Below are 71,918 nucleotides of genomic sequence, written 5' to 3'. Positions count from 1 at the left end.
ACAAATCTATTTACTACAGATTAGTGACAGAGTAAAACAAGGAGTGATTAACTCTTTCAGGCCAGGTTATGTTTCTTCTCTAGCCTGTTCGCGGTTCCCTTTGCTTTCCTTGCCCTCAGGAGAAGAAAGAAAACTCTCACTTCTATGTACGTTGCAACAATACCTCAGGGGCATCCCCCCACAAGGTGAGGGGCTAGTTGGAGCCTGTTCCCGGGACTCTTAATTCCCTTGTACTCCCAGCCTGCGACATGGGTAGAAAAGTTGTCTCGGCACCAGAGAACTTTCTGGAACAAAGGGCCGGCAGTTTGACATCAGTGAGTGAGAAGTGCTGAGAGAGATGGACACCAAACGCATCTGCCACAGTGTTTTTCAGCAGGAACATAAGTTCCCCTGATGGAAGCAAGGCCAAGCGTGCTTTGGGAAGCAAGATGGATGCCAGTGAGCTCTTTCTCAAGCCTGAGGCTGACTAGGGCCGCTGTACAGTTGACCCTTGAACAACATGGAGGCTGGGGATGCTGACCCTCTCGCACAGTGGAAAATCCAGTATAACTTTACAGTCAACCCTACGTATTATGTGTTTCTTCACCTGCAGGTTCAACCAGCTGCAGACCGCGTAGTACCGCAGTACGTATTTGTTGAAAAAATCCCACTTCTAAGTGGACTCCCCACAGTTTAAACCCGTGTTTTTCAAGGGTCAGCTGTATAAAGTTGCTGGTTTTGTGCGCTTCATAAAGGCAGCTGGCCAAGGAGGCACAGGTGGGGCTCAAGTCCAGCCTGGGTTCTGCTCAATATGCACCATATGGGTCAGAGGCACTCCCAGTAGCCTCGGGTTTGAGCGCCTCGGGTTTGAGCGCCAAGGATAGATGGAGGCATGAAGTCTGGTGAGGGTGACAAGAAGGTGTGGAGAAGAAAAGCTGGGGCCTCCAAAGTCCCAGGACGTGCCCACCTTCCACTGCTGGGTCTTCCCCATCAAAACAGGAGGCGTGGTGGCCTCCAGGGAGACTCCTGGAATTTTGTCTCGTACCTTCTATTAGCACTTTCTGTTGGAGCGCTCTGGAGGGGAGCAGCGTTTCAGACCTCACCTCTGACCTGGCCTAGCTGAGGTGGTTCTCACAGCAGAAGGAGAAGCTTGAGCCTGCAGGTTCCCACACCTGGCATCTAGTCTCAGCCCCGCTCCTAACTAGCTATGGGACCCTGACAAATCAGAGATGACCGGGTCTCCGTTTCGCCAATTGTAAAATGGGGAGGTTGAAAAAGATGGTCCCTAATCACCATTCAGATACAAAATCTGGTGATTTTATGGTTTTGGATACCTAACTTTGCAAACACTTGCCCATCCTGAGTATCTTCTGTATTAGGGAGAATTAAATTCAACTGGGAGTAACAGAAAAGCCCCAAATATGCTGATAAAAAATTCTCATTTTCAAAAAGCCGAGATGTAGAAATATTAGGGCCAGTGTGTGACTTCACAGTACCAATTCTATCCTGTTCTGTGCTATGACACTTCCATTCCCGAAGTTTTCTCCTCTGTCGAAGATGGCTTCTGGACCTCTGGCCGTTACATCCATATTCCAGAGTAGGAGGAGGGAGAAAAGGATAGAGAGGAAACATCAACTGTCTTTAAAAGAAGAGTCCCAGAGCTACCATAATTTTTTTGCTTACATGCCATTGGCTGGAACGTAGTCATATGACCACACCGAACTACAAGGAAATCTGGGAGATGTAGACTTATTCCAGGCATCTATGTTCCAGGTAAAATTGTGGGCTCTATGCTTATGAAAGAAGGATAGAGCAGATATTAGGAGTCGTAGCCTCTACCTTAAATTCCTCCAGGTGCAGGACTAGCCGAATAAGCCACACCATTTGGTCTCTGCCCCTGGTCATGTGGGTCTCACCTCAGTGGTCTCTACTGTGAGTCTTCTCCTCTGGTCCCACAGGGCATTTGTAGTTATTAGCCTTAGCTTTTACCTTTGCATCCCTCTTTATTTCCTCATGAATGATGCAGAAATAGCCCTTCATTTCGTCTTTGCACTTGACAAGCCCCACGGCCTCACTCAGCTGCTAGTGAGAGGTGCCTGATGTTTCAGGGGTGCGCTAGACCACCTCCCATACAGTGACTTGCTAGGGGACTCCCAGGACTCAGCATACAGACAAGCTCGTGGTGATGATTTATTACAGCAAAGGATACAAAGCAGAATCAGCAAAGGAAAAAGGGGCACGGGGCAAAATCTTAAGGAAACCAGGTGCATGTGTCCAAGATTCCTCTCCCAGAGGAACGTGTTTAATCCCCTCCAGCAAGGAGTTGTCACAACACATGTGAAATGTCCACCAGGGAAGCTCATTAAAGACTCAGCAGCCAGGTTGTTACTGGGGGCTGGGCATGCAAGCACACTCTGCCTAGCATGTACCAAAGTTCCAGACGCCCGGCAGGGAAGCAGGTGTTCAGCATAAGCCACATGGTACAATATGGGCCACAGTTATCAGTTCTGGGAATGGAGGTAGCCCTCCCCAAACCCAGGCTCTCAGGTGCCAGCCAGAAGCCAACTTGGCAAGCAGGCTTTTTTTTTTTTTTTTAAGGAATGATTTAATATTAAAAGACACCTAAAAATGTAATTCACTGTATAAACAGAATAAAGCAGAATAACCAAACAGTCCCTGTAGTAGAGGAGGAAAAACCAATTTTGTCATTCGACATCTCTTCATGATCAAAACTGCAAGCAGGCTTTTAGGATCTCAGGCCTGCTTTGTTAACTCTTCTGCACAATTGATGCATATTTTCTATAACTATATAATAATTTCAGGTTATGGAGCCAGGGACACCGGGTTTGAATCTTGTCTCTGCCATTTATAAAGTAGGTGTCCTTTGCCAAGTCCCTTTCCCAATCTGTGCCTCGGTTTCTTCAGTTACAAGAAGGGAATCCTCTCCCTCCTCCCCCTGCCCTCCTCCTCCCTTGCAGGTTGTTGTCAGGATTAGATGTAATGTGTACAAGGTGTCTGGAATGCTCTCTGAGTCGAGCTGTTACTGTTAGTCTTTTTTTTTGTTTGTTTGTTTTGTTTTGCGGTACGCAGGCCTCTCACTGCCGTGGCCTCTCCCGCTGCGGAGCACAGGCTCCAGACGCGCAGGCTCAGCGGCCGTGGCTCACGGGCCTAGCCGCTCCGCGGCATGTGGGATCTTCCCAGACCGGGGCATGAACCCGTGTCCCCTGCATCGGCAGGCGGACTCTTCAACCACTGCGCCACCAGGGAAGCCCACTGTTAGTCTTTTTCCTCCCTGTCTGTGTTGGTGTGTGATATTTTGGTCCAATGCCCGGGGCAGAGGGCAGTGTGGTGGAGCTGAATTAAGGTGGAGTAGAAGTAGGGGGTCTTCTCTTTGTCCTGGGTCAAAAGGGGGGCCCACTCCCCACCTGCCCTTCCTCTGCTTTCTGTCTGGAGGGGCTGGCATCGGCGTACTGCATCAGTGGACCCCCTGGCACATTGGCTCTGGTTGAGTCTGAGTGATCGGGGAGGGGGAGGAGACTGAGGGTGGGCTGCTTGTTTCCTTGGCTCCTTCGTGGGATTTTGCACATGTGGGGTGTGGCTGTGCCCCTCTACCCAAGGTCCTGTTGGCTGCACTCACTGCCCTCACCCTCTCCAGAAGTGGTGACAACTCTTGCCTCTAGTTCTGTCAAGGGAGGTGGGGAGGGGTGGGAACAGCCCCCCTCTCTTGCTTGGTGGGTGGAGTGGGGCGGCAGCAGAGGAAGGGATACTGTATTCTCGCTTTTGGTTTCCCGAAACCTGCCCCTACCTTCTGCATTAGCCCCTTTATTAATGTCTTCTCAGTTACGAATTTGACAGCCTTCTGTTTCTTGCGGAGTCCTGCTAGGACGAGGACTTAGGACACTTGGATTAGAGCCCAGGCTGAGCCATTCAGTAGCTGTGGGACTGGGGCCAAGGTATCTAGCAGGTCATCAGGCAGAGGGCTGGTGTCTAACCCTTCTCTGTACTCCTGGCTGGCTTTGCCGAGTACCTTGGATATGGCAAGTTGAGGGTCTCAGTCAGACTCAGACGCCCGTAGCAGCCAGGCAGGAGCCTACTGAGTGCCGAGGGTTGAATGGGGCCTGGGAGACCTGGCGGACATAGCCCTCGCTGAGGTTCCTGGTCAGGAATGCAGATGGTGTGGCCAGAGCTTTTGATTTTTTGAGGGAAGCTGGAAATCCAGATTTTTATGTGAACTCTTCCGTGTTTTAAATGTTTGATCAGGTTAACAAAACCAACAAACTACCAAACGACAACGAAAACACCCTGCAGGCCAGTTTTTGCCTCAATCAGTTTCTGTCAAGCCACCTGCCCTGGCCTGGGACTCTGCCCTCTGCTCCCTGGAAAATCCTTCCTGGTGGGACGTTTAGGACAAGGCTCTTTTGACCCAGCTAAGAACTCTCAGGATTAAGTAAGTAGGGGTTCTTCCAATAGACAAATGTGTTATAGATAGTCTAAGAGCAAGGGAATCTAGAGATTGGCTTTAAGGTTCATCTAATTCTAAAATAAATAATACTTTTGCAATTATGATCAGTACTAGAATGAAAATGACTTTACTCATACAGAGGCCTGGACTGAAGCCAACTGCATTTGTGTACCTTTTTTGTAGCCCTCACAGTGCCTAGCACAGTGTCTGGCACATGGTAATTGCTTATTGGGTGTTTGATGAATGAATGAGTGAGTGAATGAATGAATAATGAATGGATGGAGAATGGCTCTTTGCTTGGCTCACAGAGAAGACTATCATGTGAATTTAGGTTGAGGGACATGGAAAAAGGCTTCTCTAGGCAATTCCTGAAAGAAACCAAAGGAAATGAGGCTTCAGTGATCATTCAGAGCCTAATCTGCAATAATTCAAATTTAGGATGTTTCATGTATGGTGCTTGTTTTTTGTTTAGTTGTTATGTTTTGGTAAATAAGAGTTCTTAAGCACTGAACTATTAGCAGTTAACAGTGCTAGGGGTAGAGTAAGTTTTTAATAAACTGTAGTAGTTGTTATTTTACTTTTAATGAACTTTAGGAGTTGTCTTTTAGCTAAAAAAAAAAAAAGTCTGTTCAGAATAGGCCTATTTTTAGAGGATTGCCGCCACCTAGTGGATTCTCTGGAGAAAGACAGGAAGTTGAAGCCGACTGCTCTTGGGCTTGATGCAGTTGGCTTTTCCAGTTCAACACTTTAATGTGGGCGGGGGTGGGGGGTTGGAGAGGGGAGGCATGGAGATGAAAATTGCACAGTCCTCATCCTCCAGGAGCTCACAGAAACCACAGGGTGAGAAGGGACTTGCGAGATGTTGGTTCTCGAACTCTCATCCTCAGAATTCTGGTGGGAGAGGGTTGGGGAACAGGATAACTCATTAAAAATAAATTAACGGAGAAATTTTCTGTAAGAATTTTCCTTCCATAAATTTTTCTTAGACTTTAGATGTCTGCTACTGCTTACTCTAGCGGATGCTATAAAATAAGCATTAATGAACAAGTATTTAGTTAAGAACCTGAAACGTGGCAACAGATGTTCACGCTTAGTTGGACAAGTCTTTTTTGTGGGCACACATGCTCCCGACAGGGATTCCTGTTGTGCTTCATCGTGTAAAAATTTGGTTGTACTTAGCAAGTTAAACTTCACGGAGGCGAAACTTGTGTGTTAGTTCACCACTTGGATCAAGGACTGAAACGAATCCTTTTCTCAGAGTACTTTGAGCTGAAGCTGTGACTTCTGAGGGCTACCATTCAGGGCAGGGTTGGGACCTGGCTCCACCACCCAGCCACCCATCTGGACCCCTCGGCTCAGGAGCTATTTTGTGGAATTTCTAAGGTGAAGGATGTGGCCTGGTTTAAACACAGGCAGCTTTTAATTTTAAGAACAAATTTAGTCAGTAGGAGCTGAATAATGCAAGTCTGATTTGTAGTGGCTCAAGAAACCGGCTTGGGGTCCAGCCTTGGTGGTGTGAGCTAGGAGCTGAAATCAAGGCTGTTTTGTTTGTATTTAAATTGCTCTCATTTTGTATCATTTATTCATCTGTACTTCTCTTAGGCAATATTTTGCTGAACCCATTTAAACTGCTCATTGGTCTGTTTTTTTTTTTTTTTTTTTTTGCGGTACGCGGGCCTCTCACTGTTGTTGTGGCCTCTCCCGTTGCGGAGCACAGGCTCCGGACGCGCAGGCTCAGCGGCCTTGGCTCACGGGCCCAGCCGCTCCGCGGCATGTGGGATCTTCCCGGACCGGGGCACGAACCCGTGTCCCCTGCATCGGCAGGCGGACTCTCAACCACTGCGCCACCAGGGAAGCCCTCATTGGTCTGTTTGACACTTTCTTAACTTGTATTCCATTCTTTCTTATAGAAACAACACATGGTCAGGAGTTTTATCTTAGAACAGTACACGTGCTTTGCAGGCTCCCCATTTCTGCATGTGGGTCTGGGGCTGCCTGCTTCTGCCTCTGGTGAACGGAGCTGGATGGACAGTGTCTCCAGAAACACCTTCTGGCGTTGGGAGTGTGGGTCGTGGAGGCAGTCCCGCTCTCGCTGTGGCCCAGTTCTCTTCTCCGAGTGCAGATCCCTTTGGCGCTGCCCCTCATGTCCTCCCTTCCTTGACTTTCCTTCTGTTTGCTCCACTCTGTTGGGGCTCAGCAGATGCCCCTGCTCTCACTCTGGCCTCCTGCCCATTCATCCGGCCGACCTCCATTGTCAGTTCTTCCTGGGGCTCCTCCCTCACCCCCATGCCCCCATTCAGTATCCCTGGGCTTCTATGGCTTCAGAATATGAGACTGGGGGCTTTATCTTTGGTGGTCACCCACTCTACCATTGCTCTTCAGCCACTGGATGTTCCTGCGGGCGTCTGGTCCTCCACCACACGGGGGCGCCATTTCTTGGTGGCTGCAGTGATGCTGCTCATAATGGGCCTGTCTGCCCCTGCAGTCTTGGCTACCCAGAGCCCTCACCTCTGCTCTCAGGGTGTGGGCTAAGTGTCCAGCCCACAGTCACCCACGGGTGCCCCACTGGAGGCTCCTCCACCTTCTCCTGCTGTGTGGGAGTGGGGCAGACCCTGCCACTCCAGACCCCACCACCCCTCTGCTCCACCAGCCTTGGGGAATCCCTTTCTCTCTTCTAAGGGCCACCCCCCTCTGCCTCTAGACCAACTCCAGTTTCATTCCTTCATTAAGTCCTACTTTTCCAAACCGTATCCCTGGTGGCTATTTTGTTTTTTCAGGTAGGCCCCAGAAACCCAAAGATGATCCTACCCTTTAGATCACCAACATTTGAGATCATTCAGAATGAGGTAGGGTAGCACCTTGAGACACAGACCCACCCACCTGCTCATATTTCCCTTTCCCCCAATTCTTCCGTTCAGGCAGAGGGTGGACCCTGAGCTCATTGCCTCGGAGGGTTTGTGGCAGGATCGCCAGGCCATTCAGTGATGCTGCAGCCTGCTGTGTGTTGATGGCCTTGGAGCCAGGGAGGGCTGCACCAAGGTACAGCGACAGTCCCCTCTGTAGAGTGACAATCCCCATGGTAGAAATGGGCTGTGCTCTAGAACAATTGTCAGCCACTTATTTGGAGTTGGGGATGCATTTCCCAGACTCCTCCAAAATTAAAAAAAAAAAAAACTATCAATGTTGTCACTTAGCTGTTTTTTGTTGATTTTGCTTTTTCCTTATGAGGGAAGCTTTTGTACACAGAAAACACAATTATGGCTACTGTAGATTCTTCCAGCACAAAAAGAATCTGGTCCAGAGGTGAGGAAACTTGAGAACTAGGTCATTTATACATGAATCTAGGGGAGTGGGATATGAGCCACCCCTGTTTGGAAGGCATACACTTGGAGTCCCTAATAACATTGGGACTATAGGAGAGCTCAGCTTTCCCTTTGGGGTCATGAGAAAAATCCCCTTCAGTGTCCAGAGCCCCAAAACTTTGGCTAATAAACAACCTCAGTCCACTGAGTTCACCCCAAATGTCTTGAAACAGCATAGTTTCCTTATTGGGTAAGGGTCTTTTATTCCTAAGAAAACTTAAATATAGAGATGCTGAACCAGTCATCCCAATATTTTTGTGTGGTGTTTGGGAATTATCTTTGACTATGTGGTGTGTAAAGTACTTGAAATATTTAAGAGAATTTGGCATATTTGAGAATTTAATAAACTGAACTTGAGTATTTGATTTTAGTCTTGTAATTTTAAGTTAAAAGGTATGGGAGGGTTTGGTTGAATATATAAATAGGTGGTTAAGATACCTTATGATCCACAATATTCATGTTTGTTATATTTGTAAGAGTCATGTAAGTATGTAGGTAGGTTTTGTCAGACAAATGACAGAAAAATTTATAAGTGAAATTGAAACATAGTAAATTTATAGTATATCACAAATTACTGTAGTATTATGTTATAAATTAATGTATTAAGTTTATAAGTGCAATTTTAAGTGCTTAGGGAGATTTAATTAAGTTTGCAAATGGGACTAAACAAAAGCTTAACAGTGGTTATAAATTTTGCTATAGAGTACTAAGTAGATTTGCATATTGATAGAGTATAGTAGAATAGTAAGATTTTTAAAAAATTGAAGTACAGTTGATTTACAGTGTTGTGTTAGTTTCAGGTGTATAGCACAGTGATTCTGTTATACATATATGTGTATATATGTATATATCTATTCTTTTTCAGATTCTTTTCCCTTGTAGTTTATCACAGAATATTGAGCAGAGTTCCCTGTGCTATACAGTAGGTCCTTGTTGCTTATCTATTATATAGTAGTGTGTATATGTTAATCCCAAACTCCTAATTTATCCTCCCTGCCCTTTCCCCGAGTATAGTAAGAGTTTTAAGTTGAACTTATAAACTTCAGATTTTGTAGTTTGTATCTTTAGTTAATTCTGAGATCCCGGAATAATAACCTGGGAGTGGAGAGGGGAGAGCTTCCTTTCTTTCTTGGGTGGAGGCAAAATGTGCTCTACCTCCCTCTTTGCACCTGCTCCCAAGCCCTGGAGCTGTCTCCTGATGCCCTCTGCACCCTCCTCCTGCCCCAAGAACTCTCCCCACACCTGGTGGGAGTCTACCCAGGCATGGTCTTTTTCCCACAGTGATGAGCCTCTTCTCTCGGCCAGTCACACCTCCCACGCCCCCAGGACCCTTGATCTCAGTCAGAAATGAGGAGGTGGATAGGCAACGGGATGACTTTATCCTCGTTGGTGAGTGAGTGATGGCTGCTCAGACTCCTAGGGGTGTTACTAAAACTCAAAGGAGGACCTTACTAACCTGAATGAAACTCTAATAGGAATTTGAGTCACTGAGATAAAGTTGAGTGTAAACATTCAAAAGTCCCAGGTTGTGACTTGGGGAAGAGGGTACCACACCTGCTAGTCTGTTCCTATGGTGTGTATCTGGCCTTTGTCTAGCTTCTCTCAAGTGCTTCCCGATTTTCACAGTTTCTTCCACTTCTTTGCTTTTTTAAATTGAATATATTTGATATATAACGTTGTGTGAATTTAGGGTATACAACATGTTAATCTGATATATTTACATGTTGTAATGTGATTGCTGTTGCAGTGTTATTTGGCGCCTCTATCATATTACATAATTATCATTTCTTTTTAGTGGTTGGGATAAGTTTTAGTCTCAGCAAGTTTGATGATTGTAGTACAATATTGTCGTGTATATTCACTGTATCGTGCATTGGCTCTCTATGACGTATTTACTTCTCATTGCAAGTTTGTACCCTTAAACAACAGCAGTCCTATCCCCTCACTCCTCATCCTCTGGCAACCACCATTTTACTCTGTTTTTCAAAAGTTTTGACTTTTTTAGATTTCACATATAAGTGATATCACACAGTATTTGTCATTCTGTATCTGACTTATCTCAGCATACTACTCAAGGTCCATCCATGTTGTTGCAAATGGCAGGAGATCCTCCTTTCTCATGCCTGAATAATATTCCATTGTGTGTGTATACTACATCTTTTTTTTTTAATCCATTCATCCATTGGGCATTTAGGTTGTTTCCATATCTTGGCTATTGTGAATAATGCTGCAATAAACATGGGAGTGTACGTATTGCTTTGCAATCCTATTTTCATTTCTTTTGGTATATACTGATCTTATGGTAGATCTATTTTTAATTTTATGAGGAAACTCCATACTGTTTTCCACAGTGGCTGGACCAATTTACATTCAGACAGTATATAAGGGTTCTCTTTTCAACACCTCCTCGCCAGCACTTGTTGTCTCTTGTCTTCTTGATGATAGCCATTCTAATAGATGAGATGAATCCCATTGTTTTTTTTGTTTGTTTTTTTGCGGTACGCGGGCCTCTCACTGTTGTGGCCTCTCCCGTTGAGGAGCACAGGCTCCGGACGCGCAGGCTCAGCGGCCATGGCTCACGGGCGCAGCTGCTCCGCGGCATGTGGGATCCTCCTGGACCGGGGCACGAACCCGCGTCCCCTGCATCGGCAGGCAGACTCTCAACCACTGTGCCACTAGGGAAGCCCCCCCCCCCATTGTGGTTTTGATTTCCATTTCCCTGATGTTTAGTGATGGTGAGCATCTTTTCATGTGCCTGTTGGCCATTTTGATGTCTTCTTTGGAAAACTGTTTAGTTCTCTGTCCATCTAAAACTTGGATTGTTTTTTGTTATTGAGTTGTATGGGTTTTTAAAAATATATATTTCAGTTTGGCATGTACTTCAGTGATTAGAATGAAATCCCCCAAGAACAGTATCTGTAGCCTTCATCACATATTGCTAGTAAAGTGCCAAGGACTCCAGAGAAAGCACACTAAAATTTTGTAGTATGAAATCCCTTTTATACCTATAAAGGTATGACGTAACTCTACCATAGAGTGGGTGTGGACCAGGAGGGCCAGAGAGCTCCTGGAGGCCCTCGGGGCTCAGGAAATAACCTTTCAGTGGGATACAAAAAGCAAGGAAAGCGGGGAAGATTGAGAGGTGACAATCTCCAACCATATGAATTTACTTCTCCTTCCTGGGCTTTTTAGAATTGGGAAAAATTTGTAGATGTGGAACCACATGTGTCACGACAGAAATATGGCCCAGAGATCCTGGGAAGGCAGCTCCTGTAGCAGGATCTGCCTGCGAGACTAGATTCCCTCTGTGTCAGCAGAGGGAATAATTGGTAGACAGGTCTAAGTTCTGTCCACTCACTGAAGACCCTGATTGAAGGTCTAAGTCCTGACTTTTGAGGCAACCTCCATCTGTAGGGTTTACATGTGAGAGGTGGCCCGAAATCCTGCACGTCTCATATTGGTCATGCGTATGCCACTGTGTTTTCTGACTACTGAAATATAATAAAACAGTGGTCACAGTATTTATCCTTTATTTATGATTTAAAATACTTCCAGGAATTTTAGAATTTGGAGAATATATTACTGCCCAGCAATATTCCTTGAAACAAAAATCTAAGGGAACTTATAAAAATTTGCCTGGATCTTTGCCTAACAAATGGAATGGGAGAAAGGCTAGTGCAAAAATCAGGCAAGTTTCTGTCCCGTACACACGGCGAGGCTGCCGATACCACCGCATATAGAGTGTATGTTGTAAGCAGCTTTCTGAGTTGTAGGAGGGCTTCTATGATCCATATGCGCTATTGTCCTTATTACTTAAGAGGCATTCGTGCAGCCAGCCAGCCAAAAATTTACTGGATATCTACTCCATGTCGGGCACTCAGATGATACAGATTGTAGTTAAGGCACGGTCCTTTATTCTCAATTAGCTGATATTCCACTAGAGGGAGCCAAATATATAAATAAGCACAATAACCGTGTTGAAAGTGCTGGCATAGAAGTCTGGGCAGAAGGTGTGTGTGTGAGGTGGCGAGGGTAACAGAAGGAACTGGACAAATCTGCCCCAGGATGGGTCAGGAAAAGTGTTCATAGGAAAGGTGTCCCTCAGCAGTGTTTCTGAGGCTTCTTACCCAGAATAAGGAGGCTGCTGAGGTGAGCACGGAACTGTGAGGCTTCTGTGTGAAGCTAACTGGAGAGACGGAAGATGAGACCTCTGGCCTGAGCCTTTTGACTGTTGCACGTGGACACCACAGAGAACGGCACACACATCATCAAAGCCTGAGCCACGTGCAAGTGATATCTGGGTAACACAGTTTTTAGAAATTCTCTTCTTTATTGCTACATTCATATAAAAAGTTTGGTATATTTGGGTGGGCAAAAGAAAGCCACAGTGTATATAAAGAAAGTTGTAGGAGGTTAAAAAATATGTGGTTTCAGTGTCTGGAAAAGCAGTCACGGATTGTTTCTTTGGTTTAGTTATCCAGGCGATCGAAATTCTGGGTTTGAAATTCTTGGAAGTCCTCTGGGATGGTGTCTGCAAAGGAGAACAGGCACAGGGGGATTAGGAAGGCTCTCTCCAGCCCGCATCCTGGTGCATCTCACGCTGGGAGGCATCCTGTAGGGGTTGCTGTCAGCCCACCCAGCAGGCCCCCAAAGACACCACTTCACGCCACACCCGCGGCAGCCATTTTCTACCGCCAGCTGCTTTGCAAATTGTTGGCTTAAAGCCCAGGAGTGCTCATTCACAGGCCTAAAGAAAATTTGCACGCAGAATGGATTTTGAGTTTATGATTATGTGTGAGCTGTATGAAAATGAAGGCTGCCTGTCAATTAAACCTGCCTGAATCTCTCACTGAACCCACGTCCTAAGCCAAGCAGTTTAATTCTCTGGGGCTCAATTTCCTCATCTATCAAATAGGAAAAATGAGATCTACCTTTTACTTGGATGACACAGGGATTCTCAGGTTTCGGGAATATGTGGCATGAGCTTGTGGCTCCTGAAAGGGATGTGCGCTATACAAGAGGGTGGCATTATTTGATTTTCTTTCTAGTAGTAATAGTATGCAGTGACAAGAATGTACGTTACCATTGCAGCGATATTTGAGGTTGGACCAAATGATGTTTTCCTGGGAGAAGCAGAACACGCCGAGCCGGCCTCCACGCATGGTGGTGTCTATGGTGACCCCCGAGTCAGCCACCAACTCGGAGCCTTCATAAAACTGCACCCTGAGGACAACACAGCCAGAGCGGGTCTCCAACCAAGGTTGGTGGAAGCGCCTGTCGTAAGACCTAGGGGGTCCCACTTCTTATCCACCTGCGTCTTTGCTGTTTCATACTCCACTTTTCACAGACCTGGATCGTGCTCCCGTGTTCCCCTTTCCCTACGAGACTGGAAGCTCCATGAGGTCAGCGACCACCTGTCCACATCTCCCCTCTTCTGTCTCTCCAAAGGCCTAGCATGATGCTGGGCACCGAGTTCAACTCGCTGGATGCTCGCTGATGAGTTAAAGAGATCACAGTACGACTCAGGACCAAGAGGCTCTGTGACTTCACTGTCCAGTGAGTTACCTTGTCCAGACCTCATGCTTGAAAACCACTGCTTTTCTCTAGGTCGAACTGATAACATTGGGTGGAATCCCAGAGCAATGATTCTCCTCGGGAGGGACGGCGCTCCCTAAGCAGGGTTTGAGACATTTGTGGGACCATTTTGAGCTGTCACCGTGGCATTTAGTGACAGAGGCCAGGGGTGCTGGGTGGCTTACAAGGCCCTGGAGAGAAAAATCAAAACTTGTCCTGCATCCAGACACTTTTGGGGTGCTCCTCCAGACCCTTGGGTAGGTGAAGAGACTGTTTATCTGGGCTTAGAACCTAACTCTCTCTCACTTGTGAACATCAAGTAGTTTTTGCACTGGTATTGACTGATTTTCCAGGGTAAATTGAAAACCTGTGTACAGTCGACCCTGAGACAACATAGGCTTGAACTGCATGCATCCACTTATACGTGGATTTTTTCCAAATACTACTTTACGTGATCTCCAGGTGGTTGACTCTGATACGGAAGGCCGACTACGGGACTGGAGCATCTGCAGGTCTTTATCCCTGGCGGGGTCCTGGAACTGATCCCCTGAATTGCTCAAAGGTCAGCTGTACTTTGTTTTGTTTAACAATTAAGCTGTTTACTTATTTTATTGGCGTATAGTTGACTTACAATGTTGTGTTACTTTCTGCTGTCCAGCAAAGTGAATCAGTTATACATATATCCACTGTTTTAGATTCTATTCCCACATGGGCCATTACAGAATATTGAGTTCCCTGTGCTATACAGTAGGTCCTTATTAGTTATGCATTTTATATACAGTAGTGTGTAGATGTCAATCCCAACCTCCTAATTTATCCCTTCCCCGCCCCCCCCGTAACCATAGATTGTTTTCTACATGTGACTCTACTTCTGTTTTGTAAATCAGTTCATTTGTACCTTTTAGGTTCCACATGTAAGCGATGTCATACAATATTTGTCCTTCTCTGTAGCTGTTCACCATTTTAGAAAGTCACATTACCACTGTTGTGTCTACAACACACCAATCTGTAGTAGGACATTGCCTCTGCCGTGATTCTAGGCACCGGTGCCAGTGTCTGTCTCATTTTGTGTTGGGTGTGGCTGTGTCCAAGCATTTACACGATTTTGTTATAAATTATTATTTCTCTATTAGGGATCAGATTGACTCTAAAATAATATGTGCAGGTAGGTTATATTTTCTATGATTTTATTTTGGGACACAGAGGGGGCATCTCAAAATATGTCATAAAAAAGGGGCATTAAGCTAAATAGGGCTGAGAACATGGTCATCTTACTGTGAGACAGATTACATTTGATGTAATGTCTCAAAGAAGGACGAAATATGAACTAGCCCTCATGATTCGCTTTTTTCCACTCAGCAGCTTCCTTGCCCCCAGGCAGCAGAAAGCAGTCAGCACCCTTCCTAAAAGTGCTACATAAGCTGGCACGGGTGTTGATCTGTAAGTTTGAGGAATGAGAGAGAAAAGTACACCGACTAAATTTCAAAGATGTAGTGCTAAGGCATCCTAGTTTCTGAGAACAGTTGTTTTTTAAATAGTCCTACAGGGAAATAAGGGAGATTACATCGGCTCACATGAGGGCCAGTTCATGCCGAGGGTGGGACACGCCATCACTGTGTCAGGCACTGGGGAGACCAAGATAAAATGACATGGGTGCTGCCCTCGTGGAGTTTATCAGACCGTGAGGGACTCACTGCAGCGTGAAATGTTTGTTTGTTTGGGGGTAAGTGATGATAGAGGGACCACATGGGGATGCGGATGGGAGAGTCAGTGCACGTCTCACCTCACACGGGTCAGCATGGCAGAGGGGAATCACCGTTCTGGTGCCCTGGTACCAAGGCCTCCCCCACAGAAGGTCCTTCTACCCCCAGTTTGGCCCTACCATCCAGGCGGTCAGTCTGAGCCAGGTGTCGTCCTCCCACCTCTTTTCTGGGAGCCTGAGGTCCCAGCGTGTCCTCGGGGACCCTCGGCTCAGGGAAGCGGAGGCTCTGTGATGCAGGAGGAGGATGCGCTTTACTTCAAGTGCACGGTGAGGAGGGGGCGCTGCACCTACCTGATGTAGCCCACCTGGGGCCGGTGCTGCAGGAACCAGCGGTAGGACACCTTGTCCTTCCAGCCCACGTTCCTGGAGTCCTTCCACAGCAGCCTGACCTGGTCGCTGGTGTCCCCGGTGTGCCACAGGGAGTTGCGGAGATGCTCCCCTGGACCCGTCTTAGACTTAACGGCCTGGACGACACGAGTGAGGTCTTAGAACAGAACACACAGACCACCCTTCCCGCACCCTCCATCCCTGGGGTGGTGACGGGGTGGGAATTCACGGTTACAATCTGGTGGCTTTGGATCTGGACACAAAGCATAAACAAACACTTAAGTGCCATTTCTACTGCGGTGCTCCCCCCAGCCTTTCAGTAAGCCGCACTGGCCAGTATTCCACTAACCCAGCCCATGTTTTTCCTGCTGAAAATCCATTGCTCCCCACATTTGGCCAATGAGGGCTCTGAAGTGTGCCTTTCCTCCCAGCAGGAGTGACAGAGGTAGCCTCCCAGCCCTCCTGTACAAAGCTGGCCCCATCGAGGAGACACAATACCAGTTTCCAAAAGAGTGTGCCTGAAGCTGCACCTCCAAGTCCTCCCCACCTCTTGGGCCCCTACTGGGGCTGACATTCTCACCATCAGTCACCCAGAGGGAAGCATGTAGCTTGTACGCAGGAGTGAAGGCAAGGCCCTGGATGGGCTCCAGTGTTCCCTAACTTGAATGCTGGCACAAATGCATCAATTCCTTAGATGGATAAATGCCATATGGGAGAACACAGAATTTAAAAGGTGGGTGAAGGGCCCAGAGGAAAGGGAGATGCGTACCTTGAGCTGAATGCCAGGTTCTGCAACAGCTCGGAACGGGGTGGCCTGCCAGTACGTCTGCTCTGTCTGCTTCCACATGACCACATAGAAGCTGGAACTGTCTTGGTAACCAAAGATAAAGCCAGCATAGTCATCGTCCGTCTGGGTGTTGACGTGGAAGGTCCCTTCGAAGTCCACTCCATTAAAAGCCGTGTACCCTGTAAAGATCAAAATAGATGAGGAAAACAGACAAGCCACACCAGCTTGAAAGAGTGAATTCTGTACCAGTGGTGATGAGGCCCTGGACGTACCCACTGCCAGGCCTGGATCGCTGTTCATGGTCTGCACGATCTCCATGCCCTGCAGAGAGAGTTGAAGGGGTTAAGATTAACCTTGGAGGGGGTAGAATAATCTCAGAGAAGCCCAGAACCTCAGACCTCCATGTAAAGATTTCATTATCTGAGGAACTGCTCTACCTTGTTATGTGCTCAAAGAAAGCGTACCCTTAGAAAAAAAACAAAAAACCCTCAAAGCTAAGTAGAAATAGTTTTGCTAAAACTGTCACTTAAGCTGAGTCAATAAACCCTTAATTAGAGAACATATGCTTCTAATGAATGTGACCTCCTGGGTGACACTGGAAAACCTACGAAGCCTCTCTGTGCCTGTCTTCTTCAGGTCCACAGGGAGGAGGACACACCGGAGCATCTGCTGCGGAGATTAGAAGCATGGCTCTAGGGTCAGACTGCCTAGGTCCCAAATCCAGCAATCTCAGCTGCTTAACTGCAGTGCTACCCTGAGTAATCATTCAAGCTTTGTAACACTTGAGCTCATCACCTGTAAAACGAGGCTAATGAAAGAGCTCTGTCACAGGGCTGTTGAGAGGAACAAACACGACGCGGAACAGCACCTGGCTGGAGGTCGGCACCCTCAAAATTTACCCAGTACTCTCAGAAGGGCCTGTGTCGAGAGGCAACGCTGAGCCGGTGCCAACCGCATGACCCTCACCTTGTTCAGGACCACCCAATTGGGATCGATCTGGGCGTCCCCTTCAGGGTCCAGGACCACCGTCTGATAGGCCCTGAAGTCGGTCAGGGTGACCTCTGCGTTCTCCGGGCACACGTCGATCCGATCGATGACCTGGTCGTGGTCGAAGTCTGTCTCGCAGATGTCCCCCACGCCGTCGCCTGCGGGGGTGGAGGAGGAGGGGATCAGTTCAGTAATGCCTACTACCCTCAAGCCACCCGCTCCGTGACAGAGGGGGCTGGGCAAGGAGCAGAGAGAGCCCAAGACCCAGCTCCACGTGGAGCGAGGAGTCCTGGAATCAGCCGTGTCTGAGCCGGCCCCGCGGTCCTCGTGGTGGGTTGGTGAACCCCACTGCAGGTGATCAAAAGGACTTCCTAGGGACAGAGTGGAGGGCAACTGTCCAAAGATGACCTGACAAGGGACTTCCCTGGTGGTCCCGTGGTTAAGACCACATCTTCCAATTCAGGGCATGCGGGTTCGATCCCTGGTTGGGGAGCTAGGATCCCACATGCCTCGCAGCCAAAAAACAGAAGCAATATTGTAACAAATTCAATAAAGACTTTAAAAATGGTCCACATCACAAAAAAAAAAAAAACTTAAAAAAAAGTACACTTCAATGTTGACCTGACAGGAAACCCTGGCTGTCCTCTAGGACAGGGGTTTCACCAAACTGGTGGATTTTTTTTTTTTTTTTTTTTTTTTTTTGCGGTACGCGGGCCTCCCACTGTTGTGGCCTCTCCCGTTGCGGAGCACAGGCTCCGGACGCGCAGGCCCAGCGGCCATGGCTCACGGGCCCAGCCGCTCCGCGGCATGTGGGATCTTCCGGGATCTTCCCGGACCGGGGCACGAACCCGCGTCCCCTGCATCGGCAGGCGGACTCCCAACCACTGCGCCACCAGGGAAGCCCCAACTGGTGGATCTTAAGCCTGACCTTACGTAAGCAAATGTCTACAGTACTTTCTGGACTATGATGCATAAAAAGCAGGGAAATTATGGTCACCAAAATCTAAGCAGAATTTACAGTGATCCTTAGGCTGAATATAGCCCAGTGTCTTTTGTCCAGCTGACAGATGGTATTAAAATTTGAATTTGCATACTGGGATGGGCATGCCCTCACCAACGCACCGCCACGTGCCCTCACCACTCTGCTGTCTCATTGCTGGCTCTGTGCATACCTTTCCTTAACAGCTTGGCCCCTGCTGGCATCAGGCATCACGCAGCGCTGCGGTGCCCTCCCCTCCATCCCGCTCCTGCCCTGTGACTCTGGTGAAAGGCACGGGCAAGATGGTGGATCAGCTCTCCAAGCCCCGAGCAGCACGTGGCTGCTTCCCTGCCCCGTGTGATCTCATCCTAGGGCTGCGCGGAAGCAGCTCTTATCTGACAGTTGGAGACTGGTGTCTAGCAGATGTCTACCGTCCACACAAGCTGTGGCTGCTCAGAGAAGCTGGGGCCCTGGCAGAGGTGGGCCACCATGTGCCTGGCTGAAGGGAGCCCGGGGCTGAGCCCACTTACTGTTGCTGTCCTCCTGGGCAGGGTTGGGGACCAGCCGGCAGTTGTCTGGTCCAGGGGGCACCAGGTCTGGGATGCCGTCATTGTCATCATCATCGTCACACTCGTCACCAATTCCATCCTTATCAGTGTCCAGCTGGGCACTGTTTATGACAGTGGGGCAGTTGTCTGTACTGTCCTGGTGCCCGTCTCCATCACTGTGGGAGAAAGGAGAGGGGGTTTGCGTCCCAGTTCAGCAGAGGACACGAAGAGTCCAGTTCTCAGGAGGGAGAGTTTGGGTTTGGGGTCTTAACCGGGCTTGGTCTTTCATCACCCCCACAGGTCCTTAGATGAGGCTGCCTTATGGGCCTCAGAGACCATTTCCCACTTCTCCAACCTGCTGAAACAAGTAGATCATTTTCTATTCAAAATAAGGGCCTATTTCTGTGATTTGGTGACCAGATGCTCCTTTCAGTCCCCGGGCATGACTGTGACCCCCAACAGAGAAAGTGGGAGGGGAACAAAGTGAGGGGCAGTGGACTCGCTGCCCGCTGTGAGTCCTGGCTCAGCTGCGCACCAGCATCGGGCCCCGGACATGACACTTACCCCTCTACGGCTCAGCATCCTCCCCTGTACCATGGGAATAATAACAGCCTACCTCACAGGGTTGTTAGGAAGATTGAATGATTAAGTGATTAGAATTTTGCATGTTACGTTTTAACATAGGAAAAATACTTCTAAGTGCCTGGCTCTTGGGAAGCCCTAAGGTGTTTCCTTTTCTGTGACTCTTCACCATGCCCAGCCAGTAAGCCTGAGAAGCGTCAGACGGGAATGCACAGGGAGAAGGGCAGGAGCAGCAGGGCCACCCTTCCCAAGAACTGAGCACGTAGGCCGGGCTCGGCCCTGGGCTAACGCACTTCTCAGAACCCTCGTTCTCTGCCCACCTGACATTCCTTCTTTCCAGGCCTAACGGCCACCTGAGGATGAGTCTGCCCTGTCCCCAGGCTTCCCTGAGTTGATGGAGGCCTCCCACGGCTACCCTGGATTTGAGCAGATACTCCTTTCACGGGCGCCACCCACAGCTCGTCCTGGACCAGCAACTGCCCCATGCTGTCCACAGTGGGACAAGGAAGGGAAGCCAGGGGCCAGTCCTTGCCCTTCAGGCCAATGCTTCCCAGAGAAAGTGAGGTCAACCCTGACAAGCAGAAGGTGACACAACTCCAACAGTGGAATTCCTGGGCATGTGGCAGGGCTGCTTTCCAAATCATAAGATTGAGCTATTTCCATTAGCAGCCATTCCATATAGCCCTGAACATTTTTATGCAAAACCAAGCAGTTTCTGTCCTCAAGTTTGTGGGAATTAAAATGTAGTGGAATGAGTTATTTTAGGCAGAAAATCTAGAGGCTGGTGGGACAGGCTATTTTAGAAATCACTTAGATGGCACTGAGAGCACAGGATGACCTACAACAGGGAACATTCTTGATGTACATTATTGAGGGACGTTGTCAGGGTACCAGTCGCACCTTCCCCTCAAAAACGGAGACATCCTATGTCAAACTGTCTCCAACTTGCCTCTCCTTTCCTCATGCTGTGATAACACTAATACCTCAGTTACCATTTTCTGCAGGTCATCTGAGGGCCAGCACTGTAGGTAGAAGCTTTACCTACATTATCTTTCTTTTTTACCATCACTTGGCATTTAATTCTCTCTACTTTGCAGATGAAGAAATCGAGACTCAGAGACTGAGAAGTCTGTTGACGTTCACTTAGCTGGCATGTACTGTGCATCAAGGACACGGAGCACAAGGACTTGATAGGAGCTGTCCTTGAGCAAGGTTGGGCTTGGGAGCTGCTGCCTGTAGGGAAGCCTCTGAGAAGAGGTTGAGAAGGGCAGCTATGTTTCTTCCTGCTTTGCCTTTTAGACTCCTTTCCCTCTCTCACCCCTGTCCTGCTGCCCCTATGATTGCCTACAGAGAGGAAAGGGTTTAGAGTCTTGGACGGCAGGTACCTCTAGGGCAGAGCTGGCCATGCCTACATTTTTGATGTTCCTATAGCATCTGATCCAGCCCTGTGTCTTAACGTAGGACTCCATCCATGTGGGGCTAGAAGGGCTGACAACATTCATTTGCATAGAACAACTCCACCCAAATAAAGAAAACTGAAAGAAAAAATTCCAAGGACAATGAAATAACAGTGATTCCCTCAGCAAACTGACAGCTCTCTATTTTGGGATGATGATGAAGCTTTCCTGAGCTGAAAGAATATAACAGCAAAAGAGCTAACATCTATGCAACAGAAACTGTAATATGTCCTTTCCATAAATTAACTCAACTTTCACAATAGTCCTAAGAGCTACATTCCATTTCCATCCCCATTTTACAGATGAGAAAATGGAGGCACAGAGACATGAGGTAACTTGCCTAAGGTAAGCTGATGTGTAAGTGGAGGAGCTGGGATTTATATCTAGCTGTGTCGCTCCAGAGCCCATCTCTAAAGCATGATGCTACACCGCCTCTCCTGTGATAGAGTCTCAGTTGCTTGAGTGCCTAGTGGCCCCTCCTGGTACCGTCAAGTCCCCCATTCATGGAGGTGCAGTGACCCTGACCAAAGACAGGGCTATTGTCCCTCCAGCAACTCAATCTGCCCAGAGAGATCCCAAAGCATGGTAGCAACGGAGAGCTCTGAAAGAGAAAACTTTCTCTGGAATTTTCATCAGCCCTATGCAGCTGGGAAACATGCCATACCTGTCCTGATTGGTGTCACAGGAGTCCCCAACCAGATCGTTATCCACATCAGACTGCAAAGAGAACAAAACGTGTTATTTACCCCTGGGCCTGCACAGAATGTTCCAGAGAAGGCAGACCCAGCCCATCATCACTGGATCTCAGGAATTATTTCTCTGGAATTGGGGTGGTGCAAACTGCAAAAGGACAACACCATATTGGTGTAGGCACAATGCTGAATTTTCAAAAAAGCCTTCCAAAATATCAAGCTCCAAGGATGGGCTGCCTACACACCAGATGAGCTGATTGGAGAAGGGCGCTGGGGCAGCATGGTGGCAGGTGGAGACGTGGCACTCTGGCACGGGTCGGAAGGGAGCCAGCCACAGGCACGGGGACAAGGCAAACAGATTTTGCTTTGCTTCTGCATTTTGGAATTGAGCCAGAATGGGAGTGAGTCAGAGGGCAATAATGACGCCCCTCTCTCAGGGCTTTAAAAATAAGTGACACATCATATCCAATTATCCAGACAGGAAGGAGGAGAGAGAAGGGAAACAGCACATCGCTGACTGATCCCAATCTGAAATGTCCATGCATAGACTGTTGTTGGGATTTGGGCATGAAAGGGACATGAGGCTCCCAATGGTTAATTTCCACATTGCATTTTCCTTTCAGCAAAAAAACCCAACTTGTTTTGGGCATCATTAAACTATTACTGGGACTTCCCCGGTGGTCCAGCAGGGACCACCAGGTCCAGCATGTGCTCCCAATGCAGGGAGCCCGGGTTTGATCCCTGGTCAGGGAACTAGATCCTGCATGCTGCAACTAAAGATCCCGCACACAGCAACGAAGAGCCCACGTGCTGCAAGTAAGACCCGGCGCAGCCAAATAAATTTTAAGAAACCCCAAAAACTCCTATTCCTAACCTCACAGGGACTTCACAGCCTGTGAGATTAGTCCAGAAGGCCTCAGATCTCCTGTAATGTTCTTCCCATCACCTCCAGGCTTAAGTATACAATTTCACCACCTCTGCTGTTAGGTATAAGGCAACAGCAAAGAACCGGGCTGGCGGGCTCGGCTGGGTTCTTCCAGACACGTGTCTTACACGAGTCTCTGCATTGGGCAGTTCAGCCTAGAGTTTGGATGCCCCTGGATCCTGCTAACCTGGTTAGGGTTGCTGACATCAGGACAGCTGTCACAGGCATCCCCCACGCCATCACCATCTTTGTCCTGTTGATCACGGTTGGGAACTTTCTGGCAGTTGTCCAGGATGTTTTTTATTCCTATGAGAAAGGAATGCTTCCCTGAGTCAGGTGAACATCACAGAAAGGTCTGGAGCACAGACTTCCAGGTGCTGTAGAGATCAGGCCAGCACATGGCACACAGTAGGTAATGTCTGCCTGGGCCATCCTCAGACAGCCATACCTTTTCCAGCAGTTACCTGGAGGTAATGTCAAAGGATGGATTCTGGGAGACTTAAAAGAAGAATGACCTAAGGCATTTATCCACTGAGTTAGAATTTGTTGAAGATATCAAGGGCTATCACTGCAACCAGATGAGGGGGTCATGAGGGCTAGGTGGGCCGACCCTGGAGAGGGAGGACCTCACGGGTGTGTGAGCTATGACAAGGGCCCCGGGGCTCAGGCAGTGGTGTGCTGGAGTCAGGCCAGTCATACCCATTTCTCCCCAGCTTCCCGTTCAATCATGTCATCTCCTCTTGGTACCTTGGAACCAGTGATGGTGGGAGTGGTATTTACATAATGGAAACTGGCAAATGCTACAACTCGGGGTGTTTTTTGTTTGTTTCGCTGAGCTGGTTTACCATCAGTCAGGCTTATAGAAGGTGGGATCGTGTTTTAGAGACATGTGAATAGTCTGGAGTGTGGGGTGTGTGTTGGTTAGTGGTGGGTGTAGTGTATTTCTAAAAGGAAATTCCTTCAAGGTCCTGTGTTGTGATGTGTTTTTCAGAAACCATCGGATCCAGCCTATACTTTGATGATAGTCACCTATATGTTACGGAAGCTATACAGGAACAAACGTCCTCCCTCACGGCCTGTGAGGCTCCAGAGTTGTGCTCCAGAGGTGCTATTCACACAGACCACAATACGAGGCCCCTTCAGTGGACCCTGGAGCTGGCTGATGTAGCCGCCCTGCCTGACAGCTCTTCCCAGGCTCCTGGGAAATGCCTGAGTCTCTGCAGGAGGAGCCTGACCCAGGGCTGCAGCCCATGACACTGCTTAGCCCCTCTACCTCAATCCTCCACTTCCAGGACCCTTATGCATGAGAAGGATGGTGGGGAGGGAGGAAAGCTGCAGTCTGGGAAGACAGATGCCCTACAAAGTCACATCCCTGACAAGACACTGCTCGAAGGGATTCCTACAGTTGCTGGCAATGATGTAGAGTTCCCAGAACACCAGGGTTCTTCTTCCACAGAAACAAGTGGGCCTTGGGGCCGCCAGGCACAGGCCATGTGGAACCCCCTGGAGCGGAAAGGCCCTCAGAGTCAGTCATTCTATTCCTGCTCCTAAGAGAGAACAAGGGGAAAAAGGACAAATGAGTCCCAAGTAAAAGACTAAGCAAGACACACCCACCATCTCCATCCATGTCATCATCGCAGGCATCTCCTTTTCCATCCCCATCAGTGTCCTTCTGGTCATTATTTAGGACATTCCGGCAGTTATCACAGGCATCCCCAAACATATCTTTGTCACTGTTCCTCTGGTCCACATTGTGAGTCAGGACACAGTTGTCCTAAAGGATCAAAAGACCGACATTAACTCTTTTAGTGAATCCCCACTGTGTGCCTGGTCCTGTGGTGGATGCCAGCCAACCTTCCCCCGACTGGCATGAGATGTCGCAACTCAGGAGGCACAAGTTCATCAGTTTTATAAACATTTCAGAATCTTAGAATAAAAAACTGCAGTGCCATGGGAACGCAGGCATGGAAACAGACAATCGGGATGATTAATATAAATAGTTGACTTCACGGCCTTTCTTCCACCATCCCTGGTACGTGGCAATTCATAGGCCCTCCCAGCAAAGCAGGTACCTACCTGCTCATTCAGGATCCCATCTCCATCAGCATCCTCGTCACAAGCATCTCCAAGGCCATCTCCGTCTGCATCCTCTTGGCCGGAATTTGGCACATACTTGCAGTTGTCCTAAGTTGGAGAAACACAGCTCAGAGACACATCTACATTTGTATTTTTTCAGCTTTATTGAGGTATAACTGACAAATAAAATTGCAAGACATTTAAAGTGTATAATGTGATGATTTGATATACGTTGATATTGTGAAGGGATTCCCCCATTGAGTTAATTAACATATGCATCACCTCACATGTTTATCTCCCCATTTTTTTTGCTGAGAACATTTAAGTTCTACACTCTTAGCAAATTTCAACTATACAGTAGTGTTATCAACTATAGTCACCATGTTATACATTAGATCCTCAGATCTTATTCACCTCATGGCAGAAAGTTTGCACCCTTTCGTCAACTTCTCCCCATTTCCCCCATCCCCATCTCCATCTGTCTTAAGTCAAAAACTATTTCTGCCTGTACCTGTCTTTTTTTTTTTTTTAATAAATTTATTTATTTTTGGCTGCGTTGGGTCTTCATTGCTGCGCGCTTTCTCTAGTTGCGGTGAGCGGGGGCTACTCTTTGTTGCGGAGTAGGGCTCTAGGCACACGGGCTCACGGGCTTCAGTAGTTGTGGCACGTGGGCTCAGCAGTTGTGGCTCACGGGCTCTAGAGCGCAGGCTCAGTAGTTGTGGTGCACGGGCTTAGTTGCTCCACGGCATGCGGGATCTTCCCAGACTAGGGCTCGAACCTGTGTCTCCGCCTGCATTGGCAGGCGGATTCTTAACCACTGTGCCACCAGGGAAGTCCCTACCTGTCTGGCTTTATTGTTGATGGCTGTTTTGCTACATTTGAGATGCAGCTACTTCAAAAATACAATTTTAAATGGAAGCCACAGAACCTCTGCCCCATATAAGATGTGGCTTTGGAAAGCCACAGAGTGTGCGTGCATGTGCGTGTGTGTGTGTGTGTGTTTTTTTCTCCTGCTCGACCGCCTTACCTTTTTGCAGTTCCTGGCAGAGCACAGCAATTCTTCGTCAGGGTAGCTGTCAATGTCCATGTCCTTTCCACAGATGTAGCCGTCACCAGCCCAGCCAACCCCACACTGTGAAGGAAAAACCCGTCAAGAGTCCAGGAGCTGAGCCTGGTGGGAGGCCAGGGTCCGACAGGGGCCTCTGCTCCTGTGTGTGCATCCCCAGAGGGAGGGCCAGAAAGCTTTGTTCGCAGGATTTTAAAACTATTAAACTGTGTTTTGAATAGTCTAATGCTTCAAAATTCAAAAAGTACAAAGGGAGAGTGAAAACTCCTTCCTGCTCTTGCACCTTGGCTCAGGAATCAAGGCAATCTGCTCTCATGAATACTTTCAGAGACATGCTGGGCAGAGATCAGCAAACACACATACGTTCTTTTTCTCTTTTTGTCGTTCAGCACAATTGGTAGCACACATATAAACGCTGCTCTGTACCTTGAATTTTTAAAAAATTAACATTATATCTTAGAGCTCTTTTCATATTACCACACGTAGATTAGTGTCTTCCTTTTTAATGGGCACAGATATAACATACATAAAGTGGAATGCATGCACCTCAATTAATTCAACCAGTCCCCTACTGGTCGCTGTCAAGTCGTTAAAACCTTTTTCTGTCGCAAACAATGCTGCCACAAAGAATTTGAGGACATTTATCATTCTGCACATGTACTGGCTTCTTAGTATGAAATTCTTGGTTCAAGGGTATTTGTACTTTTGAATTATTGTCAAAATGTTCTCCATATGATTATCCAATTTCTTCTCCCAATGGAGATGAATGCACACAAGGGTGGAGTGGCTGCTGTGGCACCTTCCTTAGCATTCTGGAGCCACAGTCGTATCTCTGCATCTAATGGTCTTCTAGATCAATTTCCACCACAGCAGGAACCTTCCAAAGTGCTTTACCTCTACTCATATCTTTTAACAGGTGAAGATTCCCACAGGTGTAGTGCTGGGTCTGCATGTTCTCTACGTTTCTGGAAAAGTCTACCCAAGTTCCGTGCCACCACCAGCTGCTGAGAGCAAGCCTTCATTGTCAGCAGAAGAGGCATTAAAATAACAGTTATTCTATACCGGACTCTATAAGCATTATCTCCAGTCCTTACAATGATGCTGCAAGGTCATCACTATCCCATTTTACAAAAGAGTCGACTCAGCTCAGAGTGGCTAAGTCCCTTGCCCAAGGTCTCAGAGCTGGGACTTGAACTCAAGACTGTCCCAGTTCAATGTTTTCTGCCACATGTATTTGGTTAACATGCACTTTGAGTTCTCCCTCTGATATTCCATATAGCTGGCCTGGCTAAAGGATGAATGATAAACCCAAGAGAAAGGAAATCCTTCCATAAGCGGTGTCCTGGGTATGAGGTGGCACCTGGGAGCTCAGCTCAGGAGCAGGATAGGTGCCCGAGGAGGGGCAGGCAGAACTGCAGAAGGAACAGGAGACAAGGGGGCCTGGAAAATGACAGGGAACCAGCAAGGCAGGGGCAGGTAAGAGCCGGGGGAAAAGGGCCAAGGAAAAAGAAACTTTACATGAGTAAATGTTAAATTTCCTGCCCTCGTTAATCAAAATAACGTGATTTAAGACCAGTGACTTCCTAAGCTGCAGCCTGGCTGTTCTTAATCTTGTGCACCCCGCTTCTGCAACCAGAGGTGTAGAAGGCAGAATCCAAAGACACCCCTCCCAGCAACTAGCCCTATTTCTGTACAATTGCTTCAGCAGGGCCTTCAGAGGGCCTGGAGAGCTCAGCCGTGGGGTATGGTCCTTGACTCATTTTAATGAAGAAAAGATTTCCTCTAGGAACAAGTATGTTTTTAATGAGCCATTTTCTGGCAGATTAAATTATTTTAGTAGTCACACCAAGTGTATTAATCCTTTACCATCTGTCATTGTGCCTTACCACGAATTCAAAAACACATTAAGGGAAAAAAAACAAAACACATGAAGAGCCTCATCACCCACCATCCCAGGGGAATTGTTAATTTGTTCACAGAAAATGAGGATTTAAACATAGATATACGCTTGCCTCTCAATGGGAATAAACATGCCCCATCAACAGGAATTAGAGGAACTGTTGATTTTTTTCTCCCCCTTGAACCCAGCCCATTCCCTCATCAGTATCTTGTTACAATTTATCTGTGTTGATGGAGAGAGCTGGTGCCATTACAGTTATTTCTCTAACTTAGTTTTGATTCTTCTCATTTTTCCTATTTGAAAATGATATGCCCATTGTAGAAAATTCTGAGAACATGAAGGTAAGGGAGTCTGAGTTTGAGGTATAAAGAAGAGAGAAAAAGTCTCCCAGGATCCATCCTGCCGCTCAGGGTGATCGCCATGAACCTATGAGCCCCCAACTCTAAAGGGCCTGGCTCCCTGGGGAGGTGAGTGGCTGAAGATGGCTGATTGAACAGCGCCTAGAATCCCCCAGGACTCCAGGGCAGGATGGATGGCAGGCATGAACCTCATTCCTCGCCAAGGGTCCACTACACACCTGCCTGGTGGGAGACCCTTGCAAGGCTGCAACTGCCCTGCCCTCTACCCACCTCCTCCTCCCCAGGCCGGCTCCCGGGTGGGGAACCGCATGGGAAGGAGAGTGAGCACCCACTGAGCTACTCCTGAACCCGGCCGAGGTGGACACAGAGAACAGAGGGTGCTGCGGAAGATGGGAGGTTTCCTCCCAGGGTTTATAAGAGCAGCCCACCACCCCTCCACTGTGGCTCACTTCCTGGAGTATGAGGCCAGATTTTGAAACTGGATGCCCTCAGGGTGAGGACAGTAAGGGCAGCAGTCGGAAGGGAGGGAAGGAGGCTCCTTCCGCTCCGGCTGTTCACTTCTTGGGCCTTCCAGAGGGGGTGGCTGGGAGCTGGGGCTCCACCACCGAGGTGCCCAAGGGGATGGTGCCGACCCACGGCCAAGAGGGAGAGAAAGAGGGTGGCTGATGGTCAGGTGGACTTCAGATTGCTCCCCACAAACTCAGCTGACTCTGTTATTACTACATCCTTTGTTTACTTTGATGGAATTGTTTTCATTCTTGAGTACTTTTACCCTGAAGCAAGTAGAAACCAGAGAGGCATGGTGTTTCAAATGGAAGGGGGAAAATGATAAAGAAAGTAGCAAACAACTTACCACGCATGTCACATCCCCCTGCCTCTCTTCAATGCACTGTGCGTTCACGCTGCAAGGGTTCAGTTCTGGATTCCTGCAGTTTCTTTCCATTTTGCATCCCCTCGTCTGATCACCAATGTACCCTGGTTTACAAGGCCCACAGCGATAAGATCCCTGTAAGGAGCAGAGCAAGACGGTGAGCCAGGGCCTCAGACCTGTGAGCAAAGGTACGGCGCTTGTGTCTATTTTTACATGTACTCGATGCCAGGATGAAGTGAGCCCCATGCCTGCCTCTGCTTATGTGTATGTCTTCTAACACTGTGTGAGTATTGGGGGAGACACTACCAGACTGGAAGCCACAGCAGGCCACGGAGACATGAAGGAACACAATCGAAGGGAGAAGGCTGGCCAGTGAGCCACTTTGACTTGCCGGCTCCACTGTGGAGGGCAAGGAGGAAAGGGCTGAAAACTCCAGTGAAGTCCTGGGAGGTGGAGTGAGAAAATTTACTCTGGGGACAAAGAACACGGTTTGGTAAAAAAGCAAATGAGAAAATTGTTTTTAATGTTCATTTGGCTTTTTTTTTTTTTAACAATCAAGTGACAAAGGAACAGAGAAATGTCGTTGGCCTTGCACTGAGAATTCTTGATGAGGTGGGGTGCTGTGAAAGAAACCTGGCAAGTGAGCTGTCAGCTCCATTGCGATGGCACTTCCGGGGCAAGCTTGACTTCTTTTTTTTTCTTTTTTACTGAGATAGACTTTACATATCATGAAAGACATCCACATAAACTACACAATTCAATGATTTTGGTCACTCACAACCCCTGACTCACTGAATCCAAAAGATGCTTTCCAAGTATTATTATTTTATTTTGCCCACACTGCAGGGCTTGTGGGATCTTAGTTCCCCAACCAGGGATTGAACTCAGGCCCTGGGAGAATCCTAACCACTGGACCGCCAGGGAATTCTCTCCAATGATTTTTCTTGATCTGTCAGCCTCATTGGAAGACTCCCTTTGGTCAGTTCTTTCCTTTTCTTTGTTTCTCTGCTCTTTTTCCTTTGCCTGCTCCTTCATTTTTGAGGTTTTCTAGAGTTCTATTTTGTAGACAGTTCCACTGTCTACTTTTCCTCTCCCTGAGTGGCTTTAGTTATTACCTTCATGTCAGTGTCTCCCAAATCCATTTCTGCAGACTAGCTTTGTCCTGGTAAAAAGCTAAGAAGCTAAAAAGCTAATAAGTCCCAGTATATTCCTAGGCACTGTGGATAAGAACAGGGCTCTGCAGCCAGACTGGATGTCTTATGAGATGTGTGGCCTTCGCCTAATTATTTAACTTTCCTGTGCCTCAGTTTCTTCAACTGTAAAATGGGGATAATAATAGTGCCTATTGACAGGTTTGTTGTGAGGATTAAAATAAGTGACTTGATATTTATAAAATGCTTTGACATATAAGGAAGCTAGGAACCTAGAGATTAAAAACCTTTCCCAGGAACATACAGTAAATGAGAAGCAGTCACACCTGGAGCCAATAGTTCCTTCATTGACAGTCTACTGTGCTACACCTATCACCTTGGAAAGAGTCAACAGGAACTTTCAGGAATAAAAGCCAAATCTGATTAGTTAAAATTTCAACCCAAATGGAATATTATTCAGCCATAAAAAGAAATGAAATTGAGCTATTTGTAATGAGGTGGATAGACCTAGAGTCTGTCATACAGAGTGAAGTAAGTCAGAAAGAGAAAGACAAATACCATATGCTAACACACATATATGGAATTTAAGAAAAAAAATGTCATGAAGAACCTAGGGGTAAGACAGGAATAAAGACACAAACCTACTAGAGAACAGACTTGAGGATATGGGGAGGGGGAAGGGTGAGCTGTGACAAAGCGAGAGAGAGGCATGGACATATATACACTACAAAACGTAAGGTAGATAGCTAGTGGGAAGCAGCCACATAGCACAGGGAGATGAGCTCGGTGCTTTGTGACCGCCTGGAGGGGTGGGAAAGGGAGGGTGGGAGGGAGGGAGACGCAAGAGGGAAGAGATATGGGAACATATGTATATGTATAACTGATTCACTTTGTTATAAAGCAGAAACTAACACACCATTGTAAAGCAATTATACCCCAATAAAGATGTTAAAAAAAAATTTCAACCCATTAAGCGTTAGGCATTTTAATTTAATACAAATGACTTTTGAGAAGTCCTATGAAAATAATGAATACCATTTGGGAATTGTGTTGTCACGAGTAAAATGCATATTTTGGAATACTGAACTATTAATACAAACTAAAAAGCTCTTCCTATTTAAAAAATACTAGAATGATAATATTTTATTCAATAAACATTAATTCAAAAGCCCAACACTGATCAGGAAACTTGCATAAGCCTCTGAGATAGCCTCATCCACCAGAGGGCAGACAGCAGAAGCAAGAAGAACTACAATCCTGCAGCTTGTGGAACAAAAACCACATTCACAGAAAGATAGACAAGATGAAAAGGCAGAGGGCTATGTACCAGATGAAGGAACAAGATAAAACCCCAGAAAAACAACTAAATGAAGTGGAGATAGGCAACCTTCCAGAAAAAGAATTCAGAGTAATGATAGTGAAGATGATCCAGGACCTCGGGGAAAGAATGGAGGCAAATATCGAGAAGATGCAAGAAATGTTTAACAAAGACCTAGAAGAATTAAAGAACAAACAAACAGAGATGAACAATACAATAACTGAAATGAAAACTACACTAGAAGGAATCAATAGCAGAGTAACCGAGTCAGAAGAACAGACAAGTGACCTGTAAGACAGAATGGTGGAATTCACTGCTGCAGAACAGAAGAAAGAAAAAAGAATGAAAAGAAATGAAGACAACCTCTGGGAGGTTGAAGAGACCTCTGGGACAACATTAAATGCAACAACATTCGCATTATAGGGGTCCGAGAAGGAGAAGAGAGAGAGAAAGGACCAGAGAAAATATTTGAAGAGATTATAGTCGAAAACTTCCCTAACATGGGAAAGGAAATAGCCACCCAAGTCCAGGAAGTGCAGAGAGTCCAATACAGGATAAACCCAAGGAGAAACACACGGAGACATATAGTAATCAAATTGGCAAAAATTAAAGACAAAGAAAAATTATTAAAAGCAGCAAGAGAAAAACAACAAATAACACACAAGGGAACTCCCATAAGGTTAACAGCTGATTTCTCAGCAGAAACTCTACAAGCCAGAAGGGAGTGGCATGATATACTTAAAGTGATGAAAGGAAAGAACCTACAACCAAGATTACTCTACCCAGCAAGGATCTCATTCAGATTCGATTGAGAAATCAAAAGCTTTACAGACAAGCAAAAGCTAAGAGAATTCAGCACCACCAAACCAGCTCTACAACAAATGCTAAAGGTACTTCTCTAAGTGGGAAACACAAAAGAAGAAAAGGACCTACAAAAACAAACCCAAAACAATTAAGAAAATGGTCATAGGAACATATATATCGATAACTACCCTAAACGTGAATGGATTAAACGCCCCAACCAAAGGACACAGGCTTTCTGAATGGATACAAAAACAAGACCCATTTATATGCTGTCTACAAGAGACCCACTTCAGACCTAGGGACACATTCAGACTGAAAGTGAGGGCATGGAAAAAGATATTCCATGCAAATGGAAATCAAAAGAAAGCTGGAGTAGCAATACCCATATCAGATAAAATAGACTTTAAAATAAACAATGTTACAAGAGACAAGGAAGGACACTACATAACGATCAGGGGATCAATCCAAGAAAAAGATATAACAATTATAAATATACATGCACCCAGCATAGGAGCACCTCAATACATAAGGCAACTGCTAACAGCTATAAAAGAAGAAATCGACAGTAACATAATAATAGTGGGGGACGTTAACACCTCACTTACACCAATGGACAGATCATCCAAAATGAAAATAAATAAGGAAACACAAGCTTTAAATGACACAATAGACCTGATAGATTTAATTGATATTTATAGGACATTCCATCCCAAAACAGCAGATTACACTTTCTTCTCAAGTGCGCTTGGAACATTCTCCAGGATAGATCACATCTTGGGTCACAAATCAAGCCTCGGTAAACTTAAGAAAACTGAAATCATATCAAGCATCTTTTCTGACCACAACGTTATGAGATTAGAAATCATTACAGGGAAAAAAATGTAAAAACCACAAAAACACGGAGGCTAAACAATGTTACTAAATAACCAAGAGATCACTGAAGAAATCAAAGAGGAAATCAAAAAACACCTAGAGACAAATGACAATGAAAACACGACGATCCAAGACCTATGGAATGCAGCAAAAGCAGTTTTAAGAGGGAAGTTTATGGCTATACAAGCCTACCTCAAGAAACAAGAAAAATCTCAAATAAACAATCTAACCTTACACCTAAAGGAACTAGAGAAAGAAGAACAAACAAAACCCAAAGTTAGCAGAAGGAAAGAAATCATAAAGATCAGATCAGAAATAAATGAAAATGAAGAAAATGATAGCAAAGATCAATAAAACTAAAAGCTGGTTCTTTGAGAAGATAAACAAAATTGATAAACCATTAGCCAGACTCATCAAGAAAAAGAGGGAGAGGACTCAAATCAATAAAATTAGAAATGAAAAATAAGAGTTACACAGACACCGCAGAAACACAAAGCATCCTAAGAGACTACTACAAGCAACTGTATGCCAATAAAATGGACAATCTGGAAGAAATGGACACATTCGTAGAAAGGTATAACCTTCCAAGACTGAACCAGGAAGGAATAGAAAATATGAACAGACCAATCACAAGCAATGAAATTGAAACTGTGATTAAAAATCTTCCAACAAACAAAAGTCCAGGACCAGATGGCTTCACAGGTGAATTCTATCAAACAAGTAGAGAAGAGCTAAACCCATCCTTCTCAAACTCTTCCAAAAAATTGCAGAGGAAGGAACACTCCCAAACTCATTCTGTGAGGCCACCATCACACAAAACCAGACAAAGATACTACAAAAAAAAGAAAATTACAGACCAATATCACTGATGAATATAGATGCAAAAATCCTCAACAAAATACTAGCAAACAGAATCCAACAACACATTAAAAGGATCATACCGCATGACCAAGTGGGATTTATCCCAGGGATGCAAGGATTCTTCAATATACGCAAATCAATCAATGTGATACAGCATATTAACAAACTGAAGAATAAAAACCATATGATCATCTCAATAGATGCAGAAAAAGCTTATGACAAAATTCAACACCCATTTATGATAAAAACTCTTCACAAAGTAGGCATAGAGGGAACCTACCTCAACATAATAAAGGCCACATATGACAAACCCACAGCAAACATCATTCTCAACAGTGAAAAACTGAAAGCACTTCCTCTAAGATCAGGAAAAAGACAAGGATGTCCACTCTCGCCACTATTATTCAACATAGTTTTGGAAGTCCTAGCCCCAGCAATCAGAGAAGAAAAAGAAATAAAAGGAATACAAATTGGAAAAGAAGAAGTAAAACTGTCACTGTTTGCAGATGACATGATACTATACATAGAGGATCCTAAAGATGCCACCAGAAAACTACTAGAGCTGATCAATGAATTTGGTAAAGTTGCCGGATACAAAATTAACGCACAGAAATCTCTTGCACTCCTATACACTAATGATGAAAAATCTGAAAGAGAAATTAAGGAAACACTCCCATTTACCATTGCAACAAAAAGAATAAAATACCTAGGAATAAACCTACCTAGGGAGACAAAAGACCTGTATGCAGAAAACTATAAGACACTGATGAAAGAAATTAAAGATGATACCAACAGATGGATACACCATGTTCTTGGAGTGGAAGAATCAATATTGTGAAAATGACTATACTACCCAAAGCAATCTACAGATTCAATGCAATCCCTATCAAATTACCAATGGTCTTTTTTACAGAACTAGAACAAAAAAATCTTAAAATTTGTATGGAGACAAAAAAGACCCCGAATAGCCAAAGCAGTCTTGAGGGAAAAAAACGGAGCTTGAGGAATCAGACTCCCTGACTTCATAGTATAATATAAATCTACAGTAATCAAGACAATATGGTACTGGCACAATAACAGAAACATAGATCAATGGAACAAGATAGAAAGCCCAGAGATAAAGGCACGCACCTATGGTCAACTAATCTATGACAAAGGAGGCAAGGATATACAATGGAGAAAAGAGAGTCTCTTCAGTAAGTGCTGCTGGGAAAACTGGACAGCTACATGTAAAAGAATGACATTAGAACACTCCCCAACACCATACACAAAAATAAACTCAAAATGGATTAGAGATCTAAATGTAAGACTGGACACTATAAAACTCTTAGAGGAAAACATAGGAAGAACACTCTTTGACATAAATCACAGCAAGATCTTTTTTGATCCACCTCCTAGAGTAATGGAAATAAAAACAAAAATAAACAAATGGGAACTAATGAAACTTAAAAGCTTTTGCACAGCAAAGGAAACCATAAACAAAATGAAAAGACAACCCTCAGAATGAGAGAAAATATTTGCAAATGAATCAACGGACAAAGGATTAATCTCCAAAATATATAAACAGCTCATGCAGCTCAATATTAAAGAAACAAACAACCCAATCCAAAAATGGAAAGAAGACCTAAATAGACATTTCTCCAAAGAAGACATACAGATGGCCAAGAAGCACATGAAAGGCTGCTCAACATCACTAATTATTAGAGAAATGCAAATCAAAACTACAATGAGGTATCACCTCACACCAGTTAGAATGGGCATCATCAAAAAATCTACAAACAACAAATGCTGGAGAGGGTGTGGAGAAAAGGGAACCCTCTTGCACTGTTGGTGGGAATGTAAATTGATACAGCCACTATGGAGAACAGTATGGAGGTTCCTTAAAAAACTAAAAATAGAATTTTTTAGTTTTTAGTGGGATACAGCAATCCCACTACTGGGCATATACTCAGAGAAAACCACAATTCCAAAAGACACATGCACCCCAATGTTCATAGCAGCACTGTTTACAATAGCCAGGTCATGGAAACAACCTAAATGCCCATTGACAGACGAATGGATAAAGATGTGGCACACATATACAATGGAATATTACTCAGCCATAGAAAGGAACGAAATTGGGTCATTTGTTTGAGACGTGGATGGACCTGCAGACTGTCATACAGAGTGAAGTAAGTCAGAAAGATAAACACAAATATCGTATATTAATGCATGTATGTGGAACCTAGAAAAATGGTACAGATGAACTGGTTTGCAGGGCAGAAATAGAGACACAGATGTAGAGAAGAAACGTATGGACACCAAGGTGGGAAAGCCATGGCAGGGGGTGGTGGTGGTGTGATGAATTGGGAGATTGGGATTGACATGTATACACTGATGTGTATAAAAGTGATGACTAATGAGAACTGCTGTATAAAAAAAAAGAAAAAAACCCCAAAGCCCAACACTGCAACTTTGAGAGAAGATAAAGAACAAATTTGGCATTTATAAAATTATTATTAGTAGTAATTTTTTGGCCATGCCACACAGCTTGCGGGATCTTAGTTCCCCGACCAGGGATTGAACCCCAGCCCTTGTCAGTGACAGCGCAGAGTCCTAACCGCTGGACCACAAGGGAATTCCCATATAAAATCATTCTTATATAGAAAATTACTTATAAATTACTCTTACACTAAAAACTGTTTTTCAGCACAAATTTTATCCTCACTTGCAAGTCAAATATATTATGCCCATATGTTCTCCATGTGTTTTGGGGTTATGATTTATGTACACATACTTGTTTTAATAACTAGTCTTCAATAACAAGAGCCATGAAAAATACTCACCAAAGTGTTAACACAGATAGAATTGAGAACACACGCTCCATTTCGACACTCATCGATGTCAGTGCAGACCTAGTGCAGAGAAGTTTAAAGGGACACTGTTTAAGTAGAAAGACAAATACATTTTGCTTTGTTTTGACATCTTTGTGTGAAGCGAGGACGTCCAATTTCAGGTAGGCTGGTGATCAGAGTATATCCTTAGTGGCCCTGCTTTTGCTTGAGGGTGTCCCACTTGCCCTGAGTTTTGGAGTCTCTTCACAAAGTGATATTAGCCAGGGTCCTGGGGATTTTACTGCTCTAGGGCTGGTTTTTATGTCAATTTTGGGGCTCCTGTTTCTGCATTCTATGTGTAACATAGGTTTGGAGCTCATGACTACATGTCTTACAAGCTTGGAGCTTTGATTTGTTGTGGGCAACTGTCATTTCTGTCAACCATGTCCCAAAGCTGACATCAAGCTTCCTGTTGATTTTTGGGGGCTAAGAAAGTTTTCTCATCTCCTTGTAATAAGTAGGATAGCTCTCTAAGGCTTCTGGCTTTCTTCGGGGGTATTAGGTCTTTCTAAAGGTTCAAGACTACATCTGCTATACCCACACAGTGCTTGAACCCCAGTTTCCCACTTGGAGGACCTAAAACCATCTCCCACCTCCCATGAGCTGCTGTGACATCAGTTTCCACCCACAGCTCTGACTTTGAGTTCCCTCTTTGTTTCTCGAACCTGCACATCTCCTCTTATTTCTTTTGATATTGGTCATGCATTAAAATTTGTTGTTTAATTTCAGCAAGTTGGTTCCCTTTGACTTAAGTTCATTCTACCATATTCTGGAAATCCACTGGAAGGGCTCCTTCCTAGCTTACATAAAGCACCTTCTGTTTCTTTTTGTCTATTTTCCTTAGCTTAGTCTTGGCGATTCTGTCTTTAGAGAAGAGGAAGAAAAACTTAGGTCATTACTCCAATGGCTTGTCATTCGTGTGTGTCGAGCTTGGCTCCTTTTTCTAGTCTAAAAAATGATGCCCTCTAGAATCCTTTGATAGGCTGCTAGGAAATTATGAACCTCCGCCCTTCTTTAAAGCTAATAATTTCCGTAAGGTAGTAAAATATATTTATAGACCAACCATTTTTAGGGGCTGAAAACATCAAAAAGAATTTCACGGTCAGTCAGTTAAATAATGTCCAGGATATAGGAGAACATTTGGAAATAAACGGAGACTGTCACAAAGTGCTTGAGTGCTTTACAGCAATTTACGGCTTATATAAGAAGAAAGGCAGGTTTCCTCAGGGGATTATTTCTACTCTTGAAATCCTCTTATCTCTAAAACAGCTTCTGATCAGCAACAATGACTCTATGAAAGTGACCTAATTTTTCAAAGCTTTTATTTGTTTCCCCAGTTCTTAAGTTATTTGGTGGGACAAAATGTTCAAAAGGCTACCAACAAAATAAGGCTGAAACATGTCACATATCCAGGATTACCCCCTTCACTGCTTTCCTAGTGCTACTCGATTATCCCAGTTGACTGGCTTCCTCCTCACCAGCCTTGATGAAATGAGTTGGAAAACTTCCTAATGTGCCTGCAGTGCATGAGGACATTCTGCACACCCTTGGCCGCTCAGGGAGGTAAAGGGTTATATGGAAAGAGGTGGGAACCAACCAAAGGTTTTCTGTTGGTAATTAGAGATTAAAAGGCCACAACTTCAGCCCACCTGCTTGTTTGTCTTGGCAAAATTGATCCCAACACCCTGCACCGTGGGCCCTGTGAAGCCCACCGGGCAGGTGTCACATCTGAAGCCAGGAGCCAAGTTCACACAGCGCACGCCTGGGTAGCAGGGATGGTATTTGCACTAGAGAGAAAGAAAAATTCACTCTTTAGCCGCATGGAGAAAACACCCTCAAACTTCCATTCATCTATTTGTGCAGACTTGGGGATTCATTTAACTATCATTTTTTGGTGCTCGACATGATCAAAGGCAATAAAGGCTTCCAATTTCATAGTTACTCACAGAATCCCTGACCCACACGGTCTGGAGGTTTCCTTGTAGTGGGCTTTTGCTATATCATAGAATCACGCACAGCCGAGTGGGAAGAGTCCTTAATGTTAACCAGTCTACCTCCCAGCGCAAATTCCCTGATATTCTAACTTGGAGTTTTAAAACCTCCGTGAGAGGACAGTGCTCCTGGACCACTTGTCGGCTAGCTATTAGTTGAGTCCAAAGGAACCAACTACTCAAACAAAAAGACCTTGAGAAGACAAAACCAGGGCAGTTGTTGTTTCTTGAGTAAGATGTGATTCATCAGGGTCTGTGCCTGCCTTTGTGCCCTACCAAGTCCATGACTGTTCCTAGGCTCTCACAGTCTAGGAGGTTCATTCTGATTTTGTTTTGTTTTGTTTCGTTTTTAACCAGTTCAACTAATGTAAAAAACATGACCACTTCCTGCCCTTTCAAAAGGAGGAAAATTCCAGCTCACAGATAAAAACCAGATGCAGTTCTGTGAAACATGTGCAGATGTTCTTCCAGTGGAGGGATGACTAAAGACCATCTTAATTGCTTACTACCTGGGGAGGTCATCAGCTACCACAAGCCTGCAGGATCCATGTGTGTGAAAGCTCCTTCCAGCCTTCCTCTGGCCAAAGGCACATTCTGGGGGCAGCCTTGCTACCCACTGCGAACACCGTTTTGGGACTGGACCAGTGACTGGCTAACGATGGTCCTTCAGAGGCTTTGCCAGCTGGCCAAACAGCCCGTATTTGCTGTATGTCCTTCTGGCTCCATCTCTGGGCACTTTTGGTTACTCACAGATAATGGGGCCTCTTCAAAAGATCTTATTGGTTTGAGATTCCTGTCTGCTCCTCTGTTTTAGGAAGCCTGAAGCAATCAGTTGCAACCCCTGAAATATACCCTTACCCAGATCTTTCCCCTCCCATGTTTGCAAATGTGTGGAAAAATCACAATTGTCACAGAGACTGCTTAAGAGAAAGAATCAATGTTAGAGTTGAAGGCTGAAATCTCAGCATTGTAGTAACACAAACCGGAAGAGTGGGAACCATGGAGGGGAGACTCAATGATCACGGCCACAACTGCGTGTCATGCCTCCTCCTTCCCACCATCACAGATCTCTAAGGATTCCTGAGGGAGTACTTTTTATGCAGCCTGGAGGACAACCCAAGTCATCCCTTAGTCATCAACATGGCTTCTTTTTCCATAAGCTGTCGGATGTACAAGATACTGAGGGAGCCCCATCCTATCTAGTTGAACTTTTACCTCATCAACGTCAGAACAGGTGATCCCATTTCCTGTGTAGCCCTCAGGGCAGGGCCCACAATGAAAGCCATCTCTGGTGTTGGTACATCGGACGCCACGGAAACACGGGTTGGAATCGCACCGGCGCACTAGGGGTATCAGGGATGCTGGGAGCACGGGGGGCACCACGGTGTTGGGGGTTGGAGACTGAAAGCTGAGAGGACCTAGAGGAAAACCATCATCCACAGGCTTATAAACCACCAAGAAAACAGAGCTGATACAGAATCAAGCTTAGTTTCGCAGTGAACTTCTTTTCCCTTCCCTCCGCCTCTGTGCCAAACCTCCAGAAACCAGCGCCAGTGGAGCCTCACCCACCCAGGCCCATCATCAGTTGGCATTTGCTGGTCCAACTCAGAATGCACCAGTTACTAGAAAAGCACTTACCGCAAGCCTGGCATTCAGCTATGGTGTTTCGCAAAAATGATGTTTCCTTGACCTTTAGAAATGGGAAGGGAGGAAAAAAAAGATGGAAAAGGAGTTCCTGATGTATAATCCAGGAGTGAAAGAATCCATGAGTAGCAAACTATTAAGCAGTACTTAAAGGAGTGTTAAAGGAGCTCTTGGTAGTTCCCACTCTGCATGGAGCCCTGGTGTGTTTATCACAGGCTGGTCCCCCATTTTCAGAGCCCCAGGGCAGCGGGCTGCACGGGGCCACTTGGGGTCAGGCTCCAGGTCCGCTCCCTGCCTCTGCAGGCCTGCAGATCCATTAACTCCAACACAGAGCTTCTCTGATAAGACTGGACCTTCTCTGATGGTATGTCCTACTTGTTACCTGCTGTCTCAGAAGATCCTTCACCTCTCCCAGTAGCTGGTTTAGTTGTGACATCTGCCCCAAGAACTGCCGATTGAAGTCTCCTGTAGGAACAGCAGAAGGTAAGGCGCATTCAGTCAGTGACAGCTATTTCTACAGTGACTCAAAAACAAATGATTTCCCAGAGACCATCAAGACAAAGAACCTAAGATACAGGAATTTAGTTTAGGGTAAAACTCATTTAATTCATCTAAAACATAATGATAATGATGCCGCTGGGCTGGTTACTCCAAATTCCTATGAATTATACTAATAAAAGTGCAATGAACACATTCCTTGCCCTGGACTTGGCACAAGAGCCTCATCTCTGTAGGTACATGATCCTGTAGGGCTGCTCTGCCGACAGCCCACCTTTCTGGGATGGAACCCAGTCCAGCCGGGGGCCTGGGGGTTTTGTGTTAACGGAGGTGTGCAAACTGCCCAAGAGCCCACACCTGTGCTTGTGGCAGCCAGCGGCTCACTCTGCTGCAGGAAGCAGTCTTGCAGGCTGGCCACCTGAAACAGCGAGCCTCTCACCGCCAACTTCAGCTCTTCCAAGGAGTCCTGGAAGAAATCGGATTCATACCATACATTGCTGATGTCATTCAAAAGCCAGTGAGCTTGCAGACGCACACAATTTTCATAACACAGTAGGCCTGAATACTTGGACTCTGACACTTTACATAATTTTGTGGGTTTGCATTTTTTCCTGAAGCCTGCCAGCCCTATCCTTTTGACTGAAGCAAATATGGAAGAAACCAGTAGCTCAGGAGAGTGCTGGCGTCCAGCGTGGTCTGAGAGCTCATGAAGGTGACTCAGAGAAGAGAAAAGGCAGTTTTCCTTCATGGTAGACAAGCTCTTTTGTGGCAGGAGCCTCTTAAGAGTTGTTTGTTTATGGAGTTTAGACTGTAATGAATAAGACATTGACCCCAATTTTAAACACTATTGTTTTTAGGGTATCTTGGATTCAGGTTTTAGCAAAGTCTCTGGTTTCCTTGTATTATGAGGAGGAATAAACCGTACATTCTTTTTTTTTTTCGTATATTCTTTTTCTTTCTTTTTTATTGGGGTATAGTTGATCTACAATGTTGTGTTAGTTTCTGCTGTACAGTGAAGTGAATCAGCTATACGTATACATATATACCCTCTTTTTTTGGATTTCCTTCCCATTTAGGTCACCACAGAGCATTGAGTAGAGCTCCCTGTGCTACACAGCAGGTTCTCATTAGTTATCTATTTTATACATATTAGTGTATATATGTCAATCCCAATCTCCCAATTCATCCCACCCCGCCTTTCCCCTCTTGGTGTCCATACATTTGTTCTCTACATCTGTGTCTATTTCTGCCTTGCAAACAGGTTCATCTGTACCATTTTTATAGATTCCACATATATACGTTAATATACGATATTTATTTTTCTCTTTCTTTCTGACTTACTTCACTCTGTATGACACTCTCTAGGTCCATCCAAGTCTCTACAAATGACCCAATTTCATTCCTTTTTATGGCTGAGTTATATTCCATTGTATATACATACCACATATTCTTTATCCGTTCCTCTGTTGATGGATATTTAGATTGCTTCCATGACCTGATTATCGTAAAGTGTGCTGCAATAAATACTGGGGTGCATGTGTCTTTTTGAATTATGGTTTTCTCAGGGTCTATGCCCAGTAGTGGAATTGCTGGGTCATAGGGTAGTTCTATTTGTAGTTTTTTAAGGAACCTCCATACTGTTCTCCATAGTGGCTGTACCAATTTACATTCCCACCAACAGTACAAGAGGGTTCCCTTTTCTCCACACCCTCTCCAGCATTTATTATTTGTAGACCTTTTGATGATGGCCATTCTGACCGGTGTGAGGCGATACTCATTGTGGTTTTGAGTTACATTTCTTTAATAATTAGTGATATTAAACTGTATATTCTGTGATGTATATTTTCATATATTTCCACATTACTGGTTTATATCCATCATTCACTGTTAGTCGTAGTCAATCTTCTCACCCCTTAATTTTGTAGCTTTTACTGTACTCATTATTTTATATATGTATGATAGAAAGTGTTCATGTTAACTGGCAACATAAAGTCATCACTCTTATTTTAGAAGTGAGCATGCTAAGGATTTTCAGAGGGACTCTGCTTTTTCATTTAGCTAAGTTAAGATGTATGCAACACGTGCTACATAATAGGTATTTTGTTGGAATCAGACCATAAGCTTTATGGAGGCAGAGCCATGGCTGTTTGGCCTAATGCCTAGAATGTGCCTACTGACTGACTAATTGACTGACTGACTGACTGACTGACTGACTGAGAAGGTGACTATGAAGACAGAGCACTGTGGTCCTTGTTGATAGTCTAAGGAGGTAGGACTTTTGGACAAAATTCCATGTTTCTGATGACCTTGGTTTTTAGAAATGGACTTATTTGGTGGAGACTAATTTCTGAAATGTCAGTGACACAATTTCTGACTGTCATTCTGACTATTTGGGCTACTCTGGGGATTCAGAAATAAAGTTTGGCATATCTCTCCATTAATTTTTTTCTCTCTCTATAAATCTACGCTAAATATATATACAACTCTTTCTCCCTCTCTCTAAACTGGGATTTTAGCTTTCTTGAAACTTCTGCTTGAAAATGCTTCCTATGTTTCAAGCACAAATTCTAGTATCTGATTCATAGTTTTTACATTATTATCTAAAACTCCTCAGCATTCCTAGTTACAATGGAAATTACTGTTTACACCCTGATTCTTTACACAAAGGGCTCAGAATAACTTGGTAAGAGCACATATAGTTTAAAGCATATAATAATGAAATAGAAGTGGAAAATAGTGATTGCAATATATAAAACAATGGGCCACAGTGGATGAACGTAGTTACTGATTTTGGGATTGACTTCCGTATCAGATGAAATTCTGAAACGATGAGCAGTTATAGTAATAATTGGAAAAGACAAAGAATACTACTAGTTATTTATAGGAAACAAGGTATTTCCTAGCACAAAATTCTTTTTTTTTAAATAAATTTATTTATTTTTTTATATTTATTTTTGGCTGCATTGGGTCTTCATTGCTGCACGCGGGCTTTTCTCTAGTTGCGGCGAGCAGGGCCTACTCTTCGTTGTGGTGCATGGGCTTTTCATTGTGGTGGCTTCTCTTGTTGTGGAGCACGGGCTCTAGGAGCACGGGCTTCAGTGGGTGTGGCACGTGGGCTCAGTAGTTGTGGCACATGGGATCTTCCTGGGCCAGGGCTCGAACCCATGTCTCCTGCATTGGCAGGCGGATTCTTAACCACTGCGCCACCAGGGAAGTCCCCCTAGCGCAAAATTCTAAGAGAAGCATATGTGGCAATTTCTAGAGTAGGTGCAACGATATGATGAAAAAAAATACCATCAACCGGGCATAAAACGGAACACAGAAGTGATGTGATTTGTAAGGCCTCATGGAATTAAGTTGGCAATAAGGGTCTTTTTGTTAGGGATGCTCTAGTGAGACCTGTGAAAAATGTTGTTCCTGGTGCTTGGCAATTTCCAATCATTCTTTTTTACTTTCATTAAAAATATAATAACGTTATAGAAAGATTACAAGTAGATCATCCTATTGCCCTAAGAAAGTTTAAAAATTTTTGCTATTCTTTTTGCTATTCCTTTCCTGCTTTACAATTGTATCGCCAAAGTCTCCACTTATCATCTAAAAGAGCAGCTCTCAATTTTGACTTCACGTTAGAATCAGTATTTTAAAAAATACTGATGCCGAGGCACCACCGCTATAGATTCTGATTTAACTTGTCTGGAGGGTAGGCCCTCTAGCAGTCGGTTTTTAAGTTCCACAGGTGTTTTTAACATGCAGCCAAAATTAGACCCACTCTTGACCTCAGCCCACTCTTCTGCGTTCAGCAGAAGCTTCAGAAACTCATCTTTCCAGTTTGGAGAATGGTTTGTGGGTTCTTACCTGTGCCTTCCTCTGGAAAGTCCTCAATTCAACAGCCTCAGGACTCTGGGCAAGGCCAGGAAAGGCTCTGGGGAGATTGTGAATGGAATCCACTTGCGAGCAGTCCACGTAGAGCTCTACAGAGCCAGCTCCCTGGTGCAGATTGTTCAGTCTCAGGAGGACCCTGTGCCGCTTGCCGTCGGCCAGCTGCACGTTGTTGAAAACCACCAAATGAATCTTCCCATCATTCTTCAGGTAACGGAGGATGGCTAGAACCAAGCACGGGTCAGCGAATAATGAGATAAAGGGAAAGGGCGTGATTCTGTGCTGCACAGCCTCCAGGTGACGATGGCAAGGCTGGGTCATTGGAAAGACGCACGTAAGTCAGCACCATAAATTTTCAACATTTTGTGTGCCAGGCATTTTTCTAGGCACTGGCCGCCACTCTGTTGCTGAGAACGTTTTGTGCTCATGAAGAGAGACAATAAGTAGTAAATTTGAAAATAAACAGAATAATTTCAGATAATGATGAGCAAGTAGAACCCATCAAAAGTCAAGTAACATCCAAGTAAGCTCCTGAGGGCATGAATTCACTAATTCGCAAACATCTACTGAGCACTACTACAGGGCTGGGTGCTGCCCTTCGTTGCTGTAAACACTTAATTTCTCCTCACTGCAACCCTGTGAAACTGGAATGACTACAGGTGAGGAAAGAGAAGCTCAGATAAGCGAAGGAACTTGCACAAGGACACAGTAAGTGACAGGACTAGAATTTGAAACTGAGTGTGGTTTATTCCATGACTAAAAGAATGCTAGGCCTGGATAGGCCTTTGTAAGGACTTCATGGGAGATCCACTACCTTACACAAAAAGACATTCCCAGTATTACGCTGAGTGAAAAAAAGGTTATGAGTCAGTACAGGTTCATTCCGAAAAAACTATGTAGGTATGTACACAGACTTATATACACATATACAGAAAATTAGAAGGAAATATTAATACGGTCATTGCTGGACGATGTGTTTTTTTTCCTTTTCTTCATTTTTATTGCCTGATTTTTCTACAAGAAACATGCATTACTTATGTAATACAAAAAAGTAAAAGAAAAAAATGAATTCCACACATAAACCCAGAGTGTGCTACAGTCAGTCTATATGAGTCATAACAAGTAACTGGGACCATCTTTCCTCAGATACCTCTTCTGTGAAGTGTAAATGCCAACTTGGTGCTGCCCCATGGAGTAGCCAGCCAGGAATATCTGTTTATGTTGCGATACTGCCAGAAAAAATAATCCCTACTATGAAATTTTAAAGATGTTTTTGAAGACTTCCTCCAAATACATTAGACTTTCTAGGTTGACTTCCCCACCCTTCTAAACCCTGACTAGATTTGCTTTCCCATTTGACCATGGCTGGAGGGGGCCAGTTGGCATCAGGGTCTGTGGTATAGAGAGATGCCCTGAGGAGTAAGGAGATCTTCTCTCGTGCCCACGTGGTCACTGCCACTTGCTTACCGAGAGAGAAGAATTGGTAAGGCCTGACAGAACAGACTGGCTAGAAGGCCTTTCTATGGCTGTAGTACATTACTACGTTTCCTGAAGCAAAGTATTGGTAAGACTTAAGTAAATGTGGTATGAGGAGAAAGAAAAAAGACGTGAGTAGAAATTCTTGAGGTATTTTAAACATGGGATACAACAGAGTTTTTTTACCCCTTTATTTAATATTGTTGAGAATTTATAATAGTAACAGCATGGCTGGAAATTGGAGGCATAAGGTACACAAAAGAGGGGGAAAATGAACCCAAATATATGCACTAATTCAATATTTTAAGACGTCTATTTCTTTACTTTTTTGAATAGTTTTGCAAATCCCTGGCGTTTTTACAGGCCAGTGAAAACACCGCTTGGACTACCAGACTTCAACCAGGTCATAGACACATATACTCAGGATCTCCTCATTTTCATTATGGCCACAACCTCTGTTCCTCAGAGTAACAGTTTAAGAGGATACACAGAGCAGCTTAAAACAAATACCCTTGGTCTTTCTCTCCTGGGATTTCTGTGTAATTCAAAGGAAACATATTTTCATGGGCCCTTGCCTGCTTTGAGCAGGCCTTCCAGGCCATGTGGGCCATGATTTATTTTCATAACTGAATCGCTAAGTTTAATTTTATAAATAGTACCTAGTGGAGTACGTTATGTATAACAGTTGCACATTAATGTTGTGAATATAAACTTTCAATGAATAATTAAATGATTGCATTGAAAGCTTTTCACATATAAATTTAAAAGTTTAGAGAGTAGCAATTTAACATCTATTGCAGGCAGCCAAACCTGCCATTGTGTTCCTGCTGTCATTTAAGGGCACGCTAGACTTCTGCCTTGCTTTGTGTTGCAGTGCAGCACTGAAATGACAGATTCCTCATGCTCGTAGATCTTGTGACAAGAGCAAGAGGAAAAAAAGGAAAAGAAGACTTATGGAAACTTCCATCTTCACAAGGTCCGTCAGCAGAAAATTATCAAGTGCTTTGACATTTACCATTCTTCATACTTGATCCAATAATTTTCATTTTGCTTATGGCTTCCATTTTTACATTTTTCTTTTTTATTGCAAACCCCTTACTTCAGTGCTTCTATACTTATTTTATCTTCAGAGCAGTAAGACTACCCCAGAGGGTCGACAGGCACCTGCTCAGAAAACTCAGCATTCTCCCATCAGTCACAATGAGTCTAGAAACAGCCTCAACAACCCAGGAGCCTGCAGCCTGGGAGATTCCCTGACCTTCTCCAGAAGCAGCACCACTGGAGGGGAGAGAGCAGACATGGTTCCCTTCCTCTCTCTGGTCCCCCTTTCCCAGTGCTCACCTTGCCCAATCTTAGCCCAACATACACACAGAGCAGAGGGGAGCAAAACAGAGGGGAAAATACAAGTGAGCCAGTAAGACATCACTTCTGCCTCCAGAAGGAGTGAAAAATCAGGCCTGGAAGCCAGAAGGAGCAGTCTTCTCCTGGCTCCAGCCCACTTCTGCCCCTTAGCACCCCAGGGAGCAACGCACTCAGGAAAACCGTCACTGGGTACAGCTCTGCTTCTTCAACTGAGGCACATTCCATTCTCTTGCTTGCTTCTCACTGAAACAAGTGTGCTTGGTGATTTCAGCCTTGTTCTCTCTCAGGGCGAGTACCAAGAACTCCTCTGATTAGAACTGAAGGCTGCAGGTCTTCAAACGGTGTTTCTGCCTCTACCTTGTTCTATCTCTGGGTTTCTCTGCCAGATTCCTTACTTACCTTCCTGCTGAGGGTCTCTTTCTATGCAGTTTTTCTGGACTGAAAGCTTGACATTCTTACAGGACTGTTTTGACCAAATGATTGCCTTTTCAATGCAACACACAAGCGAGCCAGTGGAATCATTCACTAGCTCCCTAGTGGTCCCTAATTAATGTGTAACTTATCCCAGGACGGGCCCAACCTTCCTGCCACCTTCCATTCTGCTGATCACCAGCCAAGCTGAACGACCAGTTCTAATAACCCATTTTCACCCCTCTCTAGCTTCCTCCAGCCTCCCTCATCCTTTTCTTTCTGTGCGAATGTTCTCTTCTCCATTCCTCTCCTTCCTGCTCCATCACTGCCACAAGTCTGAAGCCAAGATCCAGCTCAAATGCACCAGACTCCCTCTAGTCTTCCATCTTCCCCATGGTTGGAAGTTACTGCCTCATTCATCTTCCCTAACACTTTCTCGGTGCTTTGCTAGGTATACGTTTTCAGGACTCAGGTTCCAGTCATGGCTCGGACCCTTAATCCCTATGTGACCCTGGGCCTGAAGTGTCCACTTCTTAAACTATTAAAAGGAGTCAATAAAAGCTGTCCTTCCTATGTCATTCTGTTTTCAGTGGTGGTCAAATAAGAAAATGCAAAAATATAAGCTGCTATACAAACGTAGGTACTAGTATATTTGTTTATTTCTCATCTTCTCTGCTAAAGCATAAACTCTTGGGACAAGCAGTCTATTTCTTACTAATTTTCCCATACACCACAGCATCTGAAAACACCAAATACAACTATCTGTTGAATGAAAAAATAGATAAAATAGAGTATTCATGTATCTACTCTGTTGGTTTTTCTTTGGCGGTACGCGGGCCTCTCACCGCTGTGGCCTCTCCCGTCGCGGAGCACAGGCTCCGGACGCGCAGGCTCACGGGCCATGGTTCATGGGCCCAGCTGCTCTGCGGCATGTGGGATCCTCCTGGACCGGGGCACGAACCCGTGTCCCCTGCATCGGCAGGCGGACGCTCAACCACTGCGCCACCAGGGAAGCCCCCTACTCTGATTTTTTTAATCCACAATCTTTTTAAAAGTGTGGGGAGCAGTTTCTATTAGTTTACGTACATAAACCCTTTCCTTCTAAACTTAGCATCTTTGTGTACTTGAGAGTTTGCAGCCCCGTTTTATGGCTGCATTTCCATGTCTGGGTACCAGCCTGACAGAGGAGCCACGCAGCCCGGCCTGATTAAAACCATCTCAGTGACTGGCGGGGGATGAAGACGAAGAAGCAAACCAAAGCAATGAAGATTTGAAATATTGCTATCTTGGGAAAACTTTCAAAAGGTGCTTTTTGAAAAGTGGACGGACTTGGCGGTCAAAAATATTATGATGTGTTGAATGTCAAAGCTATGAAGCAGGCTACCAGCTTTAAAGAACTGGAAATGATAATATTTTGTCTGCTTGGGCAAAGAAACTCAGAGTGACCTGGCCTGCAGGCAGCAAACTCAGCAAGGTAGTCCAGGGCTTTCTGCTTTGCTTGGCGAATGGCTTTGCTTGGCAAATGGCTTTGCTCTTTGGCACTTTTAAATATATGATGAAAGCAATTGCTGTCAACCTTTCCTCTTCTTCTCTAAATAACTATACATTAAAAAAAGACTTCTTGCCATTAATGTTTCTTGTTTGCCTTGGCTCATTTATCTTTATGCCCTATACGCTAAGGTCTTTGTAACTTTAGTGCTTTGGAAATACATAAAAGGTAAATCATCAAACTGCTTGTCCTAAAAGTACTCTGGGTGACTCTCAGGTGTGATAAATGCAGTATTGTGTGTTTTGAAATTTTTTTGTAGCAGTTTAAACCAATGTAAAGCTTACAGAATACGCATACGCACACGCACACGCACACACACACACGGAGCAAAGAAACCATCCAGTGAAAGGAAGCACAGCAGTTATACTGAACATCTGCAAAGGGCTTTATATTTTGCTAAGTTACGAGGCATCACTGTAAACAACTATCAGGTAGGTAACAGAGCTGTAAATGTGCACAGAATCCCAAGGTCACCTTATAGGAGAGAGGTGCACAGCAGCTTCTTAAATGCCCATGGAATGCTCTCTAGCCTTAGTAGAGCCACAGAATATTAGCATTATAAGTCATCCAGCTTAATATCTCATTTCACAAATCCCTTTAGTAAAAGTGCAGCCTCTACCAGCACATTTCCAGTAACAAAGAACTTTACTTTGCAGAAAAACCCATTTCACTCTTGGATTGCTCCCCAAGATTTTCCTAATTCAGAGCCAATATCTGTTTCCTCCGACTTCCACCAGTGTGTCCTAATTTTACTCTTCAGAACTATAGACAGATATAATCTTATCCTCAATCGAAATGATATTCTTCAAATATTTTAAGGCAACTTGCACTTCTCTCATGTCTTCTGTCTGGCTCCTTGATTTCTCCACTTCCTTTAACTTTTTGACTTGTGATGTGGTAAAAAAAAAAACGGGATCCAGAAGGATGCTGGCTTGGTGACTCTCCTTAAGGTAGTCTCTGACTTGACAGTGTCCCTGTGAAATGTGCTCACAACTAGACACAGTATTCTAGATGTGGCTGGACAATTAAGTGTGCAGTGGGACTATCAGTGCCCTTAATCTGGCCACATGTGTGTATTAATGAAGCCTAAAATTTAAAAAGCTTTAAAAAGAAGTTGCGTCACTGTATCTGTTCATTCATTCATTCAGCAAACATTTCTGAGCAACTACTAAGTGCCAGGCACTGTGCTCAACCTCGCTTGGTTCTTAACGTTGTTGACTAGAATGCTTAGGATGGGCCTTCCACATCCTGAGTGTCTACAATTTACTTTTCATTCCTAGAGGATGGATTTACATTTATTATTGTTAAATTGAATCTGATGGTGGCCTATTGTGTGTCAGCCAGGTAGGACCTTGCAAATCTTGATAATGGCATCTGACATGTTCAACTGTTTTTTCCAGCTCTGTGCCAACTGCAAACATGTTAAAATACTATGTTTCCACCTAAGTCACTGATATGTTGAAAAGTTCAATGCCCAAGACAGAGCCTTGTCAAAAACCACTAGATACTTTGCTATAAGGCAATTTACCAACTCCTAACAGTACTATTTATCTAGTTTATTCTTTTTTTATATTATTCAGAAAGGTATAATGAGTGACTTCATAAAATTCATTAAAAAATTTGGCAGGATTTATTTTTAGTAAACCTATTTGCCTTCAAATAATCCCAGCTTTCTTTTCCAGGAAATCCCCAAATGCATGAATAAAACAGTACAACCCTCTGAAGGTTTGTCCTAAAGTTCACGAAAATTCTTTCCACTTTCTGTATATCATCATTTTAAAACTGAGTTCATTCAAGGGTACCTCATAAGAGTACTGTGAAAGTTAAAAGGGAAAATGAGCGTTGAGCCTTTAGCATGGCCCCGGTTCATTGTAATGGCTCCATAAGTAAATATTATTATAAGCGTTTGAGGCACCTCATTTTTTCCCCTTCATTACTTGGTTTAGAACTCTTTTTTTTTTTTTGGCCTCTCCACGCAGCTTGCGAGATCTTAGTTCCCCCATCACGGACTGAACCCGGGCCCTTGGCAGTGAAAGCTCAGAGTCCTAACCACTGGCCAGCCAGGGAATTCCAGAATTCTAACTTTTAAACTCTTCCATCTCTTTCAAGCTGTATCTCTCATTAGCCTGCAGGTTTCAGAACTACTCTGAGCCGTTTGACTTCTCCTGTCATAGGATGAGAAGCCTGGCTCTCTCCAGTCATTACTGCTAATTCTTGGAGTTCCCTTCATTTCCACAGCATCAAGTTGTTTTTTTGTGGCTCTCAAATTAAGGCTAAAGAAGCGGTCCTCTCATGCTTTTTCTGAAAGGTGAAGCTTTCACTAAGGTAAGCCAAGAGTTCACCGACTCATCATTTTTGGAAGACAGTTGCCTAAATAATAGAAAGGTGTCTCTGTCTCTCACTATCTATCTAATCTATCTAATATAGTAACCTGAAGTTTTTATTGAGCTTCAGACTCTAAGTTATTATACTTTATGTAAGTCAACCTGGGAGGTAGCTGTTATCATCCCCACTTTAGAGATAGTAAATCGATGCTCAGGGGGATTCAGAGATGCATTCATGGTGACACAGCTCCTGAGACTTTTAATTGTGACTCAAACTCAGGATACTAACTGGAAAGTTGTCTCTATGCCAGATTCAAGAAAATCACCAACCATATCTTCTACCCAGCTAGGTGGTTTCTATAGAATGCTTATTTCTATACCACTGTATTACTAATAATCTGATAGAGCATTTCTATCAGAAATACTACCTGTATCACTTTTACATCCTCAACCAAATGGTCTTCAACATTCATTCATTCAAAAAGTGATTCCGAGCCAGGCCTACTGTGTGACATTGTATACATCTAGAATTTCCACAACAGTGTCTTTTTTTTTTTTTAAACAAAGCTACTCTTCTCAGCCTCCATTTATTCTATCCAGTCTCTTCATGAGCCACTTCTATGTACGGGGCACTGTGCTATGTGCTGCAGTATACACTCAGTCCCTGCCTTAGGGGAGCTTATAACCTACTGGAGAAAAGACCTCTAAGTAATTCAAATACAAGGCAAGCCAACCTTCTGTGGAGGTACAAAGTCATATAAAGAAAGGTGTCAGGAGGAGCTGGAGATGCGTCTTACGTGTGTAGGATTTCAGTCACTTGAGATGGTGCAGGGCATGCACCAGGGGGAGCAGAGGGCAAGAGCAAAAGGACAGAGAAGGAGCGACAGCATGGCTTCATCCAGGGAACCGTAGTTAGTCCATCCAGCTGAAGCACAGGCTGCACGGACAGTCGGAAGGACAGATAAACTGGAAAGGCTGGTTGGGAGTCAGGCAATAGAAAGCCCTAAATGCCCAGCCTGGGCAATTGCACCTTATTCAGTTTGGGATCGGAAGCCACTACAGGTCTCTGCAGTCAGGCGTAACTAGATCCATGTTACGCTTTGCGAACAGTAACGAGGCGACCATGGTAGGATGCCTCGGGAGTGAGAGGGCAGAAACAGAAAGCTCAGTGGCAAACTCATTCTTTGCAGTCTTCATGGAATACACTTTAGTTTCTCGTAGGAGCTCGTCAGAGGCCCAGACAACCAAATCCTCTCTTCGATTCCATCTGTGCAGTCACCCTCTCCCAAACCGTAACCTTTAATAGAGGGAAAGATGTGTCCTATTTCCTACTCTGGTGCTTTAAGTCATGAGAGATACATCTTGATTTCTTGTTTCGCTGTTTTCCATGCAAAGCAACAGAAGACAAGATCGGCTGAGGCTTGTCAGTTGAATAACGGACTGGGGTTCACCTTTCAGGAAGATGCTTTCCCCCCACTCTCCACAAATCATGGCAGGTGTGCATGGCCCCCTGAACGGTCAGGTCACTGAAGATGGTCTCTTGCTCTTTGTAACTCCCCTGCTCAACCAGTCCCTGCTTCACCTACTCCCTACTCACATGAAAGTGCTTACCCCATGCTCCGGCAAGTGCTTATTCTAATCCTTAGGCCAGAACGCCTCCACCTGCTAGTTTATTAAAGGGAAACTTCTGCCCTCATGATGGCGGTTAACCTGAGGGGCTGTGAGGGATGTGCCCCGGCTGCCGGTTTCCCTGGTAACTGACGAGCCAACCTGACGTCAATTCCCCCATACATGGTAGCCTCCTTCTCCTCCGAGTAGCAAAGATCGCTGCCATGTCCCACCTGCTGTCTGCTCTATACAGTGGGATGTTGCTCCAGGACCTTTTGCTGCAGACATGTAAGATCCCCTGTCCAATAAACTGTTGATGTCTCTGTCACTGTTCTGGGCTCTTATTTTGGTCTTCTCGAGGCCTGCAGGGTGCAGCCCAGCACCACCACTGAACACCTCAATGGGGAGTCACAAACACATGCTGCATCTTTTTCTGGACCTGATGGACCCAGTGACTTCTTTCTTGTTCCAGTCACAATGGGCTGCTGCTCCTTCCTAGAACTTTCAGATTCACAAGGGATGGCAAATCTCTGTCCTTTTTCCTATTGCTCCAGGGAATCTTCTCTGTGTCAAATTCTTCAACTCTAATACTGTTATAAATTCCTCTTTGTTTTCTGAGAATTGTCATCTCTGGATTCTTTTAGGACTCCGTTTAAAAAATATTTTTTCTAAGAGCTTTTTATCTCTTCTAGTAGGTTGGCAGGTGGAAAGGTGTTCAATCCTGTCCTCTTTTTTTCTCCTTTAACATGGAGATCAGCTGGTATTAACAGCTGACTCACATGACTGGTGATTCTTCAAAGGAAACGCACTTAACAACCCCCTTCCCTATCCATCTACCTGCCCATGTACCTAGCATTACCCTGGCTTCTATAGAGTGAACAGAAAGCATCAGCTCAGGGGAAGTTGCTTGTTTTTCTACAATGGCCAATTTAGAGATAGAGGGTGAGATTCAGAGAGAGTGAAAAGCTAGAAGCAGAGTTTTTGGCTCTATAGAGGGCCTTTTAGCCACTAAGCTGAGCGAGCTAAAAGAAAAACCTTCCAGTGCATCTAAAATAATTTAGTGAGAAGCTACTGCCCTTTAGATGAAGAAGGGTGGCTTTTATAGATGATAAACTGAGTAGCTGGGTTCTTAGACAATGAGCTGTTCCTTCAAGAGATGTGAGGCAAAATGGGGTTGTCAGAATCAAGGCAGAGAGATGGGTGAAATTACCTCCCATCAGGGCTGAAGGCGGGGCAAAGGGAGCAGGAATGGTTGAAACATCTGCTAAATCATGAATCATGTCCCCAACTCCCTTCATTGTCTGAAACTGCACCTCAGCCCCTGAGAGGCCATGAGGAACAGACAGAGAAAGCAGACTTGTGAGTGAGATGGAAGGAGGGAGGGAGGATATTGGAACTTGACATAAAAGGAGGGGTTAAAAGCCCATTCCTTCTTGCTTTTAACTCTATAGTCCTATGAATGCTAAGAATTAGGAATTTCTTTCAGCTCCCAACGCCTGCAGCTTTAAGTGTTCAATCACAATTAGAATCTCAGAGAGTTTGAAGCACTAGAAATATCTACTTTGTAGAGCAAACAAATAAAAAATCTCGCCGGAAGGACCAGTCCTTTTTTAAAAGCATGAGCAGCATGGACACGTATCTGTCACATTCCTCAATAAGCAGGAACAGGTGTTGCCCCCAGGGCACGGGTGGAAGAGAAGGAGATGAAAAAATAGTGACCTTTTCCTTGGAAGTCATTTCTTAGTACATGTAGGAACTCAATTTGACAGTGAAACATTTGACAGCAGAGGGAACAAACAAGTGACAGACCTGTGTAAATTGGCACAAAACAGGTAGAAAAGAGAGCTGTTCATTTCGTTCTACCACTGAGATATATTCTCTCCATCAAGTCCGGGAGGTGCTTGCAGAGCTAGGAGTTAGGTCTGCTAAGCCACATGCTTCTAAGGGAGCACAAGAATGGTGTGAGTGGCTATTACAGGCTGAATGTGTGTGTTCCCCTCAAATTCATATGTTGAAGCCCGAACCCTCGATATGGTGGTATTAGAAAGTGGGCCTTTGGGAGGTAATTAGGTTTAGATTAGGTCATGAGGGTGGGACCCCCATGACGGCATTAGTGTCCTTACAAGAAAAGGAAGACACAGCTCACTCTCTCTCTCTCTGCACCAGCCCACACTGAGGAAAGGCCATATGAGGACACAGTGAGAAGGTGGCTGTCTACAAGCCAGGACCCAGGCTCTCATCAGGAACCAAATCTGCTGGCACCTTGACCTTGGACTTACCAGCCTCCAGTACTGTGGGAAATAAACATCTGTTGCTTAAGCCACCCAGTCTATGGTATTTGTTATAGCAGCTCAAGCTGACTAACAGAGTGGCCAAACGGTCCTGGGTCCTGTCCCTTCCAGAACTGGATCCAGAATAACATGAGGATCGGACAATGTCAAAGGGCATTTTTGCCGCAAGCTATTCTTCCTTCTTTCTCCCGATATCAACTCACCCTCCCTGTACAGGTAAGTGCACAATCAGAGGAATTTGGTATTGAAAACTGAAATCAATGGTGGATGGAACCATCTGAAGGAAAGTAGACCCCAAATCCTGGAATAGGCAGAGAGGATTTTTAAGAAAATTATTTCTATAAATCTCCTTACCTTTGTTCAAGCGTCCCATCACAGTAAACTCAAAATACTTGCTGTTGTCAGCTGAAGAGTAAAGTCCGAAGATGGTGGCTGAACTTTTCGTCTGCAGCTTGAAGGTGGAGATCACATAGAGCTCGTTCAGGGTGGGGTCTGTCAGGACTGGCTGCAGGACACCTGGGTTCAGCCTCTGGCTGGCGGATGGGAGGAGGTCAAAGACTGCGGAGAATGGGGAGAAAGGAACAATCAGTGAAAGATTTAACTTTGGGGCAAACACGTTTTTTGAGGGGAGACAATTTGACAGTAAGCTATGAAGTAAACTGATACTGTAATCATTTTTCCACATTGCCAAACTCGCCAGTTCTTCCTCATCACTCTTACAGTGGCTGGACATTTGAACCAGAAGAAATAGAGCACAATATTCATCACAAGCTTATAGCCCCCAAGAGAAGACAAACTTTGCAAACCCAAAATTGCATTTTGGCTGAAGAAGTGGCTCTGAAAATGCCCACTAGGGAGAGGCTAGTATAAAAGCTAAAAGCCTTTATACTAAAGGCTTAACGTATAAGGTGTGGGGGATGCAGGTAACAGCGTCCAAGTCATTGTTTTTCTTATGGCCCCTAGTAGTGAATTTCTGCCTTGGGGTCCCTCATGTGTCTCTCGGACCGGAGCCCGTTGTCTTTTCCTGGTCAGTGATAAGTGACACAGGGAATATGCAGCAGAAAGCAGGGGTATGGTAGGAGATACACTGTTAACAAAACAGTTTGCTACCTTTGTGAGACCAAAGTGTTCCCTTTGTGCATTTACAGTGCCCCAGTGTTTCTCTGTTAAGAAATCCTGATGTGGAAACAAAACAAAACCATACAACGTGGTTTCTATTTCTTGATTGTAACCTCACTGATAGAGTTGGTCTACAAAAACTAGAACCTGCATGTATATTTGTGTAAGTTGCTTTTGATCGAGTCAGCAGCACCTTCTCTCAAATTTTATGAAAGCTATGAGAGAGTATGTCCAGTTAATTTAAAAGGCAAAGGCCAAATTTGGGTAATACTCACTAGAAGTTACTTAGTATTTTTCTTGGTTTATGCAAATATCGTTTGGACAATTCCATAGCCTGCAGGAACTTCAGGCTCCAGAGCTGTCTCCTGGATACAATAATCTGGTTACTAAAAAGGGTCACAGTACCCATAATTTATAAAGAGCTCTTACAAATCAATAAAATAAGCATCCTAATAGAAAAATGGGTAAATAACACGAAAAGGCAATTTACAGAAAAAGAGTTACAATGGCAAATAAGTATATATATAAGTGTTCATATGCTTAATTAATGATGAAGGAATTGCTAACTTAAGCAACGAGGTATTATTTTCACCATCAAATTGGAAAAACAATAAATACAATAATACCCAACTGTTGGTGAGGATTCAGGAAGATGGGTACTCATATACTGGTGGGTAAGATTTAAACTGGTATAAACACTTTGAAGCCAGTTTAAATAGCAATATCAAAGGCACTAAGACACATATGCTCTTTGATTTAGCGTTGCTACAAAAGGAATTTATCTTAAGAAAATAAAGGATGATATGGTAATTTATTTAGGAGATTCACCACCAGTGTTAATTCTAGAATTTCTATTTAGGAAAGAGTTATGTGAAAATCTAATTGGAAGAGGTGGGAAACCTGAATCTTTGCTGGAAGAGCACTTTGTCTCTTCTTAACAGAGACAGAAAGGCTTGACAGAGATTACAGGGATTTCAGCCCTCCGAAGCCATCCTGTGGCACCGCAAATGTTCAACAAATTATTTATAGTATGAAAACACTGGAAACTAAGTGTCCTACATTAGAGCCCTGGATAAATAAATTTTGGTCCACCCAAAAAGAGAAATACTATATATTAAATTACTATATATTAAAAAGGGTAATGCAGCTGAATACTTAGATATGGGAAAAAGCTCATGATATATTAAGTGGAGACAGATGATAAAATTACATGTATAACATGATCCCATTTGAAATATGTATTTGCCCAGAAAAAGATTTGAAAAACAATATGACAAAATGCTAACAAGAATAGTAGCTATCTCTGGGTTGAAGAATTATACATTTTTAATTTTATTTGCTTTCACTTATCCAATTTTCTTTTCTTTTTTTTTTTTTTACAATGAACAGGTGTTGCTTTTGTAATAAAAAATAGTTATAAAACAAACAGGCAACAGCCTAGTTTAAAAGACGATATGTCTTCAGATTGGATCTGTATTGTTTCTTTCATGTGTATCAAGAACCTTATACGATAATGATTTTAATACTAGCAGTGCTGGAAAGCAGAATATCTCTTATGTTCTTTCTAGCATCCCACATTCCCCAAACATGAGGACTGCTGCCAACTGTACTTCTAAAGGGGCATAGAATTTTTAAATTTCTAGAGAACTGGAAACTTTACATTTCCACCAGTGGGAGCAAAGGGAAATAAGGCAATATATTTAAAAGTTCCATTCAGGACAAGACATCTTCAGGAAAGAGATGTGTGTTTAAAAGTATGGGAACTGCATGCAAAACTAAACTCTTGGTATTCCTGATTTTTGCTTTGACCATGATTACGTCATAATTCAGCTGAAACTAAATTTACCGCATTTCAATCTGTATGGTTCCTCTAATCCACTGGCTTCACTCTCAAGAGGCCAAGTTGGGATTAGTTAGTAATGAGTTTGGAGAGTGTTTTGAAAAGGAAATGAGACACCACAAATTTCTACTAATGTTATGACGCTTTAGTAATAGCGCCAGGATCTAAGCACAACCTTCTAGTGTTACAGGTGAAATTACTGCTACCAATGAGCCCAACCATCACTGTATGAAAATTGAATACTTACCAATAAGACTAGCAAGGCAGCTCAGAGGAAAAAGGAGATAAATTATTCAGCTGAGCTGATAACTGCAAACTAATCAACTCAATAAAGAATCTATCAGAAACTTGACTTAATCAGATCATCTACAGCAATTAAATTAACCAGATAATTTAGGTATAGCCTGATTTCAAGTCTCCATGAAACAGGCAGCTCTGTCCAAGGAGAAGCAAAATCCATACCTGCAACACACCATGAAGTTGTGTGTTCAAACGTCAAGAATTCATATAACACAAAATATTACACCCATGAATTCAAACCTGTTAAATAATGTTTGCAATAAGAAAACTTTTGAACTGTGTCAAAAAGCTTCCTTTCTGACACCAAAAGCAAAGGCAACAAAAGCAAAAGTAAACAAGTGGAACTACATCAAACTAAAAAGCTTCTGCACAGCAAAGGAAACCAACGAAATGAAAAGGCAACCTATGGAATGGGAGAAGACATCTGCAAATCACATCTCTGAAAAGGGGTTAATATCCAAAATATATAAAAAAACTCATACAACTCAATAGCAAAAACAAACAAAACAACAAAAAATCACAACCAAACATATTTAAAAGTGGGCAGAAAATCTGAAAAAACATTTTTCCAAAGGAGATAGACAGATGGCCAACATATACATGAAAAGATGCCCAACATCACTAATCATGAGGGAAACGCAAATCGAAACCACAATGAGATATCACCTGACACCAGTTAGAATGGCTCTTAGCAAAAAGACAGGAAACAGCAAGTGTTGGTGAGGAGGTGGGAAAAAGGGAACCCTTGTACACCATTGGTGGAAATGTAAGTTGGGTCAGCTACTATGGAAAACAGTATGAAGGTTCCTCAAAAAATTTAAAATAGAACTACCTTATATGATCCAGCAATCCTACTCCTGGGTATTTAGCCAAAGAAAACAAAACCATTTACTCCGAAAGATATATGGAGTTATTCATCACAGCACTATTTACAATAGCCAAGATATGAAAACAACCTGTGTCTATCAACGGATAAATGAATAAAGAAAATGTGATACACACACAATAGAATATTATTCAGTCATAAAAAGGAAGGAAACCTTGCCCTTTATGACAATATGGATGGATTTTGAGGGCATTATGTAAGTGTAATTAAGACAGACAAATGCTGTATGGTCTCACTTATATGTGGAATCTTAAAAACAAAAACAAACAAGAAAGGACAAGCTCATAGACACAGAGAACAGACTGATGGTTGCCAGAAGTGGGGTAGTAGTTGTGGGGGTGAAATGGGTGGAGGACGTCAAAAGGTACAAGCTTCCAGTTATAAATAAGCCATGGGGATGTAATGTACAGCATGGTGACTATAGTCAATAGTACTGTATTGCACATTTGAAAGTTGCTAAGAGAATAAATGTTAAAAGTTCTCATCACAAGAAAAAAATCTGTAGTCATGTGTGGCAATGGATGTTAACTGGACTTACTGTGGTGATCATTTTGCAATGTATACAATGATCAAATCATTATGTTGTACACCTGAAACTAATATAACATTATATGCCAATTATACATTAATTTTTAAAGAAGGCTTCCTTTCTTACCTTCCTAGAAGCAAGGTCACAATGAATAAATACTATAAAGTACAGCATTTTAAACATTTCAACCCAAATGAAAAGCAGTTTCACTACCCCCTGAAAACACAATTCTGGTTGCCTGGTCTGGAATCAAAATGAGTTATCTGGTGAAACGCAAAGTTTAAATGGGTAGTTACTGCAGTGGGAGGGGAAGGGAATGGAGAGCACCAGCACAGACTTTCTTCATTCTGCCTTCCTTGAATTAGCAATTTTTACTTCAAGTTGCGCGTCTCTTCCAGCTTTATTTCCTTAGTCAGTAAAAATTAACCCCAGGCATCAATTCAAACAGATGAAGGTCATCACTGGATAGCCAGTTAAAGCCCTAAGATGTTTTCTTGCTTAAATAATTTCTTCCTTTTGGTCTTTCCAAAATTCTGTTTAAGCTTAAGTGCTTTCTGCCCAACAGTTCTTTTCACCCCATCTCACAAAGGGGTTTGAAGACTGATCATCCAGGTAGCTTTTCAAATTATTCATCAACTTATTAATCTCTTTGTAGAGAAAGACCCATTTCTCAGCCTTCCAGTTCAATTTACCTCAAGAATCAAGAGACCAAGCCAACTCCCAAAGGAGGTTTTGAGGTCCCAACAAAGTTGGAGCAGAAAAAGGCGAGTGGCAGGGCAATACAGCCATACTGCACCTTTCTTGGGGATATCAGCCTCAGACCACCTGGTGGGAACATCGCTCCTGCCGCGTCGAAGGATTTAGGATGCTGGGCTGAGTGGAGGGCCGGCCAGAGAGAGCCGCGGGGGACGGAATGCGGATTTCGCCCTACTTCAAACAGAACGTGTTCGAGGTCTAGGGCCGCGCCATAAGATTGGAAACCCCACGTCTTTGCCTAGCCTGAAAATAAATTTTGCATCCCCCAAACTATTGTATAGGGAATTGGTCTCATCGCTGGATAATCGAATCTCCGAAAATTCTAATCTTTATCGTTTCCAATCACAATAAAAAACAGAGAGGTGCCGAGCGAGGCCCCAGGAGCCAGGGGCCGAGCCGCGCGCGGAGCTGGTCCCTCCGTTCGCCCAAGTGGACCGCGGAACGGCGGGCTCCGTGACCGAGGGACCCTGGCCCGTGGCTCCCGCCCCGGCTCGCTCCCACTTACCCTGGGGGGTGGCCTGGGCGCCGGCCCCCAGCCACGGCTGCAGGGCCAGGTGCAGCAGGAGCAAGGCGGCTCCGCGCGGGGCCAGCATGTTGGCTTTTCCTGCTCCCCGCGGGCGCTCGGGACTCACGGCTCCGCGGGCCCTGCCTGGGAGGGCGGACGGCGCGCGGCCCCTCGGTCGGGCTTCCAACGCGCAGCGCAGGTGAGGCGAGCGCGGCGTCCGGGCTGCCGTCGGGGGCGGTGCTCGCGTCCTGGCGCCGCGGAGCTGAGTGCGCTGGCTGCTGGGCAGGGCGCTTTATGGTCGGTCTGGCTGGCCGGGGTGGGGGAGGGCCGAGGCCGGGGCGGCCTACTTGGCTGGGATCCCCTTTGGCCGGGAAGTATGGGGGCGGCCGGAGCGGGGAGCGTGGGCGGCAGAGAGAGAGGCGTGAGCTTCGGGACTGGGGACGGGAAGGAGCCCTGGGCCGACCCGGTCCTGGGTGGGTGGGCGTAGTCGCCGGGCCCGCACGGACGAGGGGGTTAGGAGGATGCGAAGTGCAAGGATGAGCAGTCGCGGGGCTGGTGAGAAAGTGAGGACACGCAGGACAGAGAAGAAGGAGAAGAGCGGGGCAAAGGAGGAAGAAAGTGACACTGACCCGCTAGCTTTGGGCACCATCCATCCCCCACCTCTTCTTTTCTAAACAGAAGAACATCGTTTGGTCAGGCTCATAACGCCCATCTTGGGTTCCCTTCCCAACGAGCCCTGAAGGCTCTCCGGGAACTTCTGCCTCCTAAGGTGGTCCGGAGAACAACTGGTGGTCCGGAGAAAGCTTTTCTTGAATACTTTAAATGATGAATATTTTCCCCATCAAGTTTTGAGACGTGAACGGTGAATGTTTCAAAGTTTTTGAGTTTTCAATGGAAATAAAACACATCTCAAGGAATCCATCCAGACAGAACCATTTATAGGATGGCAGTGTTTTATGGAGAATTTTTCAGTCCGGTTTCCAAACACTCTGCCCACTTCTGTTCCGCCTTCCCAAAAGATTCCAAGTGACAGTTTAAAGCTATGGGAGTAGGACCTAAAAGAGAGGGAAGGAACATAAGGAATTAGTCTTCCTCCTAGGCAAAGCTCCCTAAAAATAATGTGGATTAATTAGAGGAAAAAATATTTCAGAACAATGGCAAACTTTTTCCTCTTAAACAATCTTGACTAATGGAGAAAATCCAGCAAAGTATTTATATCCCTATCTTTAAATCTCAAAGAATTCCATTTCAAAGTTTAAGAAGCTATCTGCCATAAACTGGAAGATTAACTCATCTTCTTATTCCCAAACTGTGCTAGAATAACCCCTCACCAATTATGATTCCACTTACAGCTAATGACCTGAAAATTTGTGAGCTATATTCAGAGCTCCTTTCTATTTGGGGTCTAACATAGTTCTAATCCAGGCTTCATTTAAGGCCGCATTGCACTAAGTCTCTGTATGGAGTGGGTCACCATATGTCTACATATAAGAGAGCACTGAAGAGACAAAGGGCACATGTTTCCAGCAATGTCACTGTACACTAGTGAGATGGATTAGACTCGAGAATCTTCAAGTCACCAAACGGTGTCCTCAGGAGTGGCCTGGGTTGGAGGGAGCTCCAGGCCCCCAACTTCTACTTTAAGCACAATGGCTCTGCTTGTATATGTTTTATGCAACGGACTTCAGAGTAAGTAGGACTAAGTTATTTGGAAGGCAGATACCTTTTTTTTTTAAGTCATCTTTGTTTAGTCATCTTTGCCAGGCATCCCCAAACCCTAGCAAATTCCCAACAAAAGAGCTTGCACAGGTAGGCACACAATAAATTTTGGTTGAAACTGGATGACTACTAAGTGTACCTGAGCAACAAAAGAATCAAATGGCTTTCTGCTAGCCTAATAGAACTTACAATTTAGTTTTGTTTTTAAAGAGACTGCATTTTATGAGACTATTCTTTGGGGAACCTCAGTCAGCTTTTTCTTCATGTTCTCAGAATCAAGAGGAAATTTGATTACAATAAAATTCATTAAATTGGCTGTGAAATATATGGTAAAGGAGGTGAAAGAGTTAATCTGTGTCTTTTCTGTGCCACCTCATTAAAATATCTGTTGTTAACACTTACACTGAATTTTAATTTATTTTAATAATGTACTAATTTATTTAAATTTTCCCCAATATCAGACTGAGCTCTTTAGCACTATCTCATTTATTTTCATAGTCCTAATTCCAAGTACAGTGCTGACACTTGATAGTAAGTAGCTCATTGAATTTACTTTCCTTCTCTTGGTACTGTAAAGCAGGATAAGAGGTTGTGATATGTTAGTAATCCATTCATGCCGTAGATTGCAAAAATGGCCCCAAAGCTTCACTGTTATCTATATATCTTTTGCTTTCCAGCTGTAGCTCTAGGCTTGACCATGTAGTTTTCTTGGTCAATAAGAATTTAGCAAAACTCCTACAAGCAGAAGTAAAAAACATACGTGTGTGATTGGATTTGCTTACTTTTCCACCTCTGCCTTTGCCATGATAGTGTGGCTGTGCTAGCCTGTTGGAGGACGAGACATGGAGCAGAGCTGAGGCACCACAGTCACCCTAAGTAAAGCCAGCTGAGATTTGCTCACAGCTGACTCACACACGTGAATAGGTTCAGGCAAGATCAGCAGAGCTGTCTTGTTGACTCTAGCCATGAGAGGAACAAACGTTTATTTCTTCAAATGTATTTATTTAATAAATGTATGTATGTATGTATGTATGTATTTATGGCTGCATTGGGTCTTTGCTGCTGCACGTGGGCTTTCTCTAGTTGCGGCGAGTGGGGGCTACTCTTCATTGCGGTGCGGGGGCGTCTCATTGCGGGGGCTTCTCTCGTTGCAGAGCATGGGCTTCAGTAGTTGTGGTGCATGGGCTCAGTAGTTGTGGCTCGTGGGCTCTAGAGCGCAGGCTCAGTAGTTGTGGTGCACAGGCTTGTTGCTCCGTGGCATGTGGGATCTTCCCGGACCAGAGATCGAACTCATGTCCCCTGCATTGGCAGGTGGACTCTTAACCACTGTGCCACCAGGGAAGTCCCTATTTATTTATTTTAAACATTTATTTTTATATGCCATTAAGATTTGGGGGTTGTTTACTATGTAACGTTATTGTCACATTACGATCTTATTGTAGCAAATTATATACTAGGTTCTGTGCCATTTCTAATTATTGTAACACAGAGTATGCCCCATTTTTGATGTTTGCTGACAGATTTCAAGCTTCAGCACTCCCCTTCCTCTTGGTCCCACATCTGAGCAACTGGATAAGAAAGCCTGGGTGCTCCTTCCTTTGGTGCTGTGCAAGCCCTACATCATGCATGGGAACACTCTCCCCAGCCCCACCCCCTAATCATCATGAACACCCCAAAGCCAGCCTTCTTTCCCTTCTCTCTCAAGCCATCTGCAGACCAGCTTGGGAGCCCATCCTGCTCTCACCAGAAAGCCTCCCTATGTGAGTAATAAACCTTTTCAAAATCTTTTGCAGCCGGGCGTGGGGATACCCATCCTGCTTCTGCTCCTCCTGTTCTTCAGAAGGGGGAGAAGTTACTCATATTACATGCTACTATTTGGCACAGCTAAGTAGAAGCTATATACATATTTGTTAATTGATATTTGAATAAAGCTATCATTAGTTATGTCAAGTTTTCCACTTGAATTTCTTTCTTAACATCTTTATTGCAGTATAATTTCTTTACAGTGGTGTGTTAGTTTCTCCTTTATAACAAAGTGAATCACCTATACATATACATATATCCTCATATGTCCTCCCTCTTGCGTCTCCCTCCCACCCTCCCTATCCCACCCCTCTACGTGGTCACAAAGCACCGAGCTGATCTCCCTGTGCTATGCAGCTGCTTCCCACTAGCTATCTATTTTACATTTGGTAGTGTATATATGTCCACGCCACTCTATCACTTCATCCCAGCTTACCCTTCCCCCACCTCATGTCCTCAAGTCAATTCTCTACATCTGTGTCTTTATTCCTGTCCTGCCCCAAGGTTCCTCAGAACCTTTTCTTTTTTCTTTTTAGATTCTATATATATGTGTTAGCAAACAGTATTTGTTTTCCTCTTTCTGACTTACTTCACTATGTATGACAGACTCTAGGTCCATCTACCTTACTACAAAAAACTCAATTCCGTTTCTTTTTATGGCTGAGTAATATGCCATTGTATATATATGCTACATCTTCTTTATCCATTCATCTGTCAATGGACACTTAGGTTGCTTCCATGTCCTGGCTATTGTAAATAGAGCTGCAGTGAACTTTGTGGTACATGACTCTTTATGAATTATGGTTTTCTCAGGGTATATGCCCAGTAGTGGGATTGCTGGGTCATATGGTAGTTATATTTTTAGTTTTTTAAGGAACCTCCATGCTGTTCTCCATAGTGGCTGTATCAATTTACAGTCCCAGCAACAGTGCAGGAGGGTTCCCTTTTCTCCACACCCTCTCCAGCATTTATTGTTTGTAGATATTTTGATGATGGCCGTTCTGACTGCTATGAGGTGATACCTCATTGTAGTTTTGATTTGTATATCTCTACTGATTAGTGATGTTGAGCATCCTTTCATGTGTTTGTTGGCAATCTGTATATCTTCTTTGGAGAAATGTCTATTTAGGTCTTCTGCCCATTTTTGGATTGGGTTGTTTGTTTTTTTGATATTGAGCTGCATGAGCTGCTTGTAAATTTTGGAGATTAATCCTTTGTCAGTTGCTTCATTTGCAAATATTTTCTCCCATTCTGAGGGTTGTCTTTTCCTCTTGTTTATGGTTTCCTTTGCTGTGCAAAAGCTTTTAAGTTTCATTAGTTCCCATTTGTTTATTTTTGTTTTTATTTCCATTTCTCTAGGAGGTGGGTCAAAAAGGATTTTGCTGTGATTTATGTCATAGAGTGTTCTGTCTATGTTTTATTATAAAAGTTTAACAGAGTCTGGTCTTATATTTAGGTCTTTAATCCATTTTGAGTTTATTTTTGTGTATGGTGTTAGGAAGTGTTCTAATTTCATTCTTTTACATGTAGCTGTCCAGTTTTCCCAGCACCACTTATTGAAGAGGCTGTCTTTTCTCCATTGTATATTCTTGCCTCCTTTATCAGAGATAAGTTGACCATAGGTGGGTGGGTTTATCTCTGGGCTTTCTATCCTGTTCCATTGATCTATATTTCTGTTTTTGTGCCAGTACCATACTTTCATGATTACTGTAGCTTTGTAGTATAGTCTGAAGTCAGGGAGCCTGATTCTTCCAGCTCCATTTTTCTTTCTCAAGGTTGCTTTGGCTATTCGGGGTCTTTCTGTTTCCATGCAAATTGTGAAGTTTTTTATTCTTGTTCTGTGAAAACTGCCATTGGTAGCTTGATAGGAATTGCACTGAATCTGTAGATTGCTTTGGGCAGTACAGTCATTTTCACAATGTTGATTCTTCCAATCCAAGAACATGGTATATCTCTCAATCTGTTTGTATCATCTTTAAAACTCTGCAAGCAAGAAGGGAGTGGCAGGACATATTTAAAGTGATGAAAGGTAAAAACCTACAACCAAGATTACTCTACCCAGCAAGGATCTCATTCAGATTCAATGGAGAAATTAAAACCTTCACAGACAAGCAAAAGCTAAGAGAATTCAGCACCACCAAGCCAGCTTTACAACAAATGCTAAAGGAACTTCTCTAGGCAGGAAACACAAGAGAAAGTAAAGGCCTACAATAACATACCTAAAAGAATTAAGAAAATGGTAATAGGAACACACATACCGATAACTACCTTAAATGTAAATGGATTAAGTGCTCCAACCAAAAGACATAGACTGGCTGAATGGATACAAAAACTATACCTGTACATATGCTGTCTACAAGAGACCCACTTCAGACCTAGGGACACATACAGACTGAAAGTGAGGGCATGGAAAAAGATATTCCATGCAAATGGAAATCAAAAGAAAGCTGGAGTAGCAATTCTCATATCAAACAAAATGGACTTTAAAATAAAGACTATTATAGGAAACAAAGAGGGACACTACATAATGACCAAGGGATCAATCCAAGAAGAAGATATAACAATTGTAAATATTTATGCACCCAACATAGGAGCACCTCAATACATAAGGCAAATGCTAACATCCATAAAAGGGGAAATCGACAGTAACACATTCATAGTAGGGGACTTTAACACCCCACTTTCACCAATGGATAGATCATCCAAAACGAAAATAAATAAGGAAACATAAGCTTTACATGACACATTAAACAAGATGGACTTAATTGATATTTATAGGACATTCCATCCAAAAACAAAAGAATACACTTTCTTCTCAAGTGCTCATGGAACATTGTCCAGGATAGATCATATCTTGGGTCACAAATCAAGCCTTGGTAAATTTAAGAAAATTGAAATAGTTTTAAGAATCTTTTCCAAACACAACGCTATGAGACTAGATATCAGCTACAGGAAAAAAATCTGTAAAAAATACAAACACATGGAGGCTAAATAATACACTACTAATTAGCCAAGAGATCACTGAAGAAATCAAAAAGGAAATCAAAAAATACCTAGAAACAAATGACAATGAAAACACGATGACCCAAAACCTATGGGATGCAACAAAAGCAGTTCTAAGGGGGAAGTTTTTAGCAATACAGTCCTACCTCAAGAAACAAGAAATGGGACTTCCCTAGTGGTGCAGTGGTTAAGGATCTTCCTGCCAGTGCAGGGGACATGGGTTCAAGCCCTGGTCCAGGAAGATCCCACGTGCCGTGGAGCAAATAAGCCCATATGCCACAACTACTGAGCCTGCGCTCTAGAGCCCACGAGTCACAACTGCTGAGCCCACGTGCCACAACTCCTGAAGCCCGTGCACCTATAGCCTGTGCTCTGCAAGAAGAGAAGCCACCACAATGAGAAGCCCACGCACCACAATAAAGAGTAGCCCCCACTTGCTGCACCTAGAGAAAGCCTACGTGCAGCAACGGAGACCCAACATGGCCAAAAATAAATAAATAAATAAATTTATTAAAAAAAAGAAAAGAAACAAGAAATGTCTCAAATAAACAACCTAACCTCACACCTAAAGCAATTAGAGATAGAAGATCAAAAAAGCACCAAAATTAGCAGAAGGAGAGAAATCATAAAAATCAGATCACAAATAAATGAAAAAGAAAGGAAGGAAACTATAGCAAAGATCAACAAAACTAAAAGCTGGTTCTTTGAGAAGATAAACAAAATTGATAAACCATTAGCCAGGCCCATGAAGAAAAAAAGGGAGAAGACTCAAATCAGTAGAATCAGAAATGTAAAAGGAGAAGTAACAACTGACACTGCAGAAATACAAAGGATCATGAGAGATTACTACAAGCAAGTGTATGCCAATAAAATACACAACCTGGAAGAAATGGACACATTCTTAGAAAAGCACAACTTTCCAAGACTGAACCAGGAAGAAAAAGAAGATATAAACAGACCAATCACAAGCACTGAAATTGAGACTGTGATTAAAAATCTTCCAACAAGCAAAAGCCCAGGACCAGATGGCTTGACAGGCAAATTCTATCAAACATTTAGAGAAGAACTAACACCTATCCTTCTCAAACTCTTCCAAAATATAGCAGAGGAAGGAACACTCCCGAACTCATACTACGAGACCACCATCACCCTGATAACAAAACCAGACAAAGATGTCACAAAGAAAACTACAGGCCAATATCACTGATGAACATAGATGCAAAAATCCTCAACAAAATACTAGCAAACAGAATCCAACAGCACATTAAAAGGATCATACACCATGGCCAAGTGGGGTTTATCCCAGGAATGCAAGGATTCTTCAATATATGCAAATCAATCAATGTGATACACCATATTAACAAGTTGAAGGAGAAAAACCATATGATCATTTCAATAGATGCAGAAACAGCTTTTGACAAAATTCAACACCCATTTATGATAAAAACTCTCCAGAAAGTAGGCATAGAGGGAACTTACCTCAACATAATAAAGGCCATATATGACAAACCCACAGCCAACAATGTTCTCAATGACAAAAAACTGAAAGCATTTCCTCTAAGATCAGGAGCAAGGTTGTCCACTCTCACCACTAATATTCAACATAGTTTTTGAAGTTTTAGCCACAGCAGTCAGAGAAGAAAAAGAAATAAAAGGAATCCAAATCAGAAAAGAAGAAGTAAAGCTGTCACTGTTTGCAAATGACATGATCCTATATATAGAGATTCCTAAAGATGCTACCAGAAAACTATAAGAGCTAATCAATGAATTTGGTAAAGTAGGATACAAAATTAATGCACAGAATCTCTTGATTTCCTCAGTGATCTCTTGGTTATTTATTAGTGTATTATTTAGCCTCCATGTGTTTGTATTTTTAACAGATTTTTCCCTGTAATTGATATCTAGTCTCATAGCACTGTGGTCAGAAAAGATACTTGATATGATTTCAACTTTCTTAAATTTACCAAGGCTTGATTTGTGAACCCAAGATATGATCTATCCTGGAAAATATTCCATGAGCACTTGAGAAGAAAGTGTATTCTGTTGTTATTGGATGGAATGTCCTATAAATATCAATTAAGTTCATCTTGTTTAATGTGTCATTTAAAGCTTGTTTCCCTATTTATTTTTATTTTGGATGATCTGTACATTTGTGAAAGTGGGGTGTTAAAGTCCCCTACTATGAATGTGCTACTGTTGATTTCCCCTTTTATGGATGTTAGCATTTGCCTTATGTATTGAGGTGCTCCTATGTTGGGTGCATAAATATTTACAATTGTTATATCTTCTTCTTGGATTGATCCCTTGGTCATTATGTAGTGTCCCTCTTTGTTTCTTGTAATAGTCTTTAGTTTAAAGTCTATTTTGTCTGATATGAGAATTGCTACTCCAGCTTTCTTTTGATTTCCATTTGCATGGAATATCTTTTTCCATGCCCTCACTTTCAGTCTGTATGTGTCCCTAGGTCTGAAGTGGGTCTCTTGTAGACAGCATATGTACAGGTATGGTTTTTGTATCCATTCAGCCAGTCTATGTCTTTTGGTTGGAGCGTTTAATCCATTTACATTTAAGGTAGTTATCGGTATGTGTGTTCCTATTACCATTTTCTTAATTCTTTTAGGTATGTTATTGTAGGTCTTTACTTTCTCTTGTGTTTCCTGCCTAGAGAAGTTCCTTTAGCATTTGTTGTAAAGCTGGTTTGGTGGTGCTGAATTCTCTTAGCTTTTGCTTGTCTGTGAAGGTTTTAATTTCTCCATTGAATCTGAATGAGATCCTTGCTGGGTAGAGTAATCTTCTTTGTAGGTTTTTCCCTTTCATCACTTTAAATATGTCTTGCCCCTCCCTTCTGGCTTGCGGAGTTTCTGCTGAAAGATCAGCTGTTAACCTTATGGGGATTCCCTTGTACGTTATTTGTCGTTTTTCCCTTGCTGTTTCTAATATTTTTCTTTGTATTTAATTTTTGATAGTTTGATTAATATTAACATGTGTCTTGGCATGTTTCTTATTGGGTTTATCCTGTATGCGACTCTCTGCGCTTCCTGGACTTGATTGACTATTTCCTTTCCCATATTAGGGAAGTTTTCAACTATAATCTCTTCAAATATTTTCTCAGTCCCTTTCTTTTTCTCTTCTTCTGGGACCCCTATAATTCGAATGTTGGTGTGTTTAACGTTGTCCCAGAAGTCTCTGAGACTGTCCTCAATTCTTTTCATTCTTTTTCCTTTATTCTGCTCTGCAGTAGTTATTTCCAGTATTTTATCTTCCAGGTCACTTATCCATTCTTTTGCCTCAGTTATTCTGCTATTGATTCCTTCTAGAGAATTTTTAATTTCATTTATTGTGTTTTTCATCATTGTTTGCTTTTTAGTTCTTCTAGTTCCTTTTTAAATGTTTCTTCTATTTTCTCCATTCTATTTCCAAGATTTTGGATCATCTTTACTCTCATTATTCTGAATTCTTTTTCAGGTAGACTGCCTATTTCCTCTTCCTTTATTTGGTCTGGTGGGTTTTTGCCGTGCTCCTTCATCTGCTGTGTGTTTCTCTGTCTTCTCATTTTCCTTAACGTACTGTGTTTGGGGTCTCCTTTTCGCAGGCTGCAGGTTCGTAGTTCCTGTTGTTTTTGGTGTCTGCCCCCAGTGGCTAAGGTTGCTTCAGTGGTTTGTGTAGGCTTCCTACACAGTGGAAGGGACTGGTGCCTGTGTTCTGGTGGATGAGGCTGGATCTTGTCTTTCTGGTGGGCAGGACCGCATCCGGTGGTGTGTTTTGGGGTTTCTGTGACCTTATTATGATTTTAGGCAGCCTCTCTGCTAATGAGTGGGGTTGTGTTCCTGTCTTGCTAGTTGTTGGACCT

The 71,918-nt window shown here is 43.9% G+C and overlaps 1 protein-coding gene across 4 annotated transcripts; it reads right to left on the bottom strand.

Moving 5' to 3' along the window:
* Nucleotides 1-11,798: 11,798 nt before the first annotated feature.
* On the bottom strand, nucleotides 11,799-61,944 carry THBS4 (thrombospondin 4). 4 transcript variants are annotated; one of them, XM_022593876.3, is made up of 22 exons: nucleotides 61,544-61,944; nucleotides 55,963-56,166; nucleotides 44,564-44,811; nucleotides 41,066-41,174; nucleotides 40,593-40,675; nucleotides 40,205-40,256; nucleotides 39,782-39,984; nucleotides 38,225-38,362; nucleotides 36,528-36,596; nucleotides 28,678-28,830; nucleotides 25,527-25,631; nucleotides 24,500-24,607; nucleotides 24,038-24,197; nucleotides 22,611-22,729; nucleotides 21,471-21,523; nucleotides 18,750-18,943; nucleotides 17,220-17,398; nucleotides 16,526-16,574; nucleotides 16,236-16,432; nucleotides 15,431-15,603; nucleotides 12,887-13,026; nucleotides 11,801-12,334 (listed from the first exon to the last, which is right to left on the bottom strand). In XM_022593876.3, the coding sequence occupies exons 1-22, from the start codon at nucleotides 61,629-61,631 to the stop codon at nucleotides 12,273-12,275; spliced, it is 2,886 nt and encodes a 961-aa protein (XP_022449584.1). In that variant the 5' UTR covers nucleotides 61,632-61,944; the 3' UTR covers nucleotides 11,801-12,272. The 4 variants fall into 4 exon arrangements, with proteins under 4 accessions (XP_089765190.1, XP_022449584.1, XP_089765189.1 ...); XM_089909064.1 differs by having other exon boundaries at nucleotides 11,799-12,334; nucleotides 16,236-16,574; nucleotides 61,544-61,789; XM_089909065.1 differs by lacking the exon at nucleotides 11,801-12,334 and having other exon boundaries at nucleotides 12,580-13,026; nucleotides 61,544-61,789.
* Between the last annotated feature and the right edge of the window lie 9,974 nt (nucleotides 61,945-71,918).

The sequence above is a fragment of the Delphinapterus leucas genome, chromosome 3 (assembly GCF_059928025.1).
Source record: "Delphinapterus leucas isolate spDelLeu-1000000601 "Yukka" chromosome 3, BTC_Dleu_Yukka2, whole genome shotgun sequence".
NCBI lineage: Eukaryota > Metazoa > Chordata > Mammalia > Artiodactyla > Monodontidae > Delphinapterus > Delphinapterus leucas.
The sequence above is the reverse complement of the archived record's forward strand: the minus strand, read 5'-3'. Positions and strand labels throughout refer to the sequence as shown.

Excerpts from the sequence above, each read along its gene's own strand:
- THBS4 (XM_089909063.1), bottom strand. The coding sequence starts at position 61,631 with ATGCTGGCCCCGCGCGGAGCCGCCTTGCTCCTGCTGCACCTGGCCCTG. Across the intron at positions 40,257-40,592 it reads AGGATCTTCTGAGACAGCAG|GTCAAGGAAACATCATTTTT; the intron begins GTAACAAGTAGG and ends CCATTTCTAAAG. Across the intron at positions 16,575-17,219 it reads ATTGGGTGGTCCTGAACAAG|GGCATGGAGATCGTGCAGAC; the intron begins GTGAGGGTCATG and ends CTCTCTCTGCAG.